General features: G+C 42.8%; 1 long non-coding RNA gene across 1 annotated transcript; it reads left to right on the forward strand.

The window, feature by feature from the left end:
- Positions 1-7,762: 7,762 nt before the first annotated feature.
- On the forward strand, positions 7,763-31,392 carry LOC125931930 (uncharacterized). Its single transcript, XR_007460507.1, has 2 exons — positions 7,763-8,050; positions 31,270-31,392. It is a non-coding gene; the product is annotated as an uncharacterized LOC125931930 (long non-coding RNA).
- The last annotated feature ends 40,697 nt before the right edge of the window (positions 31,393-72,089 follow it).

Below are 72,089 nucleotides of genomic sequence, written 5' to 3' on the forward strand. Positions count from 1 at the left end.
AGGGAAACGGGAACCACTTTTACACTATTGATGGGAATATAAATTGGTGCGCCCACTATGGAGTATGAAGTTTCCTCAAAAAATTAAAAATAGAACTGCCATATGACTAGCAATTCCTCTACTGGACGTCTATCTGAAAAAAACAAAAACATTAATTTGGAAAGGTATACACACCTCTATGTTCACTGCAGCATTATTTACAATAGTCAAGATACGGAAACAATCTAAGCGTCCATTGATGGATAAAGAAGATGTGGTCTATATATCCAATGGAATATTTCCTAACCATAAAAACAATGAGATCTTACTATCTGCAACAACATGGACGGAGTTTGCTGCCGTTATGCTAAGTGAAGTAAATCAGACAGAGACAAATAGTGCATGGTTTCACTTATGTGTGTAATCTACAAAAACGAAACAATCAAACAAAACAAAACAACCCCCCCAACTCCCCACCTCGTAAATACAAACAGATTGGTGGCTGCGAGGGGAAGGGGGTGGGAGGGGTGAGATGGGTGAAGGGGATCAAAAAGCACAAACTTCCACCTATAAAATAAATAAGCCATGGGCATGTCATGTACTGTAGGGGGAATACAGTTAATAACATTGTATTAGCTTTTTATGGTGACAGACGGTCACGAGACTTATTGCAGTGTTACTTCACAATGTGTACCAATGTCACCTCACTCTGCCATATACCTGAAACTAATGTTTCAGTTATGTGACAATAAAAAAGTAACTTGGGAACAGAATTTACAATACAATGTCTTGATTGTATACATTAACACATTCTGAAATTTATAGTTTACACTGAAACAGAGACTCTGGGGACATTAAAGAAACTAACTCGAGTTAGTAGGTGAGAAACTAAAAGGGAAAACAAGGGTGAGACATAAAACAGAACCAGGAATGAGTTTAATAAAAAGAACGCATACCTCAGAGTCCTTGCTGGCTATGCGTGGACCACAGTTCTGACTTTAAGCCTTCGAAATATTTTTTCGAAGAAGGAAAGTCTAAATTTGATCAGCTGCATCGGTGGTTCTCAACTCTGGCTCTGCATTAGAATCACCTGGGGAGACCTAACATGTTGATTCCCAGGCCCAAATTAGGCAGAATATATCAAAAATTTTCTTAGTGGGGGCTTGGATCCAAATATCAGTATTTACAAAAACCTTCCCGGGTAGTTCTAATGTGTAATCAGGATTGAAAGTCACTGAGATATTTGAAATGCCCACCATCACCTACTTGCAATAAAACAAGACAAACAAACAAAATCTGCTTCCGGAAAAAAAGGTCACTATTCCTGATCGTGAGACCAGGGAGAGGTATCTATCCAATCTACGCTTAAGAGAACACTGAGTAATGAAAACAGACTAAAACAAAAGAAGAAAAAAAAAAAACCCAGAAAGTCCAGTGTCTTTACAAAAATACATATAAAGTTCAATAAATATGTTTTTCTCCGCTCAGCTTTTAATGGATGTTGGGTGGTTGCTATTCCAAATTACCAATTAAATAGATCTTTAAATGACAATTTAGGGTTGGCCTTGTGTTGTGAAATTTGGCAGCCAAAAAGACATGTGCCCAAGAAGGCCATCATCAGGACCTTGCCTTAATTGCTATGTTTTTTCCCTTGGGTGGTGATGGATTTGCTCTGGGCCACCCACATTCAGATCCTGCTATGGCTAATGATACATATTTGTAAGCCAGCTCACCCTGGGCTATGCTTTCAGCCTGTGAATCAAAGAAAAACTGACTGCACCTAATAGTTAAAAGCATGGGTTCTGAAGTCAGACAAACCTGGGCTCGAATCGCGGCTCCTCCCTTAGTACCTGTTGACCTTGGGCAAGTGGGTTAACGTCTCTGACCCTCCTTTTCCTGATAATAATACTAACTACCCCAGGTTGTTGTAAGGACCAAATGGGGTAATGTGTACCACTTTCCTGTCATACAACGTGTGCTCAATCAGTAACGTAAGAAGATGGTTTATCGGTTAAGCAAAAAAAATTCAAATCTATGTTAGCCTATTTTAACTAGGTGAGCTAACCACGTGGCTAGGTGGGCGTTGTGGCCAAAGTCCTTCTAGTGTCTTAGAGTGGAAACTTTTCTGATGGTGTCTACCCCAATGCTGTATCTTTAAGTCAGCAACGCTCATCAAGTATCCCCATTTTAAAAGAGGTTTTATTTCTTTACAATAATGGCCAGATTTTTTTTTTTTTTTTTTTTTTCCGATTCACTCGTGAACTTCTATCTTATTTCAGTCTTTTCCTGGCTGCTGATCCTTGGCATTTTCCCGCGTTCTCAGTGCTTGGACTTACCAATCTTGCCTGCCTCTGACTCAGGCTCAGAGCTCTTGAAGAAGTCTGACTCATACTCACTCTACGGTTCCTTCTACTCCTGGGTGTCGCCAAGATAACCCTGATCTGACTCCAGCCTTTTGTAACTGAAACTTCAGCACCATTCCTCTAAGCAGGCCTGCTGTGGATGGTTCACACGATCTTCTTTCAACGGAGGGTTGAACCTGACGCGAGGAGGGCGCCTGGGTGGCTCAGTCGTTAAGCCTCCGACTTCCGCTCAGGTCGTGATCTCACAGTTTTCGAGTTCGAGTCCTACATCGGGTGAACTTGAGCCTGGCTCGGGGTGAACTTGAGCCCCACTTCAGGTAGAACATGAGCCCTGCTTCTCTCTCGCCCTCTCTCCGTCTGCCCCTCGCTCACTTGCACCCTCTCCCTCACACAAAACAAACAAAAAACTGAAGCAAGGAGAATAGCTGGGAATATGTGAAAATACCAATCGTAAACGTGTTACAAAATGGAAAAGTACCCCCTCTTATTGTTTCGGTGGGTATGTTTTCTCATAGCATGTGATGTAGGCTGCTCTGATGGTAATTCATTTGGATGGAACTTCAAAGAAATCAGTGCTGCCAAGTCATTTGTTGATCTAAAATAAAGTTTTTATAAGAGCCTCGTATTTGCCTAAGGAGGGAAACACTTTTTTGTTTCTAACCGATTACGGAAAGAGATTGCATTTTAATAGCCAGAGTTATCTCCGCCTGTTTAATCTGAAACCACGGACCAAGCGTTTGACCAAGGGAAAACAATTTCTTCCCTCCTCTCGTTTTCTTCCTCAAACGTTTGCCACGCTGCCGTTTCAAACTGGGTTAGGGGCACCAGTTACTAAGCTTCTGCTATATGTTAGCTACTGCCTGGGGCGCTTGGTGTCCCACACTAGAAATCGTTAGAACAATTTTATTGGAGATGGAGTATTGCCTCCCAGTTTTAGACGGAGGAAACGGTGTGGCTCAGAGAGGTCATGTACATTTCCCTTGGCAACACGCACAGGAAGGGGCTCAAGTCTCCATGAGGACACGTGACTATGCTTGCTGTCATTACACTGCCCAGCCTCTCAGTGCATTAAGAATCTTCTCAGACCAAACAGGGGACTTTGCACCACCAGAGTAGTCACAGCTTCTATCTCAAGTGAGAGGCATGTGTATTTCTGGTGGTGGTGAGTGTCTGACAAAATCTAATTAAACTATTTCTAATTAAAATTTTTTTGTTTTTTTGTTTTTTTGGCCTCATTTCAGAGTGCTTATGGAAATTTAAATGGGCTTCCTAAACACGAAGGGCCTAGCTTAAGACTTTCTACACTAGGGCGCCTGGGTGACTCAGTCAGTTAAGCATCCGACCTCAGCTCAGGTCATGATCTCGCCGTTCGTGAGTTCCAGCCCCGCTGACGGCTCAGAGCCTGGAGCCTGCTTTGGATTCTGTGTCTCCCTCCCTCTCCCTCCGCCCCTCCCCTGCTTGCACTCTGTCTGTCTCTCTCAAAACTAAATAAAACATTTAAAAACATGAAAAAAAAAAAGACTTTCTACACTAATTCTCAAATTAGCCTCAGAGAGGCCAACCTATAATATAGCTGGCAGGAATGAGTGGCTCTTTGAGACCTGTTTCGCAAATGTGAAAATGCCTAGTTACTGCCCGAATGTTCTTCCATTTGTTGGCCTCTCTACCCAGATGCAGTCTTGGTTAGGGAGCTTTAGGCGCATATCGAAACAATAAGTCAGCCCATAAATCCGAGAATACAGCACGTCTCAGTGTGTAAGCCACATATTCCAGAATTCTTAGTCAGTCTTATGTGCACTTTTCCAGAAGCATATCCACCATGAGCTGTAATGGTACTTATGCCAAATCAGATTAGAGAAACAGAGAGTGATTGGCTCTCATTATACATTCAAACTTCATTATTGAAAATTCCCGTTGGATAGAGAAAAGATGCTGAAATCTTGCCAAGAACAGGTTTCCATTTTTAATCCAGGAAAAGGGAAGCACTGCTTCTACGAAGCTAAACCCCCAAACTCAAGATATGCCTTTAAGAGGTTTTTATTTTTTTTTTAATTTTTTTTAACGTTTATTTATTTTTGAGACAGAGAGAGACAGAGCATGAACAGGGGAGGGGCAGAGAGAGAGGGAGGCACAGAATCTGAAACAGGCTCCAGGCTCTGAGCAGTCAGCACAGAGCCCGACGCGGGGCTCGAACTCACGGACCGTGAGATCATGACCTGAGCCGAAGTCGGACGCTTAACCGACCGAGCCACCCAGGCGCCCCAAGAGGTTTTTAAAAAGACATATAAAACTCATCGTGAAATGCCATGAGTTTTAAGAGGGCAAATAAAAAAATTCTCACCAAAAAAAAAAAAAAAAAATTCTCATCTAATGTTCCTAGTAAAGGCATTTTATTATAATGCCAGAAATTCAATTCCACTAGGGATTTTATCTCTGGAAAGAAAATTGCAAACCAAACACAATTAGTGCCAAATACTACTTGTGACTCCGTACGTTTAATAATAATAATAATAATAAAACCCCAAGGATAAACATGCTGAATGGCTGCTATCTTATTCTCAGGTGATGTTTTCTCTGTTTCCAGAGATATTGGATATAACTCTCATCTGACCAAGCTGGTTGGGTGTTTTAGAGCAGAGGTAATACACGGGTGTTAGAAACCACTGTGGAACATTAACTCTAATCACTTATTGCTAAATCTGGTTAAATCTGTGAAGTTTGGGAGTGTTTTTTTTTTTTTTTCTCTTTGGAATTAAGTTTTTGGAAAACCAAGGCGGGGAGTAGGATGGGGTATGTGGACCTATCTTTCTTTCTTTTAACTGCAGTATAATTGACATAGAACATTGCATTAACCTCAGGCGTACCACATACTGATTCCATATTCGTATGTTGCAAAAGGATTACCCCAAGTCCGGTTAATGTCCGTCACCATACGTGGTTGCATTTTTTCCCCCCTTTTTTTCCTGTGTGATAAAGACTTTGAAGATGGACTCTCTCAGCAACTTTCAAATATTCAATACAGTGTTTGTAACTGTCCTCACCATGCTGTATGTTACATCCTTATGACTTACTTGTTTTATGACTGGACACTTGCACCTTTTGACTTATTTCACCCGCTTCACCCCCCTTTCCCCTTCTGGCAACTACTAGCCTGTTCTCGGTATCGATGAGCTTGCTTTTTTGTTTGCTTTACTTTTCCCATCCCGCATATACATGAGATCGTATACACGATGATTTTCTTAAGAACTAATTTACAGCAGGTTCAAAACTGCTCCTGTAAGAACATCCTTTCCCTCACTTGTATTTTTTTGCAGTCGTGCTGAAAACACGTAACCCAAAATTTACCATCTTAACCATTTTTTTAAAAATCTTTTTAACATTTATTTATTATTGAGAGACAGAGAGACACAGAGCATGAGCAGGGGAGGGGCAGACAGAGAGGGAGACACAGAATCCGAAGCAGGCTCCAGGCTCCGAGTTGTCAGCACAGAGACTGACGCGGGGCTCGAACTCACAAACCGCAAGATCATGACCTGAGCCGAAGTCGGACGCCCAACCGACTGAGCCACCCAGGCGCCCCATGACAGGATTTCTTCCTTTTTGTAAGGCTGAATACTGTTCCACAGTGTATACATATACTACGTTTTCTTTATCCATTCCTCTGTTGATGGACATTTGGTTTACTTCTACTTTTCTTCTACTATGAATAATGATGTGATGAAAAGACCATGTTTTCAGTTTTTTGTTTTTTTTTTAAAGTTTGTTTATTTATTTATTTTGAGAGAGAGAGAGAGAGCAGGGGAGGGACAGAGACGGGGAGAGAGAATCCCAAGCAGGTTCCGTGCTGTCAGCCTAGAGCCCAATGTGGGGCTCAATCCTGCAAACTGTGGGATCATGACCTGAGCGGAGATCAAGAGTTGGATGCTTAACCGACTGAGCCACCCAGGTGCCCCTTCAATTCTTTTTTGCTATGTATCTAGAAACGGGATCTCTGGATCATATGATAGTTCTATTTTTAATTGTTAAATGAACTTCCATACGATTTTCCATAGCAGCTGCACCAATGTACAATGCATCCAACAGCGTGTAAGAGTTCTCAACATCCTTGCCAACACTTGTTATTTTCATTTCTAAAAAAAAAAAAAAAAAGGAGCTGGGGCACCTGGGTGGCTCAGTTGGTTAAGCGTCTGCTTCAGATTCTGTGTCTCCCTCTCACTCTGCCCCTCCCCCACTCATGCTCTGTCTCACTTTGTCTCTTAAAAATAAATAAATGTTAAAAAAATTTAAAAAAATTAAAAAAAATAGTAGCTATCTTAGTGGGTTTAAGATGATATCTCATTGTGGTTTAATTTACACTCCCCTGATGATGAATGATGGTGAGCTCTTTTCATATGCTTGTTGTACATTTGTATATTTTCTTTGGAGAAATGTCTATTTAAGTCATTTGTCCATTTAAAATTTTTTTAATGTGTGTTCATTTTTGAGAGAGAGTGAGAGAGCAGGAGAGGGGAAGAGAGAGAGGGAGACCAAGGATCCCAAGCAGGCTCTGTGCTGACAGCAGAGAGCCCGACGCGGGGCTCGAACTCAAGAACCGCGAGATCATGACCTGAGCTGAAGCCGGACGCTTAACTGTTTGAGCCACCCAGGCGCCCCCATTTGTCCGTTTTTAAACTGGATTTCATGGTTGTTGTTGTTGGGTTGTAGGTGTTCTTTATATGTTCTGGATATCAGCTCCTCATCAGATACATAGTTTGCAAATACTTTGTCCCGTTCTGTAAGTCTCCTTTTTACTCTGTTAATCGTCTCTTTTGCTGCGCCCCGTCACTTGTATCTTGATATACTTTCTTGAGTAGATGAGAAGTACGTGAGAAAGGGATGAACTAACAGTTAGGGAACTGGGTATTGCCCATGAGATCTATTGCTCATTTGTCAAGTGCATTCTGGTAGAAAGAGGATTGAGATCTGCTGATTTAGAGCAGGAGGACATAGGAGTTGCCACTATGTGCCCCCCCCCCCACAGACCTTCTATTTTCCTAGTCTGCCACTGATTTTAAGAACTGTAAGATAATTTTCACTCTTTCCTATGGCTCCTGATGATATTCATTCATTCATTCATTTATACACCCAAGAGATATTAATGAAGCATCTTTTAACGTTAGAGGCACTGTTCAAGGTGCTTGAGATTTAACAGTGAACAAACAGACAGGAATTCTTGCCCCGATAGACCTTACATTCTAGCAGTTAGAGAGAGTCAACAAGTGACAACAGAAAGTACGATAAAGAAAAATAAAGCAGCACAAGGGACAGAGAGTACCCTTTTGGAGAGTTGCTATTTAGGTAGATAGCTTGACGAGGCCTCTCTGATAACCTAGCTTTTATCAGAGTGAGAGCAAGAACAGAGGAGGAGGGGTTAGCTGAGTGATCCTAATGGCCTTGTAGCACCTAACTGGAAATCTGTGCTTCTGTCACCTTGGCAGGGATGGGACGACAATAAGGACCCCAAAACTTGAGCCTTCTGGTTCTGGCTGTGTCTGCACTGGACGGTGTTGGAGATCCCTCTTTTGGTTCCTTTTCCTAGACCTCTTCCAGATTAATCCTCCTTCTGCTAACCCGTTCTTCGCAGTATATGTCAGAACCATTGCTTTGAAGCTGGCAGATGGCTGCTCATCCAGGAAGACAGTCTTCGAGGGAGAACAAAAGCAGCTCATGTATGTATCTCCATTCGCAAGCGAACAGATATCTGAGACTTAGCCCTCTCTCCTTCCCCACACCCCGTAGAAGAAACATGTTGCCCCTGGTGACCAATTCACGTTTTCAAAGGTTTTTATATTCTTTGCCGAAGAAAGAGGAGAATTACGGTATTATTATTATTTATTCAAAACTTTTAGATGTTTTCATTATTTATTTTTGAGAGAGAGAGACAGAGCGTGAGCAGGGGAGGGGCAGAGAGAGAGAGAGAGAGAGAGAGACAGAATCGGAAGCAGGCTCCAGGCTCCGAGCTGTCAGAGAATTAGAATATTATTTGTCTCAAGACTCTTACTGGAAACAGCGCTATGAAGTGACTTCCTCAAATTTTCTGTGGGTTTTTTTTTTTTTAAACTCCTGCTGATTCCCTGCTACATTTCCCACTGATTCTGTTGTCAATGTTGGGATTTGCTGGACTGATTGCTGTTCTCCTTTGACTTCTCCGGAAGCTAGTTTCCTGCTCTTCTAGTGACAACGTATTTCTGGATCCATTCTTGTCTGTGCCGTGTTGCAACTATCTATTCCTTGATTTTTTGATTCTCATCTGCTTCCAGGTCCTCTTAACCCTTTCTCATCTCAAGGCCTCCTTATATCCCATTCGTTCATGGATTTACCTGAGGTTGCCATGGATTTGGTGGGAACATATAATAACTGTCTGCCTTATGCTATAGGAGAGGAAAACTTTTCCCTTCCCCCCTTCTAGGTGCTAACCTAATAATTAAATTGACATAAAACTGATCAACAGGAGAAAAACAAATTTGCTTTTGTATGTACGGGAGCCCTAAGATACGAGGCTCAGAAAAGTGACCACAGCAATCACCTTTTATATCTTTTAGACAAAGAAATGATAAACGTGTGAAGAATTGATAAGATAAATAAGTGTTGGCTTGTTGTAGTAAATTAGTGAGGAATTAACAAGGTTTGTTTATACAGCCTTTTTTGCCTTGAATTCCTTATCTCTGGTGATAAGGATGCCTTGTACCCTCCTGGTACAGGGAGGATACATTCACAAGGGAGATCTGTTTCTTGTTTTCAGGAGGACAGAGGGGAATCAGTATATCTCTCTTGTACTGGGTGTTTCTCAAGTAACTGTAATTCAAAATAATCGATATGCCAAAGTGTTGTGTTTTGGGGTGGCATCTTCCAGTGTCCCTCGGTCCAGCTTTTGAAACTTCCCAAAGAAGTTTCACTATCCAGAAATTGAGTTGGTAGATTGTTCCATATTATTGAGCTGGTCTCTTGTTCCATTTGGTCTCATTTTAGGATGCGGTAATGCAGGTGGGACCCCCAAGTGAGGCCTGTAGTGTGCAAACAATCAGGCATTTAATAAGAGGCATTTCTATGGAAACAAAAGAAAAAGAATGGTTAATGATGAGAGCAGACTATAATTCTAGTTTCTGAGTTCCGAAGGCAGCCGGTCGAGGAGATTTCTACTAGGTGGCCGGCTAGAAGCATTTTTAAATGGACTGAGGGCAGGAAGTGGCAATCTGACAGGTTTTCCTGGTTTGAGGTGTGAATTTCCCAGGTGATCTTCCTGAGTGGCTACATAGCAACAGGCATGAAGATTGTCCACATATGGACTATTGTGTTGGTTTCTCTCAAGTATATATCACGTTGTCACATTTTAGCTTGCATGGCTTCTGGAAAGGGGCAGTTTTAGTTCCCGACGATTCCAAATCAGAAAAGTGGGAGAACATTGGAGACGTTAGTCTGGGGAGTTACAGCGAAATATCAGAAGAACTAAAAGAACTCAGGATCCAGTTAGTTTATGGTAGAAGACAAAACCAAATCGTTCCCCACTTCTATCAACTATAACCACAGCAAGACTAATTCGTTTGCAAATTCAGTATAGTTTTAATAAGCTTGGTCTGGTTATTATAGCGATTGACTATCCAGTCTCTTTTAAACCTGCTCTGTGGGAACTTTTCATAAAGAATCTCAGATTGAGCTCTTAAAGCGTCTTGAAGGTTAGGAAGCCAAGCCAAGGACTCACCCTCACACTTCAACCGCAATTCCTATAAATCTGGGTCAGTTCCTGTCTTCTTGAGACCCCTAAAGTATCCTCAGGTTCCCGTGGCTGCTGGGAAGTGACCTTCCTTACTCACCTGGGAAACTTATCAGTAAGGTACTAGGCTGATTTTTCCAAGGGGCTTTATTGGACCCATAAAGTCAACCTTAGTTCCTTAAAGCTGAGTTTAGGTACATCTCTCTCAAATATGACATTCCAGTCAAAGCTTTAGTAAGATAACCAATGTTTCCAATTGTGCTCGTTATGAGAACAGAATCTCAATCTCACTGAATTTATGCAAACAACTACGTTGCCATAAGAATAAGAATGCTCACCAAGAGTTTCCAAATTCTGGAGGCATGAGGTAGGGAAAGAATTGCTTCAATAGGGAAAAAATGAATTGTTTCAATTCTTCTTACAAAGGTATAATTTACCAAATTGTTGTAAATTATAGACAGTTGAAGAGTAAAGAGAAAAGTTTTTCCTTAATCTGGAAAAGCACACATTTTTAAAAAGCAATGTTTCAAATCTAAGTTCATAAAAATCATAATCCTCCTCCTTAGTTCATTCAGTCCCATGTAATTAATATTTGTTCTGCTTGAATCTAATTTTTCCATTAGTTCTGGAAATTCTTACCCAGTTCAGTTTGATGACCTTCAAGTTATCAGAAACCTGGATTCTAGAGTACTTCTCAGAGTCCTTTCCATTAATCTCTCTGAAAATAAAGCAGTTTTGTGGGGGTCACTTTTGCGAAAGCAACAAAATAAAACAAAAACCGTCTGTAAATGACAAGTGTGACTGACAAGAAAATTTAATTATTTCTGTGACACACATTTCAAGATAATAAGTAGAATTACAAATGATAACATTATACCTGCACATCCGATTTCTAAGAATTTCATTCAGTTTCTGGAACATTTACGACACACACCTCTACAAATGCAACATAAAGAAGGCTTAATATTACTTCTTACTTGGCAAGGCTTCCCATGTAATTTAACATATCAAATATGCCTACTTAGTTCAATGTCCTTTTTTATAAAGGGAGAGAACAAATCTTTTGAGATGGTCCAAGGACCCTCTGAAAAACCCCAAAGTTAGAATTTGATTGTAAGAAGTTTGTCAAAAATATCAAAAAGGTTTTTAAGACACTTTATTAGCATCATAGGTCACTGTGAAATAATCCTCATTTGTTTAACAAAGACTTTGCAGGAAATACAGAAAGTTACACAATTGTAAAAGACTTTATCTCTTTTAATAAAAAAAAAACAAAACCCTGCTTTCCTTAGTAATCAAAGAGCTAACAAAGACAACATGAAACACAGGAAATTATTTTGATAAAACACAGAATCTTTGTTTCTAGGTAGATTATTTAAAAGGTAAAAAAAGTCTTTTGCAATCTCTTATCAGGAGCAGATCAATAAATAGTCCAAAAAAAACCTTTGTCCTTTAATCAAAAGAAGAAAATTAAGTTTCAGTTTTACATGAGTACACTATTGATATTAAAGCTTATTATTATTTAAAAAATTTTTTAACTTATTTTTAAAACTGTTATGAAAAGTTCACTTTTAGCCAGCTTGATTACACAAGGTAAAATTCCCTCTTTCTCTCTCCCCCAATTTCTGTGTCCATAGTTTGTCCTTTATTTTCTTTTTTTCCATTCTGAAATAACCAGCTTCATTTCAGGACAAAATTTACTTTCTTTTCTCTTAACAAAAATGCATCTCCATACCTCATACCATTTCTTTGCCAAAATTACATCTTACTTTATTTGTATTCAGGATTGTTTCCCTTATTTCTAGTAGTTTTCATTAACTATATTAGCATTTTTATCCCTTAGCAAACTTAATTTCTGGTAAAAACTAATTGTGAACTGTCTCTTATACCAACATTCTCTAGACTGGCCAAGTTATTAATATATTTCATAATTTCTAGAAGCTTACGCTTTCTCACAGTATGATTTTTTTAAATGCAGCACCAGATATGTTTACTGTCATATCTGATTCAAATATCTTTAGTTTCTCTGTCAGAAGAAGCCAAAATTGGATATGTTCAATAATCAATGTTTCTATATTTTATCTTATTTGAAAACGACCTAGAAATTTAATGAATTCCCATCATTTAACTTAACTTAGCAAAACTCTAAGGATGTATGTCACCAAAGAGATTTTGGAAACTAAGTAAACACATCACAAAGCAATCATTGCTAAAAAGCTCACCTAAGACTCTATCCTACTTCTGTCTCTTTTATTCACTTGTCCTTAACAATTATACTTAGGTCACACATGAACATTTAATGAAACATTAAAGCAGTTGGTCATTATTTTGTTACCTTTCCAGCTGACAAATTTTGTAACAGAGATAACATGACCTTATTTGACTTAATGCTGGTAACTCTAAATACATGACTGTATTCATGAAAACCAACAAACTTAAACTAGATTTTATTTACTGAAAATTATTCTAGATCACAGAAATTTTAAAAAAAGCATTGGGTTAGTTTCTCTTGTATCTGTGAGATTTAGAAATACTTTTTTTTAAAAAGTTTATTTGTTTTGAGAGAGGGAGAGAGAGGGAGAGTGGGGTAGGGCCAGAGAGAGAGGGAGACAGAATCCCAAGCAGGCTCTGTATGGTCAGTACATAGCGTGATGTGGGGCTCGAACTCATGAACCACGAGATCATGACCTGAGCCAAATTGGATGCTTAACTGACTGAGCTACCCAGGCGCCCCAAGAAATACTTGATTCAATAAGCACTTATTTGCCTTTAAGCTAATTACATAGAGCTCTTTACAAATTAATTTTGGTAATACCATCTGGAGGCAGAAAAATATTATATATATCCTGATACATTCGATATGAATGATCTGCATAAACAGACCCTCTAGGTTCCATTTGAAAACCATGAATCAGGTACAATATAAAACTTACTACTTTATAAATTATTGTCTCTGGCAGATGGAACAAGTTACAGTCACCTGCTCAAATGGTTAAAGATTTTTACTCATCTTTTTGGAGAAGACTTTTAAGATGCGTATTTGTTCTTAACAAATAACCTTGTGGAGGCTTCAGACTAGATTTGGGCAAGGGAGCCTTTGTAGTAGTTTGTATTTTAATTTTTTTAATGTTTATTTATTCTTGAGAGACAAAGAGAGACAGCATGAGAAGGGGAGAGGCAGAGAAAGAGGGAGACACAGAATCCGAAGCAGGTTCCAGGTTCTGAGCTGTCAGCACAGAGCCCGACGCGGGGCTCGAACTCACGGACCGGGGAGACCATGACCTGAGCAGATGAAGTCATCGGAGGGGAGGGACGGAGGGACGTTTAAGAGACTGAGCCACCCGGGCGCCCCAGTGGTTTGCATTTTAAAAAGCCTCTTTCTCCTCTTCTTTCCTTCAGTTTCAGGTGACAGTGGGCAGTGTTTTAGTTTTCATTCCTGGGGTGTTTACATTTAAAGACATGGTAAGATTTACATCTTCAAGTTACGGAAAAAGAAGAAAAGTCTTTCCTTGGAGTTTTGGGGCATACCTGCCTACTATCAGAAGTTTAAGGCAATTACCGTGTACATTTTTCCATTTCTTAAGTGCAGAACAATATTGTGCTGCAAATGCCCTGAGTTTTACGACATCTGTAAAGGTCTGCAGGCAAATAAGAAAGGGGCTGAGTGGACTTTCAGTTGCTCTGGCAGTTATGTTCGTGTTTCTCTACAGGTTCAAGCTGCACATCAAGAGTTGTTGATTTGAACTCGTTTTTGTTTTTGTTTTTCTTGCACTCCTGTAAACCATCTTCAAAGCACTGGGTAGCTGGATCCATTATAATGCTGAGAGGCTTACGGGTCCACCCAAGCGCGCGATTTTGAATTTGCCTTTTATGTTGGGGAGAAAATGTGCTACTCAGGTAGAAATGAAAAGATTTGTTTTGCAGGAGAGGTACAGAGCAAGCGGGGGAGGGGCAGAGAGAGAGGGAGAGAGAAAGAATCGCAAGCAGGCTCCCCACTGCCAGAGCAGAGCCCAGAGTGGGGTTTGAGCACGCGAACCATGAGATCATGACCTGAGCCGAAATCAAGAGTCAAACGCTTAACTGACTGAGCCACTCAGGCACCCCTTGTTTTTTTATTTTTTTTTCTAGGGAGATATCTGCCTTATTCGTTAACTACAGTATACTCATGGGTTGGGAAGAATGTCACTCAGCAGTCAGCTAAAGTCCCCGTAAGTTGGGATGTGAGTGGCCGCCGATCTTTCTAATTTCTCTCTAAATGTGGTAGGATCTTCCCCATGTGGAGATCAAAGGCTTTTATAACTGCAAAGACCTGTTGGTGTCCAGGGACCATGAATGCTCTGCGGTGGCCGGGGGGGGGGGGGTTCCGAGATTCATCCCTAAAGGACATTGCATTGGAAGACCCGAAGTTGGCAAAGCGTTACAGTCAGTCCTGGGTGCTTCCGCTAAAGTTAATCCCTGGCTTTCAGCATTTACGCGAGTAGCCAGTACCCTCTGGGCCTGGAGATCAGGCTGGAGTAAATCTTGTAGGAGTAAATTGAAGTGAACCTCCGCAAATCTTGGAGGGAGAGGGAAGCTAAAGCCGGCAGCTGGGTGTTCAAGGAAATTTTCTGGGGAAGGTCGAGGAGTTTGGGAGCCATGGGAATTTACGGAGGAAATGGGGCTGGATTTAAGGAGGGGGATCTACGTTCCACGTGGACTTTGACTTTTGTTCTGAGTCTATTTTCTATTCTTTTATACTATTAAGAGAGGACTTAAGGCCAATGAACCTAGAAGGAAAGAAGGGAAAAGTTTTTCTCCTTTACAGTTTTGGTGCCCAATGTGGGGCTCTCTGCTGGCTGGATATTGCTCATTTTGGGGGCTGCTGCAGCCGAGGGGTCCTGGGACTTCTAACAAGTGCTGGCAGAAGATAAAAATGCTTTTTTTTAAAAAAAAACAAACCCATAATTTATTGTCAAGTTAGCTAACATACAGCGTATACAGTGTGCTCCTGGCTTTGGGAGTAGATTCCCATGATTCATCACTTACATACAACACCCAGTGCTCATCCCAACAAGTGCCCTCCTCAATGCCCATCACCCATTTCCCCCCTCCCCCCCTGCCAATCAACCCTCAGTTTGTTCTCTGTATTTAAGAGTCTCTTATGGTTTGCCTCCCTCTCTGTTTGAAACTATTTTTTCCCCATGGTCTTCTGTTAAGTTTCTCAAGTTCCACATATGAGTGAAAACATGGGATCTCTGTCCTACTCTGACTGACTTATTTCACTGAACACAATACCCTCCAGTTCCATCCACGTTGTGGCAAATGGCAGGATTTTGTTCTTTCTCATTGGCAAGTAGTATTCCATTGTATACATAAACCACACAGAAGATAAAAATTCTTAACCACGTCAGTCTCTCACGTCTCTACCTGCAGCGTCTGTTGGAAGCAGGAGTGGTGAGCATACTTTCTCCTTTTTGTAAATTTAGATTAGCCAGAGATGGGACCCGTGGGTGGCTCAGCCGGTTAGGCGTCCAGCTTCGGCTCAGGTCATGATCTCGCGGTCTGTGGGTTCGGGCCCCACGTCGGGCTCTGTGCGGACAGCTCAGAGCCCGGAGCCTGCTTAGGATTCTGTGTCTCCCTCTCTCTCTGCCCCTCCCCTGCTCCTGCTCTGTCTCTGTCTTTCTCTCTGTCTCTCTCTCAAAAATAAACATTAAAAAAATAAATAAACTTAGATTAGCCAAAGAAAATATTTGTGTAAGTAGTTCCTTGGGTACAGCGACTTCAGTAAAGATGCGTTACGAGGACTCTTGTTTCCTCCTGCTCCCTTTCCTCCCCGAGACGGTCATTGTGTTCCCTCGTGTCTGTCTTTTGTGTCACTTGCCACAAGGAGGAAAACCGTAGGGTAGGACAGAAGCATGGGCCCCGCAAGCCTGCCGTTCAAGCTGGCCTCGCAGACGAGTGAGTTCAAGGTTCTTTGGTGGGTCCAGTAGATTAATGCTGTGCCTACGGGAGCCCATAAAAGTCTAAGACTCAAAGAAGTGACCGAAAGAGCCAGATTTTACACATTTTAGAAAAGAATAAATTTGCGGAGAATTGACAAGACACAAGTTTGGGCTTGGGGTAGGTAATTAGCGAGGAACCAACAAGGTTTGTTTACACAGCCTTGTGGGCCTTGAATTCCCTATCTCTGGCGATAAGGATGCCTTCCACCCTCCTGGTGTTGGGAGAATACCTTCTCGCCGGGAGATGTTTATTTCCTGCTCTCAGGGGAACAAAGGAGGGCCAGAGCGTCCTTCCCCCAATATCTGTTTCTCGAGTAACTTGAGTTCAAAATAATTCGCATACGTGGTATATTTTGGTGTGGTACATTCGGCTCTCCCTCAATGACTGCTTCAGAAGCCGGCTGCCTGTTACAAACCCATAACCCCTGAATCTCTATTTTCTTTTTCTTTGCATATCCCACTGCAATAACACGCCCCACGTGTGTACTTCCTGCTGTGTCAAAACACATTTCCTCCTATTGGTCATAAAACCACCTTGTTTAAGTTGCAAGGAGTGTTCCCTGGATCTAGTGTTAATATGTGTCTAATGACGTCAGGCTCACAGTGTTTACCCTTGTTTACACTAACTTTATACTGCCACCGCTCAAATCCTTTTCTGTTGCCACAGACACCACTGATGTTTCAGGTCACAAGGCGGGGGGGGGGGGCACAAGGCGGGGGCAGTATCTTTCTGTGTCCCCAAACGATTCCCCCTAATTTGGCCTCCAAATCCCCAGCCACGTTTTCAAAGATCTCCACAAGAGAATCCCCCTCTATTCTCTGAGCTTATGTTCTATTATTCTTTTCCAGCTGTGTCTTTCCGCCCCCCACCCCCCACCCCCAGCCGAACACGATTATTTGCTCTTCCTCAGTCATGCCCCATTTGTTTTTGAACCACAAGCCTTGGCTATTCCCTCTTCCTGGAGCACCTACTACCCATTAAATTCTGATCGTTGGAAAACTACTGGTCTTCAAAGGTTTGTTCGAAGCTCTAGGGGAGACGCTGACCCGAATCCCTTGCGAACATTCTCCCTGATTCCGTGCCAGAAAGCCTCTGCTCCAGCCCAGATGGTCTGTTCATCTCCTCACCATCCAACGCTTACGTCTGCTCCTGTGCCTTTGCTCATGATGTTTCCTGTGCTGGAATTTTGTCGGGGGCCCATCCACCGTCATAAATCAAAGAAAAAGGAGGTGTTTGGGCGTTCAGAAGAAACTTGTAGTTGGGAGAATTAGGAGAGCGTTCCAAATAACCTTGAACTATGGATAAGATTTTATTTCAGTGGGAAACATGGAAGAATGACTGGGTCAGTGTCTGCCTGTATCTCTATCGGTGTGCCTGTGTTGGTCCCATCTGTTCTCTTTCCATTAGGAGAGATCGGGAGCAACCTCACAATTTTCTAAAACCTGATCCAGGTGAGATAATGACCTGAGGATCCGTGATAGCTGTTCAGGCCCGAGGAACATAAATTTCGGCTTACTAAAGGTAGGCTCACCCTATGTTTACCTCATAAGGGAGCCTCCTTACTCTAAGAGGACTCCCCCCATTCGCACCTAGTTCTGAGAATCACAATACAAGCTCGGGTTGGCACGGGACTCCACGTGTTGAGCTGAGGTTAAAGTTTATCGCAAGAATTCTGAATACACTGATCGCGCTGAAACTCTCGAGTTCTCTGCGTAGGCCTGAACAAAGCAGCTCTAAAATGGGCAAGCAGGAAAATAAAACTACAACGCGATTTCACCTCGCCCCTGTTCGAATGGCTTTTATCACGAAGAGATAACAAGCTTTGATGAAGCTGTGGCGATAAGAGAACCTTCGTCTAGTGTTGGTGGGAATGGAAAACAATATGGTGGTTCCTCAAAACACGAGGAATAGAACTACCACATGAGGTAGCAGTCCTTCTTCTGGGTATATACGTGAAGGAAAGGAAAACACTGTACTGAATAGATATCTGCGTCCCCATGTTCACTGCAACATTATTTACAATGGTCAAGAGATGGAAACAACCCAAGCGTTCATCATTGGGTAAGTGGATAAAGAAAATGTGATACACACACACACACACACGTACATACGCGCATGTACACACACAGTGGAATACAATTCGGCTATAAAAAAGAAAGAAATCCTACTATTTGTGACAGAGAGCCTTATTCTAAGTGAAATAAGTCAGGCAGAGAAAGACAAATCCTGTGTGATCTCACTTACGTGTGGAATCTGAAAAAGCTGAACTCATCGAAACAGAGTAGAATGGTTGTGACCAGGGGCTGGGGGGGGGGGGGGGGGGGAAGGGGGGAGATGTTGGTCAAAGGGTACCAACTTTCCATTACAAGATGCGTAAGTTCCATGGATCTGATATACAGCATGGTGACTATAGTTAACAGTACCGTATTATATACCTGAAAGTTGTTAAGAGAGTAGATCTTAGATGTTATCACAGCAAAAAAAATGGTAATTATGTAAGAGGATGGAGGTAACGACCTGTATCAAATCATCACATTGTACACCTTCCATTACCTCTGTGATATGTCTCTAGTATCTCGATAAAGCTGAAAATTTTATTTTATTTTTTATTAAAAAATTTTAAATTTATTTATCTTGAGAGAGAAAGGGAGAGAGAGACAGAGAGAGAGAGAGACAGAGAATCCCAAGCAGGCTCTACATTTTCAGCACAGAGCCCGATGCAGGGCTCAATCCCACAAACTCTGAGATCGTGACCTGAGCTGAAACCGAGAATCGGACGCTTAGCTGACTGAGCCACCCAGGCGCCCCCGAAAAATTTATTTTAATTTAATATTTTTAATTTAAGAAAAGGAAAATGGGGACACCTGAGTGGCCCAGTCGGTTAAGCGTCCGACTTTGGCTCAGGTCCTGATCTTGCAGTTTGTGAGTTCGAGCCCCGCCTTGGGCTCTGTGCTGACAGCTCGGATTCTGTGTCTCCCTCTCTCTCTGCCCCATCCCTGCTCACACTCTGTCTCTCCCCGTCTCTCAAAAATAAATAAGAGCAATTTAAAAAAGGAAAAAAAAAAGAAAGAAAGAAAAGGAAAATGTAATTGGCCAATAAAAATAAAAATACGCTCTACCACACTGGTAACTGAACAAATGCAAATTAAAACCTCATTAAGCAACTATTTATAGAATCCATCTGTATTGCAAAAAGGACATCCAGAAAATATCCGATAATGCCGAAGCCTGGTAAGAATGTGAGGAACAAGGACTACTTGGGGAAGTGTAAAGGAACATAGCCTATTTGGAGTGTAATTAGGGAGCAGTACCGAATGAAACTCAAATTGCATACATAGGTTGTGTATTGGACCTAGGTATATACCAAAGATAGGCTCTCATCCGTGAGTTCAAGGAGCCAAGAGGCAAGTGCAATAACGTTCATCGTGTCGTTCAGTCATATTTAGTGAATGCCTGCTATGTACCTGCCACTGTTCTATGCGCTGGGGTTCTATCCCTGAACAAAGCAGACAAAAATCCCTGTTCCCGTGGAGCTTACATTCTAGGGGAGGGCAATCGCTCCAAGCTATACAGAAAATAAAATCTGCCGGCATGGCCACCAGGAGACAATGAAATGTAAGAAAACAATAACATGTTTATTTTTTTCCAACAACAGAATACCATAAAATAGAGAATACGTGATAGGTCTAGATGTTCCTCCTCACTTTGTGTGAGAGAAGTAGGTGGCAGAATACGTAGTGTGTGCCATCGATGTAAGCGTTTATTGTTTTTAAATGTTTATATTTTATTTTTGAGCGACAGCGTGCACGCGGTGGGGGGAAGGGGCAGGGAGAGAGGGAGACAGAGGGGTCCGAAGCAGGCTCTGCGCTGACAGCAGAGAGTTGGAGGCGGGGCTTGAACTCACGGACGCGAGATCATGACCTGGGCCGAAGTTGGACGCTTAACCGACTGAGCCATCCAGGCGCCCCGGTGTAAGGGGGGTGGGAGGGAGGGGAGGGTGGGTGATGGGTATTGAGGAGGGCTCCTTTTGGGATGAGCACTGGGTGTTGTATGGAAACCAATTTGACAATAAATTTCATATATTGAAAAAAAAAAACAAGAACATGTTCTATACTTTTTGTAAGTACACGTATAGGCATGTAAATGTGTTATAACAACATAACAAAGGAAGGATGCCCACTAAAGTCATGAGGTGGGCTGCCCCTAGAGAGTGTGTATGTGTGGATGGAGGGAATAAAACAGACATAAGGCCAAAATGGCAAAATGCTAGTAATTTCCTATTGTAGGTAGTAGGTTTCCTGTGTTTCTTAAAGATTTTTTTCTTTAAGAATTTCTTAAAGAATACTTACCTATTCTATTAAATTCTCAAGAAAAAAGGGAAAAGGTAATTGACTAAAATAAATCAACCGATAATAAATGCCAAATGAATGATGTACAATTTCCTCCCTCCCTCCCTTTCCTCTTCTTTCCATCCCTCTTTCCTGCCTTCCTTCCTTTCTCCCTCTCGGTAATGCCAACCAGCATACCAGACCCATTTTTTTTTTCCTGCTGACCTTGACTCCTGTCCGTGTTTCAGCTCAACTGGTCAGAGTAACTGCAAAGTGAATGCCTGTTGTCAGAAATAAAATTACACTCGAACCTCCCAATTCATAGCTACAGATGGGAATTACAGCATCACTTTTGCTTATCTCAGCTTTTCATCCCCAATAATGTACATCCAGTCATGATCAGAGACAATACTCAGTTTATAGCAAGGAATCAAGTTGAAGGACTTTATATTATGAGCTTACAGGAAATATGAAATTGTTGATACGCATATGTTTACATACATGTTGTTGACAATTGAGTAGCGCCCACCATGTTAAATATTGTAATTTCGATTTGGATTCGTAGAGGCTATACATGTTTTTTTTTTTACACAAAATTGCCTAAAAATGTATTCGTGCATCACTAATTCAATGCGGAATGAGGGAGAGACCGAGGGAGAGGAAAAGGGTAGGTGAAGCGTTTTCAATGAATCAAGCACCAAGCATTAATAAGCACCAGATATAGGCAGTATGTGTGTGTCCAAGTTATAGGCTTGTGGGACTTTGTTTAGGGTTTATGGACTGTGAGTTCTAGAGAACTGGGCTTTGTTCCTCACCGTTGCAATATGCGGGAGGTGAGTGAAATACTGCATGCAGATTACTGGCCTACCTAGAGAGCCCTCAATAACTACTTCTGGTGGATAGTTTGTAAGTACTTTGGTTGGGAGAAAGCCTTTCAAATGATAAAAAGGAAAGCATATCTTTATCCTCATCTACATGATCAACAGGGGTCCATTTAACCAAAAAGCAAACTGGTATTATAGTTGGATTCTAAATAAGCTTGTGTGTGTGTGTGTGTGTGTGTGTGTGTGTGCTTTTTAAAGTCCCACATCTCATTAAAACTACATAGCCAACCAATAAATCTCTTTTCGTATAAGCCCAAAAGCATATAAGAAAGAAGCAACGTATGTGTTGGGCCCATAAGTCAGGGGGAATGCTTCCACCAGCCTCATGAGACAAAAATGTGCCTCCACACCTTGGCCTTCTGAACTCGCTGTTGTAAAATGGAAACCCTCTGACTCAGCTCAGGTCCTCAGATGCTGACAAGTTCCAAAGCTGAGTTTAGAAGGAGGAGATGGAAGTAACAGAGGAATTGAGACTGAGCAGCAGCTAACGCGGGTGGTAAAGTCACAGACTTTCACACAGGCCGACGAGGAACATGACGAATGGGCCGCCCATCTGCGTCAGTGCTTTATCATTTGCTAGTAACGGCATGAGTTGAACTCGAAAGCGGCCACATTGGTGTGCGCCCGCACGTGCTGCCGGTCCCTTAGATGCAAAGATGTTACACTGCTGTGTGTTTGAATCGACCTAAGAGCTGGTAGTCGTTAGCACGAGAGCTCCACTGATGCCCTAGAGAGATCCCATTGGTAGGAGGGCATTTTGGTCTGTACGGAGACCTTTGGAGCAACTGAGATCTAGTTATCTTACCTTTAAAATGTGACCCAGCATATGCGGCTTCTTCTTGTCTCTGGAGCTCCACAGGGGTCTCCCTGTTGCAGCATGGGGTCAATTTGTTTCTGTTCTGTTTTGACCCCGGGTGCCCAGCCAAGGCGATGAAAAACATCTTAACGAACTTGACAAATCTTGTGCGGTGGCTGGGGGATAAGGAAGTCTTACTGCAAATAACCTATAAACATTAGAAAGCTACAGCTATCTCTTAAGCTATAGCCTCTGACCCCCAGGGTGAGAAAGGAACAATTTTATTTATTAACAGCCCTCCTGACTGCACCGAAAAGCATTGCCACCATTACTTAAGGCCTGTCTATGATGAGCTATAGAAATCAAAAGTAACAGAAAGGTCCTGGCCCTCTTAGAAGCACTAAGCCAAACACAACAGTGGCATAAATGGATACGGTAGCTATGTATAGATACACAGAAAAAAATTTAGCATTTACCCACACGATATGAAAATGAAATAGTTACAATATAGAAAACATTTTACTTTTTCTATTACTACGGCAAACGCTCACGATAGCCATGAATATAATTCAATCAGTGATTGACTTCCATACCCCTCCCTGCTCCATTTTCAATTAGGGGTGCGTTATCTTTCCGAGGTGGGCATAGAAGCACTGAGAGATGCGTAACGGTATGGAAACGGAGTGGACAATCATCACTAAGACTTGCCGGGCTTTACCTGGGACCCAGATGAATTTTACTAATGCAACTGGACTCCTGAAAATGGAGGCCTATGACAGCTATCTAAAATCACCTCGTGGGACTCCTGGGTGGCTCCGTCTGTTACGTGCTGGACTGTCAATTTCAACTCAGGTCATGATCTCGCTCAGGTTCATGAGCTCGAGCCCTGCATCGGGCTCTGCGCTGACAGTTTGGAGCCTGACTGGGATTCTCTCTCTCTCCTTCCCTCTCTGCCTCTCCCCCGCTCTTGCTCTCTCTCTCTCTCTCTCTCTCTCAAAACGTAAAAATAATAAATAAAATAAAATCACCTAGTCATTACATTTACCCTCATAATAAAGCAGCCCTACATTTACAAGGTTGACTTTGGGACCCTGTTGGTTGGTTTATGGCACAGATCTTTTACATTTACAAGAGCTATCATATATTGAGTGCTTTAGTATGTATCAGGAATTGCGCTTTATGTAAACGTCTCATCCCTATAGCAACCTCAGGCACAATTATGATCGCCATCTAACTGGTACAGAGGCTCAGAGAGGTTAGGTAGCTTTCCCAGAATCACGCAGCGACAAGAGCTGGAATCTAGTCCAGAGTTTTTGACATCAAAGCCCCAGTGCTTAACAACTACTACACCACAATGTATCCTTCCTTTTCTTGTGCACTTTCTTGTCTCACAGCCCATAAGAAATCTAATTAAAAAAGCAAATGTAGCTAGGGTGGGCCCCCACCTTCTTGTCCTGTTTCTACTCTGTCCTCTCCCAACCACCGAGAGGTCAAATGCTAGCCAATACGACTGCATTGCTTATTAGAATAAGAGTGAGAAATGCATTGATGCGTCTTCTCATAGGGAAGATGCTTACTTTTTTATTTAACGAAGTATGATGAGACATTTTCTGATATGTTTCTTTTTTTTAATATGAAATTTATTGTCAGATTGGCTTCCATACAGCACCCGGTGCTCATCCCAACAGGTGCCCTTCTCAATGCCCATCACCCACTTTCCCCTCCCTCCCACCCTCCACTTTCTGATATGTTTCAAGACCCGGAATGGAAGTTTACACCATTATGTTCTTGTAATGGAAATGTGTTCTCTATTTAACAACTTCAAAATGAAACGCATTATTAATGCAATATGGACCAGAAGTGTGGCCAAGCACTCAACTGGAAGAAACAACAACAACAACAACAACAACAACAACAAAAATGAAAACCATGACCCAAATGACCAAATTAGACTAAAATTAGTGAAAGCAGAAACTGGCAAAATGAAGAAAAGCCTCTAACCTCCTTCCCCAATCAAATTAAATACACACAGGGGCACCTGGGTGGCTCAGTCGGTTAAGCTTCTGACTTCGGCTCAGGTCGTGATCTCGCGGTTCGTGAGTTCGAGCCCCGCGTCGGGCTCTGTGCTGACAGCTCGGAGCCTGGAGCCTGCTTCAGATTCTGTGTCTCCCTCTCTCTCTGCCCCTCCCCCGTTCATGCTCTGTCTCTCTCTGTCTCAAAAATAAATAAAAATAAAACGTTAAAAAAATTTAAAAAAGAATTAAATACACACATGTAGCTGGTTAAAGCTTTAACTTTCTAAATTTTAACAAAATAATCCTTTGCTTGGATATTGGTGACCAACACTGGAGTCACACTCAAGTGGAATGTAATTTACTCATATATCATCTAGGCAACTGATAGGTCCAGAACGATTCAAATACACCTACTCACTATAAGCATTTCAATTTTGTCTCTAAAGCTTGTCATCTGCTTTCTACAAAATGAACAGTCAAATATTCCTCACTGGATCTCTTTCCCAGAGTGAGAGTCAGAAAGAGGTTGTGTTTCCTTAGACTTCCAAGTCTGAAGGTTGACTTCACCCTCTACCTCATTGACTGCACACTAGCGCCCCTAGCCCTGAACGTCCCTGCTCTTGTATGTATGCATGTATGTACTTTATTTTTCCCTCCGCTTTCCACTTCTGTTATCCTTCCCTTACCACAGACAGCCATTCTAATGCATTTGGTGTGTATCATCTTATTTGTTTTTATAAAATGCCACATCTTACTTTCTGCACATGTATTTTTTTTTTTTTTTTAGTAGGCTGCATGCGAGGCTTGAACTCACGACCCCGAGATGAAGACTTTAGCTGAGATCAACAGTTGGACGCTTAACCGACTGAGCTGCCCGGCACCCCTGTATTTTTAAATTTATATAAATGGCCCTGGTCTGTAGACCTCATTTGGTTTCTTACTTCTCACTTAACATGAGATGCACACACACACACACACACACACACAGACACAAGTATATGTAGACGTGCGTGTGTAGTTATCCAAAGCCTAAAAATCACAAAAGAAGACTGTTCTTCTGCATACTTTTCCTAATTAATTTTGCCCATTCTTTTGGGGCGTGGGCACATTGAGTGTGAAATATGGAAAGTGATTTTTGTTTTGAAAGGCATGGTGCTGAAATCACTTGTGAGGGTGAACTGCAGAAAATCAATGTGTACTTTTAAAAAATATTTGAATTCAAGTTAACATACAGTGTAGTCTTGGCTTCATGAGTAGAACCCAGTGATTCACCTCTTACATATGAACCCAGTGCTCATCCCCAAAAGTGTCCTCCCTAATGCCTGTCACCCAGTTAGCCCATCCCCCCCCCCACCTCCCATCCAGCAGCCCTCAGTTTGTTTTCTGTATTTAAGAGTCTCTTAGGGTTGGCCTGTGAGCTCCCAATTCTAGTCCTAGCTCGACTACAAACTCACTGTGTGACTCTGGGCAAGTCCTCTGTCTAGGCTTTCATCTATAAAATGAAGAGAGTTGGACCAGGTAACCTCTGAGGTTCCTTGCTGGGCTGTTATTCCGGGTTAATAGGGCTTGGAGCTGTGGCTCAGTGAACACTCCATTTCTTCTCCTCCCTATCACCCGGTTATACCAGGAATACCTGGTAAAAACAATAGATTAGGCTGCCTTTTATTTTGCCCAAGAGAGCTGGAAGATGAGAAGTCCAGGAGCAGGAACACGTAACCATAGATACCTTTGAGAAGCTAGCCATAGACAGAGGTAAGACTTGCCTTAGAGAGGCATATTGTGGATCGTTCACAGCACTACAGATAATAAAAAATGGTCCCTGGAACAGAAACTCGAATCCACCAGGCAGGACGAACGATTTTTCAAAATATTATGCTTGAACAGCCCTCTCTGTGGAAAAACCTTGAAAATGCTATCTCCGTGTCGGCACTGAAGGCAAACATATTCCATTGAATGAATGTGCCTGAGCGTCTGCCTTCCACAGATCCAGAAAACACTCTCAGCTGGCCCAAGTCAGATGCAGTGACAGATTTCAAGACCGTTGGGACTGAAGGCGGTTGGGAGATCATTGATCCAAGTCTGAGACTGGCTCGGAGTCAGGAAATGAACTTCAAATGCGTCATCGTCCCGGCTGGAGAAGGCCCTGCTGTACAGCAGAATTGAGCGCTGCCCCGGTACAACCTTAGCAGGACCCTTTCCAAGAACATCAACTATGCCTTTTCCAATTACATCTCCAGACCCCTGCCTCCTTCTAGTGCCTCGCTGGCTCCCACCCCGCTGCCCGGTATTCCGAATGCCTACGAACTTCTTAGGTAGTACAGTCTCCTGCATGGTGTCTTGGTTGATATCTGGTGCTAAGCCCCACGCTGTTGGAAGGAAGGTCTTAGACCAGGGTCAAATTCTGGCTGTGGCGATGGCTACCCACGTGTCCTTGCAAAAGATATGATCCAAGATCCTGATGTGATGGGAAAGGTCGCCGTGGCCCAAAGAGGTTAAATAAGGGGCTGGTGCTTGCACAGGTACCCAGCGGCAGTACGAATTAGGAAGGAAGTCTTTCCTCCGACCCCTCACTGGGTGTTCTTTGGACCTGTGTGTGTGTGTGTGTGTGTGTGTGATTCTTTTCTTGAGAGCGTTGAGCCACAAGTTGTCGAGAAACAGTTAACAAAAGGCATCCTGGTATAAAGTGATGATGCTAAGAGCAGTCTCTGAAATTGGACAGATCAGGGCTTGAATCCCGGGTAGAATATTGTAAGGTATGTGACCTTAAGCAAATCAATGAAGTTCTTTGTTCTGTAATCTATTTTGTCTAATAGTAACACAGCCACTGCAGTTTTCTTTTGAACAGTGTTAGCGGGGACTATTTCTTCGATCCCTTTAACCTGTTTGTGTTTTTACATTTCAGGTGTATTTCTTGTAAGCAGCATATAGGGGGAATCTTGCCTTTGAATCCAATCTGATGATGTGTGCCCTTAAAGCAGAATGTTAGATTATTTACATTTCATGTGATTATCGATACGGTCCCATTTAAGTCTATCATCTTGGTTTCTATTTGTTCTGTCTGTTCTTCCCTTTTCCTTCCTTTTCTGCCTTTATCTTTTGATCAATTGAATACTTTTTTAGGATTCATTTCTCTCTCTCTCTCTCTCTCTCTTTTTGGCTTATTAAATCTTTGTTTTGTTATTTTAGTGGTTGTGTTAGGATGTTTGGCTTACATCTTTGACTTACCACAGTCTGCCTTCTAGAATTTTACACTATGTTACATACTATTTTACAAATTTTGTTTATTTACTGTTTTACTATTTAAAATTAGTATATTAACAGTGAGTATTAATTATTAATTAATATGTTAAGAATGTATTTATAACAATCTTACAATAGTATACCTCCATTTCACCTCTTCTGGCCTTTTTGTTATTGGTGCTATGTATTTTACTGTTATCTATGTTTTTTTTTTAATTTTTTTAAACATTTATTCATTTTTGAGAGTGAGAGAGACAGAGCATGAGCAGGGGAGGGACAGAGAGAGAGGGAGACACAGAATCCGAAGCAGGCTCCAGGCTCCGAGCTGTCCGCACAGAGCCTGACGCGGGGCTCGAACTCACGAAAGGGAGTTCATGACCTGAGCTGAAGTCAGATGCCCTACCGACTGAACCACCCAGGCGCCCCCCAGTTATCTAGGTTTTAAAGCCTTCAATACATTGTTGTTAATTTTGCTTAAACAGTCAATTATCTTGAGCCCAAAGGAGGTCCTCTAACACTTCTTGTAGTGAGGGGCTCCTGGTGATGAATCATTTCAGCTTTTGAATGTCTGAATGAGTGTTTATTTGTCTTCCCTTTTCAAAGATATTTTGGCCAGGTGTAGAATTCTAGGTGGACAGATTTTTTTTCTTCTTTCAATACTTTGAAGACATTGCTACACAATTGCTTTTTTGTTTTGTCTCCCATGAGAAATCTGCTGTCCTCGTTACCTTTGTTACTCTGTATGTAACAAGTGCTTTTTCTCTGGCTGCTTTGAAGAGGTTTCTCTTCATCAGTTGGTCTTAGGCAGTTTGATCGTAATGTGCCTTGATGTCATTTTCTTCGTGTTTCTTGTGCTTAGAGTTGAGTGGATTTCTTGTACCAGCGTATTTGTAGTTTTCATCAAATCTGGAATTTTTTCAGCCCATTTTCCTGTCTTGAAGTATTTTTTCTGCCACTCATCTCTCCCCCCTCTTTTTGTGACTTCAAACAGGTACATCAAGCCAATTAAGGTGTCCCATAGCGCCGTTTCTTTGTTTTTTTTTTTTTCTTGTCTATGTTCTTTGTGTTTCCTATTGGACAGTTTTCGTCACTATGTCTTTAATTCACTGATCCTTCTTCTGCAATGTACGTTTCAGTTCACACATCGGAGTTTTTAATCTCTAGAAGTTTGATGCGGATCTGTTAAAAAATATCATCTGTGTCTCTACTCAACTTTTTGAACATACCTAATTGAGTTATAAAAATGTTTTCATGTCTTTCTCTGCTGATTCAACCACATGGGTCCATTCCGGGTCAGTTTCAATCAATTATTTTCCTCATTATGGGTCATGTTTCCTGCCAGACATTGTGATTTTTACCTTGATGGTGGCTAGACATTTTGGTACTTCTATAAATATTCCTGAGCCTTGTTCTAGGATGCAGTTAATTTACTTGGAAATATTTTTATCCTTTTGGGTCTTGCTTAATGATTTGTTAGGTGGTTCTGGAGCAGCGTTCGGTCTAGGGCGACTTCTTTCCCACTATTGAGGAATGACCCTTCTGTGTACTCTGCCCGGTGCTCATGAATTATGAGTTTTTCCAGTCTGGATGGTGGGGACAGGTACTATTTCCAGCCCTGTGTGAGCACCAAACAGTTTCTTCTCATTTTTTTTTTTTTTTCAGCTGGCTCTTTCCCAGCCATGGTTATTTTCCTCACACGCGTATATCAATAACTACTCTGTCGAATACTTTGGGGTGTTTTCTGCGGGCCTCCAGCATTCTCTGTGAAGCTCTGTCCTTTCTGGTCATCTGTCCTATAAACTTTAGCTGCATTAGTGTCCCCACTGTCTTTGCCTCAATTCCCCCTCCCTATGTGACAGCTCAAAAAAATATCTTAAGATAGTAAGTTGGGGAGCACCTGGGTGGCTCACTCGGTTGAGCGTCCAACTTCGGCTCAGGTCAAGATCCCATGGTTGGTGAGTTAGAGTCCCACATCGGGCTCCGTGCTGACAGCTCGGAGCCTGGAGCCTGCTTCGGATTCTTGTCTCCCCGTCTCTCTCTACCCCACTCGTGCTTATGCTCTCTATCTCTCTTTCGAGAATAAATAAACATTTTAAAAAAGATAGTAAGTTGGAACTATCGTAGGGTTCACCTTATTTGTTTCCATCTCTGTCTTTCATGTCCTTCATTGACTAATATCCAGGGTCTTAAAAACTGTGTCTTCGTGTATAGTGTCTGTTTTTGTTTTTGTGGTTGTTTTAAGCAGGAAAGTAAATCCCATGCTCGTTAGTATATATATGTTGGAAACTGAAGCCCTGGATGAATTTCTCTGTTCAATTTCTCTGTGGCTGTTCAATAAATATACCTTCCCTTCTCCTTTCTTACATGCTAGCTTACTCCCCTACCTGATTTTTCACCGGGGGACTGGTTCTTTTAATGGCTCTTAAGGCCTGCCGGGGTCATTTGAGCTGTCTGTCCCCAGTGTAAACTGTCCGTCCTTTCGGATTTATTCCAAAACCTTGTCTGGATAAAGGAAAAGAAGAGAATCACACCTGCTCTATCTTAAGAAAACAGCTTGAAATTTGTATTTTCATATTTCTTCCGGTGCTGGGAGTAAGTACAAACAATCAAACTCTATCGCTACATCCAAGGAACATTCATTTTTTGCTAGATATGTCTCTTTAAGAGCTTCAGGAAAGAGAAAGACAGAGACTGAGAAAGAGAGAGAGAGAGAAGACAATATTCGTCATTATAACACACACAGACCTTGAAAGGGCTTTATGTTATTTCAAATTTAGTATTCCCCGTGCTTAAAGACAACTAGTGTTTGCTTTTATAGCTTAGTTAAGTCTCTGGATAATTTATGTATAGTTCTCTACGCCTTCTCCAGGAAGGAACATACTTTTGAGTGAGGAAGTCCCACACCCTCTTAGAAAACTGGATAGAAAGATTGAAACAGTCTCAGATGGAAAAGGAGGGCAGACACCGAAAGACGGCACAGGCCAAGGAGTGAGTCACAGCTCGCCTGCAGCATCCGAATATACTGCAGAGTATAACTTGACCTTTAAAGAAGGAAAAATTTCTCCAACGATTGAGTCACTTTAGAATTTGTATCGTACTGCCTCGATCGCCCCTGATGAACAACACTCCATTCATTCAATTGTTTATTCAATTGGCAAATACTTACTCGGCATCTAATATGTGTATAGCACAGTGCCACAGGCAGTGATGAATAAAATAAGGTATCGCACTTCACGTCACTTTTATAATGAAACTGCTGCCGAAGGTAAAGTGACCCCAATGGGTGTTCTTAATTTTTTTTTTAATTTTTTTTAACGTTTATTTATTTTTGAGACAGAGAGAGACAGAGCATGAACGGGGGAGGGGCAGAAGAGAGGGAGACACAGAATCTGAAACAGGTTCCAGGCTCTGAGCCATCAGCCCAGAGCCTGACGCGGGGCTCGAACTCACAGACCGCGAGATCGTGACCTGAGCCGAAGTCGGACGCTTAACCAGGTGCCCCACCCTGTAGCTTTTTTTAAAAAGAAAAGTTTATTTGTTTGTTTGTTTGATTGTTTATGAGAGAGAGAGAGAGAGAGAGAGAGAGAGAGAGAAAGCAGGGGAGTGGCACAGAGAAAGGGAGACAGAATCCCAAGCGGGCTCCCCAGAGCCCGTTGTGGGGCTCAGACTCACAAACCATGAGATCACGACGTGAGCCATCATCAAGAGTCTGACACTTAACTGACTGAGCCACCCCAGCACCTCCTTCCTGATCCTGCAGCTTTAATTGAGTCATGTTCACTGACACACCATATGCTCTCAAACCAATAAGGTTAAAGCCCATGTTCAGCATCTACATAGGACCTACAATGCATCTCGCTGGGTTTACCTGCCATTCCGATCCGATGGCACTACTACTGATGCACGATTTTGTTTCCCCTTTTTTGAAGCAGCTACTGACCTCTGGATTTGTCACCTTGGACCAACCACTGTGTATCCGGCTTGATTCTGCAGGGCCTTTTAGCTCACCTCTCTGAATCTTTTATTCTGGGACACTTCACGTAGGGCACTCATGACTCGAGTTCTGGCTCGGCTATTTCTGGCTCCTGGGAAATGAAAATAGGGCATTTCAGAATTTAGACATCAGGCAATAAGGAGCATGCTCAGGAAGTAGTTCAGAAAATTTATTTGTTCCTTTGACCTGTATATATTAAGCAGCTATTTTGCGCCGGGAACTCTGCCCTGATAAAGCTATCGTCTGGCACGAGAAAGCTACATTAATTTAAAAAAAAAAAAAGAACAAACACATGTAACCTGACAATTCTGATAAGAGCCACGAAAGGAAATAGGCCAATGCTTGATGGAGGAAGATTGGCTAGTGGTGGTGGAACGAATTGCCATTTATTTAAACTGCTCTACGGGATAGGTAAGAGCCAGTAATGCAAAGATTCATGTGAAGAAAGAGCATTCTAAAATCCTAGAGGAGAACCCAGGCAGCCACCTCTTTGACCTTGGCTGTAACAACTTCATACTAGACATGTCTCCAGAGGCAAGGGAAACAAAATCCACTGGGACTTCATCAAGATAAAAAGCTTCTGCACAGCATAGGAAACAGTCAACAAAACTAAAAGGAGAAGATATTTGCAAATGGCATATCGGATAAAGGGTTCGTGTCCAAAATTTATAAAGAACTGAGCAAACTCAACACCCATAAAAACCAAATAATCCAGTGAAGAAATGGGCAGAAGACACGAATAGACACTTTCCAAAGACATCCAGATGGCTAACAGACATATGAGAAGACGCTCAACATTGCTCATCATCAGGGAAATACAAGTCAAAACTACAATGAGATACCACCTCACGCCTGTCAGAATGGCTAAAATTAACAACACAGGAAACAACAGGTGTTGGCGAGGATGCGGAGAGAGGGGAACCCGCTTACACTGTTGGTGGGAATGCAAATTGGTGTAGCCACTCTGGAAAACGATACGGAGTCTCCTCAAAAAGTTAAAAATAGAACTACCCTGTGACCCAGCAATGGCACTACTAGGTATTTACCTAAAAGATACAAAAATACGGATTCAAAGGGGCACATGCACCCCAATGTTTATAGCAGCCTTATCAGTAATAACAAAATTATGGAAAGAGCCCAAACGTCTATCAACTGATGAATGCATAAAGAAGTTGTGGTACACACACACACACGCACACACACACACACTGGAATATTACTCAGCCATGAAAAATACTGAAATCTTGCCATTTGCAACAACATGGATGGAGCCAGAGTATACTGTGCTAAGGGAAATAAGTCAGTCAGAGAAAGACAAATACCGTATGTTTTCACTCACATGTGGAATTTAAGAAACAAAACAGATGAGCGTGTGGGTGGCAAAGAGAGAGAGGCAAACCATAAAAAACAGACTCTTGACTATAGAGAGCAAACAGGGTTACTGGAAGGGGGGTGGGGGGGGATGGGCTAAATGGGGGATGGGCATCGAGGAGGACATTTGTTGGGATGAGCCCCGGGTGTAACACGTAAGCGATGAAACACTAAATTCTACTCCTGAAACTAATATCATTCTGTATGTTAACTAACTAGAATTTAAATAAAACCACGAAATAAACAAAGAAACGCATAGACATAGACTCCCTCTAGATAGAGGGAACAGCAAATGAAATAATGTCCTGTGGTTTGTAAGAGGAACAGAATGGAGGCCAAAGAGTCTGGGGAATTGTGAGCAAGAGAACAGTGACATGAGATAAGATTGGAGCCATGGGCAGAAACTTGATCTTTGGTTTGATTTCATGTCTGTGGTATACCGGAAGCTTCCATGTTCTCTGTTGCTGGGACTCAACTCCTTAGCAGGAGCCTCAGATCAAAGTCATGAAGCCCATGTTCTAGTATTATTCTGTAATGAATTTATGTCTCTCTCTCTCTCTCTCTTTTTAATTTTTTTTAATGTTTATTTATTTTGAGAGAGATAGAGACAGAGCATGAGCAGGGGAGGGGCAGAGAGAGAGGGAGACACAGTATCTGAAGCAGACTCCAGGTCCGAGCCGTCAGCACAGAGCTGGACGTGGGGCTTGAACTCATGAACAGTGAGATCATGACCTGAGCTGAAGTCAGATGCTTAACCAACTGAGCCGCCCAGATACCCCTTACATTTTTTTTAGTTTTTTTTTAATGTTTATTTATTTTGAGAGAGAGAGAGACAGAGCGCGAGCAGAGGAGGGGCCAGGAGAGAGGGAGACACAGAATCCGAAGCAGGCTCCAGGCTCCGAGCTGTCAGCACAGAGCCTGATGCGGGGCTCGAACTCATGAACTGCAAGATCACAACCTGAGCCAAAGTTGTAGCTTAACCCACAGAACCACCCAGGCGCCCCAAATTTATGTGTCTCTTTTAATGAGTCACTTCGTTTTCTTCTCCCCTCAGTTTTCTCATTGGAAAATGAGAGGATTGGCTCAGACTTTCTTGAAGTTCCCCCTAAACTTTAATAGTCTATGATCTCTAAAAATAACTTGCAAAATTCTGACTAAAAACTGATTTATGGGTTAGTTTCAGCTGAACTGCTTCAAACCTTGTGACTTATTTGGGGTGATCTAAATCTTCGGGGATCTATTCTTATGCAGAATTTATATTTCAATGAGTTTTCTCATAGTTAATTTCAACATATTTTAACTATCTCTGAAATAAGGGATAAGGCATGATATTTTTTATCCTGACTTACCTTCCCAGTATGGCTTAGGAAAGATCATCTTCTTTAGAAATGTTGAAATTGTGGCTCTGTGTATATAGATGAATCATTGAAGATGTTTGAACAATATTTTATAAATAACAGCTTTATTGAGAAATAATTCACGTGTCGTGTAATTTGCCTATTTAAAGGATACCATTTGGGGCACCTCGGTGGCTCAGTCCGTTAAGCGGCAGACTCTTGATTTCAGCTCACGTCATGATCTCGCGGTCTGTGAGTTTCAGCCCCGAGTCAGGTTCAGCGCTGACAGCGGGGAGCCTGCTTGGGATTCTCTCTCTCCCTCTCTCTCTCTGGCCTCCCTTGCTTGCATGCTTTCTCTCGAAATGAATACATAAGCATTTTTAAAAAGTAAATAAAGTATACCCTTCAATGGATTTGAGTATATTCAAGAGACCTCACACCCGTTTGCGGAAATCACAGTTTTCTAAAGCCTATGGACATCTTTAATTTGGGGGAAGCGTCATTAACTAGCATTCAAAATGGTGATCTATCGTCTTGGATCTCTGTGACAGCTAATTTTACAGGCTTTGGTTTTTCTCCTTCCACCGTGGGCTGTGGTATATAGGTTTAGAACGGCACAGTAAATCTTTAGCTGTGTGCTTACACTGGCTACTTAGACGTGTATTTGTGTTGCTCTGGGAGCCGGCAAAAATCTCTCCACTCTGTGATTTGATGTCACTGGCTGAAGACTGCTTGGTTTGTACAGAGACGATGAGGAAAGTTGATGAGCCTTAGTTATGGGACAGTGATAAAACGTGAGCCGAGTCATCAGGCTTTTCTTGTTTCTCACAGGACATTTTGTGTTATAGCGAGGGCTTCTTTTGCTCTTGGCCTCTCATCTACCCAGAGTGACAGTGTGGCCTCCCTGGGGGAAGACAACACCAAGTTCTAAACTTTGAAACGTTAGGTCTCAAATTGCTCCTGTGGTCAGCATTTCATCCACATAGCATATTATGGTTTTGCTCGGTATCCGGTGTTCTTAAACACCTTTGGAACTCTTCCAAGAGCGTTTATGATAAAGGAGATTAAAAGTGCACGGTAAGAATATTCTAAAAATCATGACAATGTTAAGGGTTTGAGCTCCAGCCAGTGGTCCGTCAGTTAATTACACTTTGGTCTCTGCCTAAGCAGCCGAAGCAGATTCCGCCCCCGCTCCCCCCCCCCCCATTGTGTGGTTGACACGCAATGTTACGTTAGTTTCAGGTGTACAACGCAGTGATCGACAACCCCCTACGTTGTGCTCTGCTCACCACAAGTGCAGCTACCATCTCACTAGACGATTCTGTTACAATATCATCGACTATGCTGATAGTCCCCATGACTGTCATCCCCACGACTTCCTTATTCCATAGCGGGAAACCTGTACCTCCCACTCCCCTTCACCCCATCGGGCCCATCCGCCTACCCCCTCGCTTCTGGCAGCCATCAGTTTGTTGTCTGTGTTGACAGATCTGATTCTGCTTTTTCTTGTTGTTGTTTGCTTATCCATTTGTTTTCTTGTTTAGATTCCACAGACAAGTGAACTCATATGGTATTTGTCTTTCTTAGTCTGACTTATTTCACTTAGCACAGTATCCTCTAGGTCCATCCACGTTGTCACAAATGGCAAGATCTCACCTTTTTACGACCGTGTAATATTCTGTTCCATATTCCGAATTATATATATATCACATCTTCTATCTATCAGTGGGCACTTAGGTTGCTTCCATATCTTGACTATTGTAAATAATACTGCAATAAACATAAGGGTGCATGTATCTTTTCAAATTAGTGTTTTTGTTTTGGGGATAGGGAGATACCCAGTAGTGGAGTTATTGGGTCATAAGGTAGCTCTATTTTTAACTTTTTGAGGACCCTCTGTATCATTTTCCCCAGTGGCTGTACCAATTTACATTCCCACCAACAGTGTACGACTGTTCTTTTCCTCCACATCCTCGCCAACACTAGGTATTTCTTCTCTTTTTGATTTTAGCCACTCTGACAGGTATAAGGTGATATCGTGGTGGTTTTGATTTGCACTTTACTTGAGGTATTTTAAAGGTACCCCAAATTACACCTATCTGCCTATTTGCCAGTCCAAATTTGGTTATGCAGAATAGTCATTGGGGTACCTGGGTGGCTCAGTCGGTTAAGAGTCCGACTTCGGCTTAGGTCATGATCTCGCTGTGAGTGAGTTCGAGCCCCGCGTCGGGCTCTGTGCTGACAGCTCAGAGCCCGGAGCCTGTTTCAGATTCTGTGTCTCCCTCTCTCGCTGCTTCTGCCCCACTCATGCTCTATGTCTCTCTGCCTCTCAAAAATAAATAAATGTTTAAAAAAAATTTAAAAATAAAGAATGGTCATTGGAAGATCTCCTGGGTATTTTCTCTCAAGCACATCCCAACAGCAAGTTTATTCCAGGGTTTAAAACAACGTACTTCTCAGGGGCGCCTGGGTGGCTCAGTCGGTTGAGCGCTGTCCATCTGCTCAGGTCACGATCTCGCGGTTTGTGAGTTCGAGCCTCACATCGGACTCTCAGCATGGAGCTCACTTTGGATCCTCTGTCCCCCCTGCCTCCCCACCTCTCCGCGCGTACCACACTCATGCTCTCTCTCTCTCAAAAGTAAACATTTTTTAAAAAAGGTACTTCTCAGAGAGGCAGCAACTTGAAGGCGCTTTCACGCTACAGTGTTCTGATCTTCAAGACCTTCTTGAATATTTAATAGTGCCCCCGTGAGAGATACCACCAGTCCGTACCCCAGACGTACTGGGAAATCACTAACTGAATTTTCACAAGTGCCCAGGTAGCTCGTGTACACATTAAGGTTTAAGAAGCAGCACAGCGAATGGTCTCTAAAGATATCTACTAGGCTACGCAGTACTCCTGGGACTTTAACATAGTAGGTCTGCAGTGGGGACCGTAATTCTGCATGTATATAACAAGACCCAGGGTGATGCCAATGTTGCTGGCCCACAGAGCACGTTCAAGCAGTAACGAGCTGGTCTTTTATTTTTTGTGAGTTTGTAACAAGAATGTGGATTAGGAGGACCTAAGTACATACGCGTTCACCTAAGTTCTTCCCTGGTTTGATCTGAAATGCCTCTAACATGAATACGTGCTAGCTAGCCTACCTTGAGCGTTACCTAGAGGAATCTGTGCGTCCGTTACAGAAATCAACTACTTTGTAAGGTATTTTATACTTTCTGGGACAAATTGCAATACACGATCTCATTTGATCCCAGAATGCCTGCTCTTATTGTCTCTGCGGGGGCCTTCTGGGGGTGCGGCAATAGGAAGGCAGGTTTATTTGGTCTGAGACCCAAACCCAAAACACTAAAGCTGGAATGCTGAGGTGGTGACCATTAGGCTGGGTTTCTTTTCCTGGCACCAGAGGTTTCCCAGGGTACTCTGGGAGGAAAGAGTGCTCCAAATGAGGACTGGACTCTTAAGTAAATGGGGCTATAAGAAAAATCCATGTGGTGCGGAGATTTAGTCTTAAGATACCAAGGTTTAACATTTCTGCCCTTTTGCTCTATCTCAGTGGAGACAGAAGAGGGAGAAGGACACTGATTTGGTAACTACTGACGCTTGAGACACGTTAGAAGAAAGCTCCCAGATGGTTTGCGATGGCGCGATCAGTCATCAGTTACAATTCCTATCTTCTTGTTCACTTCTTAACAGCAGTTCCCTAATCAAAGGGCAAAGAGCAATGTAGTGTAAAATCTTCCCCCCTCCCTCACGATTGTGGCATGGAAACATCCTGAACCCGCCTCCTCCTATGAACATGACAAACCTCCAGCTACATATGGAACAACTCCTTCTTAAAATGATCTAAAATCTAGTTGATCAGTGCCACCATGGCCAAGGACAGAAGGTTCACACTGAGATGGGTAGGGCGGGGGGTGGGGGTGGTCTGGCAAGAAACCACACCCCAGGCGTGGTGACCCACGGTTGAGAAGGATCTCATAATATGGTGCTTGTTCCTGAGGAGCAGTGGGCTTACGCCCCATATCAACATGCCAACCCTTGGGAAGTGCACACACAGATGAGCCCCCAAAGCATCTGGCCTTGAAAACCAGCAGGGCTATCAGGAGAATCACAGGGCTCTCAGGAAGAGAAAATCCACTCTTAAGGAGCTTCCACACAGACCCACTCAACCTGGGACCTGGCACAGAAGTAACAGTTTGGAAGGCCTGAGCCATATGAGGAGACTCATTTGTTAATGTTAAAGCATCTGCTGGAGGGGCAGGGACCGGTTGGGACTTTCCTGGGGATGGAGGCACTGGGAGGCGCTAGTTTGGGGTTCTCTTTCTGCCTTGTTGGAGCCTGTGCTGACGGGGGCCATTTTTCGCACCCCTGTCTCACCCGCCAGCTCTGGTGGGACCACCCCACCCCCATGTGCCACAGGCACAACCTGCCTGCTCCAGCGTGGCCAGCCGAACCCCCAATCCCCCACAGGCTGTAGTTATGGTACACCCCGCCACAGCGGGAAGATGCCCACAGCCCACACGGAGGATGCCCCTGGAGCGCCTGGGTCTGGAACAATTGGAGAGATAGTCTTTGGCAGGCTACCATGCCGAGGGCACGGCGCAAACAGCAGACTCTAACATATCCCCAGTCTTTACCAGGAAAAGACCTGTTTTCTTGTCCTGGAGCTTCCCCTTCAGGGGCAGGCTTCAAGTTTGCCACTACAGAGGCACCACTAGGAAACCTGGGCAGGGAGCGATCATATTAGCCCCCTTCCCCGGACAGGACACGGCTCACTGGTACCTCCCAGAAAGGAGCTTATACACATATTTAAGGCCACCCTTTTTGCAACTATCACCCAGGGGACACTTCCAGATCTCTGGGTCTGGAAGCCAGCAGGATTGATGGCTGTGGACCCATATGACTGTGTATATTTACATACTTTAAGTACTGCTGTTTGAAGAGGTGACTTACAATTAGACCGAGATTAGGCAGTCTGAACCCCTCCCTTTGGAACACTGTCAGTCGTCGACACACTGTCAGTAAGTGGAACCTATTAAGAACAAGCCAGACATCACAAAGGCTTGAGAGACAAGCAAAAGCTAGGGCAAGGTTGAATGATAAGTTTCATATCCTACACAGGGTCACTCCTTTAATACTGGGAGAGACGGTAGTTTTCCTAATACGTAGAAACAAACACAGAAAGTCAAGCAAAATGAGGAGACAGAGGAATATGTTCCAAATGAAAGAACAAGACCAAACTTTAGAAAAAAAGACCTTAGTGAAACAGAGATAAGTAGTCTACCTGATGAAGAGCTCAAAGAAATGGGCATAAAGATGCTCATCGAATTTGGGAGAAGAATAGATGAACAGAACGAAACTTCAGCAAAGAAATAGAAGGTATCAAATAGAAATAGAAAAGGAAAACATAATAAAATGCCAAACAGAGGTCACAGAGCTGAAGAGTACAGTGGCTGGACTGAAAAATACACCAGAATGGTTCAATAGCAGAATAGATGAAGTAGGAAAACAGATCAGCAATCTGGAAGACAGGGCAGAGGAAATACTTATATCAGACAAGATAGACTTTATTTATTTCAAGTTTATTTATTTATTTTGACAGAGAGGGGGGCGGGGCATGGGAGCAGGGAAGGGGCAGAGAGAGATGGAGAGAGAGAACCCCAGGCAGGCTCTGTGCTGTAAGCACGAGGTTTGATCTCACAGACCATGAGATCATGACCTGAGCCGAACTCAAGAGTTGGATGCTTAACTGACTGAACCACCCAGGTGCTCCAAGACAAAATAGACTTTAAAACAAAGACAGTAATAAGACAAGGAAGGACATTACAAAAAAATAAAGGGGACAACCCAACAAGAGGATATAACAATTTCAAATATATATATATGCACCCATATAGGAACATCCAAATGTATAAAGCAGATCTTAACATACCTAAAGGCAAAAACCGGTAGCAATAACAGCAGAGGACTTTAACACCCAACTTACATCAATAGATAGATCATCCAGACAGGAAGTCAATAAGGAAACATCCACCTTAAATGACATATTAGACCAAATGGACCTAATAGATAGATAAAGAACAATTCATCCAAAAGCAGAGTCCACACTCTTCTCTAGTGTACATGGAATATTCTCCACGATAGATCACATATTAAACCACAAAATGAAGTGTAAATAAGTTTAAGCAGAGTGAAATCATGTCAAGCATCTTTTTTTTTTTTAACACAACAGTATGAAACTAGAAATCAGTTATAGGAAGAAAACAAAAGATCACAAATATGTGGAGATAAAACATGTTACTGAGCAACCATTGGGTCAATGAAAAAATCAAAGGAGAAATAAAAAACTATCTAGAGTCATATGAAAATGGAAATACAGTAGTTAAAAAACTATGGGATAGGCCCACCTCAAGAAACAAGAAAAATTTCCAATAAACAATCTAACTCTACACCTAAAGGAAATTAAAAAAAATAACTAAAAAAAGAACAAACAAATTAGTAGAAGGAAGGAAATAATAAAGATCAGAACAGATACATGAAATAGAGTCTAAAAAGACTATTTATTTATCTATTTATTTATTTTTTAATGTTTATTTTTTTGAGAGATAGAGACAGAGCATGAGTGGGTTAGGGGCAGAGAGAGAGAGGGAGACACAGAATCCGAAGCAGACTCCAGGCCCCGAGCTGTCAGCACAGAGCCCGGTGAGGGGCTCGAACTCAGGAACGGAGAGATCATGAGCTAAGTGGAAGTCAGATGCTTAACTGACTGAGCCACCCAGGGGACCCATAAAAAGACAATTTAAAAGATCAATAAAACCAAGAGCTGAGTCTTTGAATAGGTAAACAAAACTGACACACTTTTACCTAGACTCACACAAAAGAGAGAGAGAGGACTCAAATAAAATCAGAAATGAAAGAGAAGTTATCATTGATACCACATAAATGCAGAAGATCATAAAAACTACTGCAAATAATTAGATGTCAACAAATTGGACAACTTAGAAGAAAGGGATAAATTCCTAAAAGCATACTCTTCCAAGGCTGAATCATGAAACACTAGAAAATCTGATTAGACGAATTACTAAGAAGACGACTGAGTCAGTAATAATAAAAACAAAAAAACAAACAAAAAAAACCTCCCAACAGCCAAAGCCTAGGACCAGATGGCTTCACTGGTGAATTCCACCAAATATTCAAAGAAGAATTAATGCTTACCGTTCTCAAACTCTTCTAAAAAACTGAAGAGGAGGGAGTGCTTCCAAAATTATTTTACAAGGCCAACATGACTCGGATATCCCCAAACCAGACAAGAGGCACCTGGGTGGCTCAATCGGTTAAGTGTCCAACTGTTGATTTCGGTTCAGGTCATGATCTCACACCTCCTGAGACTGAGCCCTCTATCTCCTTCCCTTTGCCCCTCCCCCACTCATGCTTGCTCTCTCTCCCTGTCTCTCTCAAAACAAAAACAAAAACAAATGACAGACAAGGACACGACAAAAAACAAAATTATAGGTCAATATCCCTCATGAACATAGATGCACAAATCCTCAACAAAATATTAGCAAACTGAACTCAACAATACACCAGAAGGATCATACACTATGATCAAGTGGCAATACAAAGAGTGTTCAACACCCGCACCACCTTAACAAAACGAATAACAAAAATCATCTGGTCACCTCAATAGATGCAGAAAAAGCATTTGACAAAATTCAATCTCCATTTATGACAAAAACTCTCAACAAAGTATATGTGGAGGAAACATATCCATCTCAATATAATAAAAGCCATATGGAACCAACCCACAGCTAACATCACACGCAATGTTGACAAGCTGAAAGCTTTTCCTCTAAGATTCTTTCCTCCAAGAATGCACACTCTCCTGCTTCCATTTGACAGAGTAGAAATAAAAGTCATCCAAATAAGAAAGAAAGAAGCGAAACCGTTGCTATTTCAAATGATATGACACTATATACAGAAAACCCTAAAGGTTCCATGAAAAAAAAGTAAAAGTCATCCAAATAAGAAAGAAAGAAGTGAAACTGTTGCTATTTCAAATGATATGACACTATATCCAGAAAACCCTACAGGTTCCATGAAAAAATTTTTAGACCTAATAAATGAGGTTTAGCAAAGTTGCAGCATACAAAATCAATATGCAGAAATCTGTTCCATTTCAATACACTAAGAATGAACTATCAGAAAGAGAAATTAAGATAGCAATCCCATTTACAATGGTATCACAAAGAAGGGCCAGAAGTACACACGCCCTGATTTCAGTCTATACTACAAAGCTATAGTAATGAAAACAGTATGGCGTTAGCACAGAAACAGACACAGAGATCAATGGAACAGAACAGAAAGCCCAGCAATAAAGTCATGTATATGTGGTCTATTAATTTATGATAAAGCTAAAAATATACAACGGGTAAAGGACAATGTCTTCAATAAATGATGCTGGACCATAAAAAAGAATGAAATCATGCCATTTGCAACATGGATTGAGCTAGAGATTGTTATGCTAAGCAAAATAAGTCAGTCACAGAAGGACAAATACCATAGGATTTCACGCATGTGGAATTTAAGAGACAAAACAAGTGAGCAAAGGGGAAAAAAAAGAGGGAGAGAGGCAAACCAAGAAACAGACTCTTAACTATAGAGAACAAATGCATAGTTATAGGGGTGGACGGAGGGGACAAGGTGGGTTAAATAGGTGATGGGGATTACGGAGGGCACTCATCGTGATGGGCACCGCGTGGTATACGGATGTGTTTGTTGAATCGCTGAATTGTACACGTGAAACTCATTTCACACTGCACGTTAACTCACTGGAATTTAAATAAAAACTTCAAGGGGCGCCTGGGTGGCGCAGTCGGTTAAGCGTCTGACTTCAGCCAGGTCACGATCTCGCGGTCCGTGAGTTCGAGCCCCGAGTCAGGCTCTGGGCTGATGGCTCGGAGCCTGGAGACTGTTTCCGATTCTGTGTCTCCCTCTCTCTCTCTGCCCCTCCCCCGTTCATGCTCTGTCTCTCTCTGTCCCAAAAAAAAAAAAAAAAAATTGTAAAAAAAAAAATTAAAAAAAAAAAAAAAAACTTCAAAAAATAAAATTACATTAAAATAAATGGTTCCGGAAAACTCGACAGCCACATGCAAAAGAATGAAGCCAGACTACGATCTTACACTGTATACAATAATTAACTTAAAGTAAATTAAGAAAGAAAACATAGGCAGTAAGGTCATTGGCATTGGTCTTAGAGATTTTTTTTTGGGGGGGGGGCAGGGGGATCTGACTCCGAGAGCAGGAAAACAAAAGCAGAACTAAGCAAATGGGACTGCATCAAACTAAAAAGCTTCTGCACAACAAAGGAGATCATCAACAAAAGAAAAAGGCAACCCACTGGAGGGGAGAAGATGTTTGCAAATCATATATGCAATAAGGGGTTAATATCGAAAAATAGAAAAAACTCCTACAACTCAACAACAGCAACAACAAAACCAATTTAATTTAAAAGTAGGTAGAGGATCTGAAGAGACATTTTTCCAAAGAAGACATACAGCTGGCCAACAGACGCATGAAAAGATGTTCTTGCCATTTGTGACAACATGGATGGACGTTGAGGGTATTATACTAAGTGAAACAAGTCAAATATGGAAAGGCAAATACTGTATGATTTCACCTATAAGTGGAATCGAAATAAAAACAGATGAACAAACAAAACTAAACAAAACCAGACTCATACAGAAAACAGACTGCTGCCTACCAGAAAAGATAGGGGTTGGGAAGGTGGGTGACAAGGGTAGAGGGTCTCAATTTTATGGTGTTGGTTGGTAACTAGTGTGTTCAAATATCAAGTTATAATGTTGCACACCAGAAGCTTACATAATGTTATATACCAATTTTTACCTCAGTAAAATAAAACCTTCTCTGGGGTGTTGTGTTGATGGTTAAGTGGAAGCCAGATGAAATTTCAGACGAGGCTGAGCACAGGGGGAAAATGAGCTGTATTATTGATTTCAAATACCTCTGAAATCTTTGTTGCTGGGCGATGTGTTGGGCCGGTGGAAAGTTTAGAAATGCTCTATACCTTTATAGTCTAAATATTTTTTTAATATTCTTAACCGATAATGGTAGGCAAAATATCTCTGGAAAATGTCAAATGATCCAACCAAAGGTTTACTTCCTAAGTATTCAGAAGACTGTAAGACTGTGAAGTCAGTAGATACTTTGAAAAGCCAGACTTTTTGATGCAAAGATATGGCAGGCCTCACCATGATTAGAAGTAAATATTTATTGACGCCTTATTTACTTGGCTCTTGTTTGTATTTATTTATTTATTTATTTATTTATTTATTTAGAAATAGAACTTGAGCAGGGGAGGGGCAGACAGAGAGAGAGAGAGAATCCCAAGCGACCCTGGGATCATGACCCAGCCGAAATCAAAAGTCAGATGCTCAACCAACTGAGCCACCCAGGCACCTGGACTTAGCCCTTGTTAAGAAGCTCGTCAAAGGAAGGAAGTCGAAGGCAGAACTAGCCGCAGATTCCATTATTTACAGAGTTCAAGCAGAAGACCTAACATTGCCTCAATCTTTCCACGGGTATTTACCGAGCACTACAATGCAATAATGCAGATAAAACGGAAAATAAATTCGGCATTGTGTCTTTGCCCTCAAGAAGCTGACATCTTAATGGGGGAGACAGACAAAGGAAACAAGAAAATTTAGAGGAATTATGCTAATCATGGAAGGTGATGGCCGCTAAAAGGTAAATTTAAAAGGGGATTTTGATAGAGAGTGATTAACGGCGCCTGGTTTAGAGTCATGCAGGGGAAGGCCCCTCTTTACGTGGTGATTTCCAATCTGAGACCTGAAAAAAGAGAATACGGAACAGGCAAAGAGCTGGTGGAAAAGCCTTCCAGTTCAAGGGACTATGTTGAAAGAACTTGAAGTTGTGAAGAGCTTGGCATGTTCTAGAAGGGGACAGAAGGTCAGCGTGACACTACATCGCTGAACATCACTGCGTCTTTAGCAGCCAGTGAACTGCATGGGATTGGGGGAGGGGTTTGGTGGCAGGTGTTACTTCAGTGGCTACCTAGTGTTGACATTGTCTTAGGGATCATGAGGACGACCAGTGGATACAGGCCCCCCTTGCCTAATCATAGTCACAGTCCCCCCGCCGAGGGTGCGCCCTTTACATCCAAAACAGAGCATACCGACTTCAGTGTGTCCCGAGAGATGTCATGCCTTAGGGTCTGGACTTTGACGCATTTTAGCAAAGCAAGACATATACTGTTGGGGTTGGCTGTGATGTTGATTAGACACATTTGAGGACCCCGCACTGGAACCAAGGCATCTAAAGCATGTGAGCCATGGAGTTGAAGGAAAGCCATTACCACCACCAAGGCTCGAGGAAGATGATGTCTAAAAAAGGCACAGACCCACCCTGAATTTATTCTGTCGTCTCCCTTACTCACTACCACTGTCTGAGCGATCGGCTCCTCGTTACAGCTGACCTGGACTATTGAGATATTCCTTGAGGTGGTCTCCCTGCCTACAGTCTCTCCTGCCTCTGCCCTGGTCCATTTTTCATACTAGGTGCTTTGTGTTCTGACGATTTGCGTACATTTCACGTTTTCATTGCTGTATTATAAGCTGGCAGAGGAATGAGGATACTGTCTCAATTAACATTCTCCCACAGTCAAAGCCAACTCTCTTCATTGATTCCATAAATGTGGATCAGTACACATTCCCATCCAAACATTTTGCTCACCTGCTACCAAAGAGCTGCACAACTCGCTAAACTAATTTACCCGAATACGTGCGAGATCAAAACTCCTCTGCTAAAGACCCAAGATTTGAAACAAGTTGGGATGCAGTTCTGAGTTCATTGGCAAGCTGTTCGACATGGAGAGCTGAAAGTAGTTCATTGGCACCTGAAGTCTATAAGCTTCAATGTCGATAGAAGAAAATTGTCCCAAAGGCATTAAACGGCTATAAGTGCAGATAACCAAATGTGTTTGGTGTAGCTCTAGATTCTCTCTCAAATTTCATTTAGACATCGATGTTTAAAATTCATCATCGAGGGGCGCCTGGGTGGCTCAGTCGGTCGAGCGTCCAACTTCGGCTCAGGTCAGGATCTCGCAGTTGTGAGTCCGAGCCGCACATCGGGCTCTGTGCTGACAGCTCGGAGCCTGGAGCCTGCTTCAGATTCTGTGTCTCCCTCTCTCTCTCTCTCTTTCTCTCTCTCTCTCTCTCTGCCCCTCCCCCGCTCACGCTCTGTCTTTCTCTCGCTCACAAATAAATAAAACATTAAAAAAATTAAAAAAATAAAATTCATCATGGAGGATTTCAAACACATACACAAGTGGAGATGACTGAATTATGATCTCCCATGTACCCATCACTCAGCTTCAGTAATTATCCAACATGGCTAATCTTGTATTATCGATACTCTCATCCAGTGTCTCCTTCCCCTATTAGTTTGAATCAAAACCTAGACATCATTTATTTCATCTGCAAATATTTCAGTATGATTTTCTAAAGGACAAGAATTTTTATTTATTTTTAAAAAATGTTTATTTTTTGAGAGAGACAGAGACGGAGTGTGAGTCGGGGAGGGGCAGAGAGAGAGAGGGAGACACAGAATCTAAAGCAGGTTCCAGGCTCTGAGCTGTTATGACAGCACAGAGCCCGACGCGGGGCCCGAACTCATGGGCTGCGAGATCATGGCCTGAGCCAAAGTCAGACACCGACCGAGCCACCCAGGTGCCCCAAGGATAAGAATTTTTAGAAACCTAACCATAATTATCACAGTTAAATAATGAGCATACCTGGAAAATTACAAGAATTCCTTAGTATTATCACACATCCAGTAAATCATTCAAATGCAGAATTGTATAATAAATATCGTGTTTGCTTCTTTGAACGGTGATCAAAATTGAGATCCACGTGTTATGATTGTTGGATATATTTCCTCAGTCTATTTAACCTATGGGTTCTCTTTCTGGTTTCTTTCTCTTTTTCTTTTTTTCTTGAAATTTACCTATTGAAGGAAGTGATTTGTTTATTCCTTGGAGTTTCCCCAGTCTGGGTTTGGCTGATTTTATCCTTAAGGCATAGTTTAACATGTCCCTCTGTTCTCTGTATTTTTTTTTAAGTTTATTTATTTATGTTGAGAGAGAGAGCTCAAGCAGGGAAGGGGCAGAGAAAGAGGGAGAGAGAGAGAGAGAGAGAGGGAGAGAGAGAGAGAGAATCCCGAGCAGGCCCTGTACTGACAGCAGAGCCCGACGTGGGGCTCCCTCCCACCTGCTGTGAGATCATGACCTGAACTAAAATCAAGAGTTGGATGGTCAACTGACTGAGCAACCCAGGTGCCCCGACAGGTTGTACTTTTTAGGCAATACTAAGGTCTTTTATCATCATGCAGAAAGCAATAGAGAGTTATTGAAGGCTTTGAAGTAAGAACATGGCATGATCAGATTTGGGTTCTAGAAATGTCACTTGGGCTGTGTGAAGAGTAAGACCACATGACTGGAGGCCCAGAAATCAGTTTAGGAGGCTTTTGAGAGAGTCTAAATGAGAGATGCTGAAACTTTAAAGTAGGGCAAGGAACTAAATGGGGATGAACAAGAGAAGACTCCAGATAGGTTCTAGAAATAATCATTTGTGGAGACGTTGGATGTCATAGCATGGAGTGTTCGGAGAGAGGAGAATTAACAGATTCCCAGGTTTCTGTCTTAGGTAAATGGATGGCTATGGACGCCATCCACTCAGGTAGGAAAGGATTTAAAAGAAAGAAGTTGGAGGAAATTATTTGAAAGAAGAAAGGGAAGATGACGGGGACAGGTTTGAACATGTTAAGGATTACCCGAGGGGTGCCTGGGAGGCTCAGTTGGTTGAGCGACCGGCTTTGGCCCAGGTCATGATCTCACAGTTCGTGGGTTCGAGCCCCGCGTCGGGCTCTGTGCGGACAGCCCGGAGCCTGGAGCCTGCTTCGGATTCTGTGTCTCCCTCTCTCTCTGCCCCTCCCCAGCTCATGCTCGCATTCTGTCTCTTTCAAACTTAAAAAAAAAATTAAAAAAAAAAAAAAAAAAGAATTACCCGAGAAATATCTTAGTGGAGATGTCTAGAGCACAAGAGAGCAGTCTGGCTGGAAATAAAGGGTTTTTTTTTTCCCCTAAACTTTTATATCAAAGCATAACAAATATACAAAAAAGTGTGCAAATTATACATGTACAGCTTGGTGAATTTTTACAATATAAACACACCTAGATAATCACCTTCCAAATTAACACATAAAACATAACCAGAGCCCTAAAGCCTCCCCTCAGACCCTTTTTCAAGTCATTACCCACCTCCAAATTTAATCACTTTGAACTATCATTTTAGATTACATTCACAAGCTTTTTGAATTTTATACAAATACAATCACAGGATATGTATTCCTTTGTGTCTAGCTCCTTTCAAAAAATTTTTTAACATTTATTTTTGAGAGACAGAGCAAGACAAAGCACGAGTGGGGGAGGGGCAGAGAGAGGGGTTGGGGGACACAAAATCCGAAGCAAACTCCAGGCTCTGAGCTGTCAGCACAGAGCCCGACGTGGGGCTCGACATGGGGCTCGAACTCAACGGGACGCTTAACCGACCGAGCCAGCCAGGCGCCCCATCTAGCTACAGCATTATGTTGGTGAGATTTATACACACCGTTGTTTTACGGAACAGTTTATGGCTTTTCATTGCTGGATAGTTTTCTATTGTATATGTACACCACAAATTGTTTATCCACCCTATTGCTGCTAGATATTTGGGTTCTTTCTAATTTGGGGCTATTTGAATAAGCAACAATGAGTATATTTCTACATTGTGTTTGGATGCACATTTGTACACATTTTTCTTGGTTAAATACTTTAAAAAGGAACACTGACGGATCGTAAGGTGTGCATTATGTTCCAGGTTAGTAAATGCTGCCAATCAGTTTTCCAAGAATTGTCCCAATTTATACTCATTGCTTCACAATATGTAAAGCAGAAGTCCGGGGCGGGGGGACCAAAAGAAATGTAGAGAACTAGTTTCTTAACGGGAGAGAATGTACTCAATAAACCATAAAACAAGTAGGCAAAAAAGTGTAAGAATGCAAAAGGCCTGAACATCAGTTTTCATCGCTAATATGCTAAGTGTCAGCAAATGTAACTCACGAAACAAAAGTTTATCGGAATCCTTAGTAAATTTTAGGAGTGCCTGAGAACACAAACTTGAGAACCACTGCCCTAGAGATTACAACATGCATCCTTCATACAGTTCTACCTAAATTAGTACTTTTACCCCTTCCTTGATAATGTCGCGACCTGACTGTAGTTCAAGTTCATTGATCCTCTTCTCTCTTTTGTGTTGCTGCAAAGTATCTTAACTCTACATATAGTTTGGGCCACACAAGGCTTTATTATGAACTTTATGTGTAGTCAGTATCAATTTATATTTATCAAGATAGAAATCCTTCCATTGCCTTTCATCCTTTCCTGACTTTTTTTTTTCTTTTAGTAGGGGATTATTTCTCCATTACCTGATTGAATGCTGGACATTATGTTTGAGAGCTTGCTGGACACTCTATATGAAAAATAACTTTGCATATGAAAAACTGTAGAGACTGTGGATGATGTTATCTTCCTCTAGAGCGAGCTCACGCTAATCTCTAATGGGCAGGCTATTTAAGGATAGTTCACCTCGATCCAATCAGGGATTGAGTTTGGTGGTAGGATTTTTTTTTTTTTTTTTTTGAGCCTCAGTCTATCTCTAATTTGCCCCAGACCTAGAGTTTAGCTCCCTACAAGTCTCATCGGAGAGCCGTTGTGATTACTAAGAACTCTCCTGCTTTGTGAGACTGCATCACTAAGAAGTTGCTTGAAATTTGGCCTCAAGTTTTGCAGCTGCCTACTTAGCTCCTTACCCAGTCTGCTGCCCTGCCCAGGCGATGGCTTTGGCAAATCCTCCAGATGGAAAAGGGCAGGATATTAGGCTCACTTCTCTTTGCCTTTCTTCCATCTGGTATGTTTGTCCTACACGCCTTGGTTCCCTTGACAGCCCCAAGCTCTATTTGGTTTTGCTCCTGGTCCTGAAAGTTTGCCAGAAGCTTTGTTTACTTCTCTGCCTCTTAGCTACAGCCCTGTGCCTCCCCAGCCTCTCACCCTATACCTAGAATAGGCAAATACCCTGGAAAGAAACGCCTCTCGTGGAGAGTGTTGGTTCACTTCTCCGTACTTCCCTTTTCTGAGGTCCTGGTCCCTCGGGTTTCAGTCATCTTGACACCACTCGAATGCCCTCAAATCACTTTGTAATGCGTCTCTTACAGTTGTCCCCAGTGGAAACGTCATGCTGCAACAAGATAGTCTACCATAGGAGGCCTCAGCAGCATCCAGCGACTTTGAGAGGAGGTTGTTATAAGCAAAGGCCCTGTGTTTGGACTGTCTGGGCTTGATTCCTGCCTTCTTTGTGTCCCTGTGAAGGTTAATTGTTTTTCCTAAGCTTCAGTTTCCTCATTGGTAGCACGGGAGTGGTCAGAGCGCCTGTCTCAAAGGTTTGTAAAAATGAAGCAAAAGAATGCACACACTCATCGCAGTGCTTAACACACAGTGTGCGCTGGGCAGATAAATACTAGCTTTTATTACTAGTAGTAGTATCTGTAGATTTTGTGTAAGCACCACCATAATGAGGGTTATTCAAGATAACACATCTCATGCACTTGACTTATATGCTTTTGCAATGAATATTATTAAATACATAAAAGCTGAGAACAAGTGAAAGAGCTTGAGTGGATTCATATAAATGCACTTTCGTTTGGTTGCCTTGATTTTATCATCTGTGAATAATCTACCAATTATTCTCTTCGTTCCAGAGCTTAACAGCACTTAGGAGGGCTGTATATATTAACACCCTCATCCTCAAGTTAAAGTTTTATGTTGAAAGGATATTTGGATCATTACATTTCACAAAGTGGATGTTTTCCCTTCTTCCGCTCGTCCAAAACAAGTTTTTGATGTCATTATGCGACTCTAGATCTGGAGCAGAAGTATTTGCTGAAGCCTACATTGCTTTTTTTTCCTCTCATAATTGACCTACCTATGGGCAGGCCAGTGGCCCTCGTGAAACACGCCCAGCAAGGGGCTTATTTGAAAGGAAACCTGGGGTAGAATGGACTTTATTTGTATTTATTTTCTAAACCACTTTATTTACGCCAGACTGACATACCAAAAGCTGTAGATATTTAGTGTGTGCGGCTTGATGAATTTGGAGATAAGGAGACACTGATGAAACGATCAACACCGTCTACGGCATAAAACATATCCATCGCCTCCAAAAGTTAGAGTGCACTCTAACTGGAAAGAAGCAAGAGACACGCTTGCTTGGCTCAAAGGACAGCAGGCCATGGTTTGAAAGGAGAGAGTTTTCTGAACTCAGTATGTGCACCGTAAGGCACGGTTGTTTTCTGGCCCAGCCCATCTGGACTCCTGCCTGGGACTTAGCCTGAAAGGCTGACGCAAGGGCATTGAGTAAAATCTCAAGGGGCTGTTTTCATTCCAGTCTCTTAGGTAGATAAGAATACTCTGTGGCAGGTGGCGCAGGTGGCTCCTAAAGAGACGGAAGACCATGCCCGTGGTCTCGGCGACAGAAGCCAGTACCCTTGTTGGGGCCATAAGCATCCGCTAAAGTGGACGGTGGCAGGCTCGATGTCGATCTGGGTAAACCCGAGGACTGGAAGCAGCGTCTCTGTCAGGCATCGGCATCGCCGGCCTCTTTGCTGAACATCAGCAGCATCGCTGTGACTTTTTGGCACTGGTGGTAATGGGATACCTGCCCAAGAAGAGTTAGAGCAAGCGACGAGACTAGAGGGAAGGGGAATTGTGAATGCCATGGGCCGACTAAAGAGGACGTGGGGAAACACTCCCTGTGTATTCCCAGATACATTTGAAAGTTTTCTGAAGGGGGTTGGGGGTTGCCATCTCCTACAGATTGGGCAGAAGCAGTCCCGTACCTTGTGACCATTACTGTAAGGCCTCTAAGGTAGAGTAACCGGAAGAATGCAGGGGTCAGGAACCACGCTACTGGTGACGGCGATTTAGGAGCGACTAGAGTTTTCCAAATGCATCAACAAGATGCAAGGAACTCCCAGAACTCCCAGGAGCGTGTTCACCATACACGCAGCTCCCAGTTTCTGAACGGAGCGGATAAGCGTATCAGATGTAACATTAAGGATTGTTTCAAGACAGCGGTCCAGGATCTTGGGCAGCCACACGGGAATGTTTAATCACGTGTACGACCCCTTTGCTAATTGTCTTGAGAAATAGGTGATAAGTCACATAAAAATATCAGTCTTGTTTTAAGGACATGGCTTAGTTGGGCTTCCGTAAGGCGCGACTGGTAGATAACTTTCGCTGTTGCCCAAACTCAAGTCTACCCTCTGAGAGTGATTAAGTGAAAAATCTACACCAGAAGCTCTGAAGGCATTTCTCAAAAAGGGTTTCTAGGGCGGTAATTTGAGCAGTATAATTATTATATAAGAACGGCTTCTTCTTTATTGGTAATAGAAATTTAGGCACATCGGTTTGTTATAGCTCATGTTTTTTCCAGGATAACATCTGCTCACTAATTTCCTCACTAAATGCCTATTGAATATTTACTTTGTGTCAGTAGCCATCAAAGAATCAGACAAATGTAAAACCACAACGGCAATAACCCCTGGAAAAAAAGAGCTACGTAAGCACCATGAAAACATATTCTTGCCTGAGAGGGTCAAGGAAGTCTTCCCAGGGGAAGTCCTATTTGAGCCAAGAATTGAAATATGAATAAGATCTGAAGTCATTCAGATAAGGCAAAACATAAGGCAAAACAGGATAAAGGGAAATTGTAGAACTCACATTTTACAGAAACCACAGGAAGACAAGCTTTCCATTTAGGAATCAGAATTCACTATGACCTTTTCCCCCTTTTCACTCCTTCCCACCTACTGAGTAAGCTAAATTTGTGTATTTCCTCATTGTTCTCATCATGGTCTGCAGTCACTTTAATCCTCTCTATTTATTTAATCCTTCATCCCGATTGGCTGCATCCCACCTCTCTCCTCAATTGGACCCCGCAGGAAGCCATTTCAACAGTACTTTGCCAATATTTTTTTTTATCCTCTTGGGTTTATTCCATATTATTTCGCTGATCCCCAAATGTAGGCAGCCACCATTTGCTGTGTTCTCACTCAAGAATTCCAAGCTTTTGGAAGTAAAGGCCTTGCTAACGTGGTTTAATGAAAATTCGTGCTGCCCTCAGCTAGGTCCTTATTGCCACGTGTCTGTTCTTTAAAAATTTTTTTTAATGTTTATTCATTTTTGAAAGACAGAGAGAGACAGAGCACAAGCAGGGGTGGGGTGGAGAGAGAGGGAGACACAGAATCCGAAGCAGGCTCCAGGCTCTGAGCTGTCAGCACAGAGCCCGACGCGGGGCTCGAACTCACGAACAGCGAGATCATGACCTGAGCCGAAGTCGACGCTCAACCGACTGAGCCACCCAGGCGCCCCAGCCACATATCTGTTCTTTAACTAATATTTTATTAGCACCCTAAGCCATTCGTTCTTTAAATATGCATTCTGCCCCTTTCTCCCTTTCTTTTTCTTCCAAGATTTCAATAATGCACGGATTATTTCCACTAATGGTGTCCCATAATCCGCAAAGATTTTCTTTAGTCTTTATCACTCCTTTTTCTTTTTGCTACTCTCACTAGAGGAATCAAACGACCCGTCTTCTAGTTCACTAATCCTTAGCAATAATCGTGTCTCAGGTAAACCTCATTGGTTACGATACTGCCACTGAGTAAAGCTAGTTCACTAATTCTTTCTTCTACTTGGTCGAGTCTCTTTAAGTTTCATTGAACTTTTTAGTTCAGTCATTGTAGTGGTCAACTCCAGGGCTTCCGTTTAATTTTTTAATGGTTTTTATTTCTTTGTGGAACTCATTTTGGTCATACATTGTTTTCCTAACTTTATTTAGTTCTGTATTCTGTGTTTTTGTAGTTCACCGAATTTCTTTAAGAAGACGCTTCTGAATTTTTTGTAAGACAGTTTATAGATTTTCATTTCTTTAGGGCCAGTCATCGGAAATTTATTAGTTTTTTGTGTGTGTGGTGTCATGTTTCCTCGATTATGATCTTTGTAGGCTTGCACTCGTGTCCGTGAACACCTCTTCCAGCCTTTGCAGACTGGCTCTGGAAAGCAAAGATTTTCACCGGCCAGCCTGTCCAACGATTCTGGCTGGGCAGTCTGGTGGTGTCCATGAATGGGCTTGCTCCTGGAGTCCTTGGGCAGCCTGGTGCTGGGCTGGGATTCAGAGATTCTCCCCTGGAGCCTGGGTTCATGGGTATTGAGAGGCTGAGGCCATAATATCCACCCAGGCTGCAGGCTCTGGCCAGTGCTTGGATGTACTTGGATCTGGGGAACTGCCTGGGGCCGTGGGAACCAGCCGGGCCTTTGGAGGTGGCAGGCACTGCCTTGAGACAGGGGCTTGTGGTCCCAGGAGCCTGCAGGGAGCTCTGCCCCACAAGTTGCCGGGAGGTGCCAACCAACCATGAGAGGTGCCTGGAACCAGGGTGAGCTAGGAGCCCTGGGTTCTCGGGAATCTCTAGGGAGCTGTCTGTAGAAGCTGGCTGGGGTCATGGGTGGGGGGCGGTTCTTGGGGCCCCTGGAGTAGGCAGACACCTGGATGAGCTTGCTGGAGGCGTGGGGTCAGCGAGCACCAGAAGGAGACGGGGTCCTGAGTTCCTGGGAACCCGCAGGGAGCACTGCCGTGCAGGTCACCTGGGGCTATGGGAGGAACCCAGGGCTACTCGAGTAGGTAGGCACAGGGTGAGCCAGGGTCTGGGTTCACAGGAGCCCACAGGAACCTGGTTCCAAGGACATCATTTGGGGTCGCAGGAGCCACCTGGGGCTGCTGGAGCCAGCAGGTGCCAAGGGAAGACAGAGGCTTGTGTTCCTAGAAGCCTGCAGGGGGCTTTTAGCGTGGAAGCTTGGGGAGGTGCTTGGGGCTGCTGGAGTAGGCAGGTGCCGGTGTGAGCAGGTTTTTTGATTGACGTGAGCCTGCTGGGAACCTCGTGTCATGGGGGCTGCCTGGGGCTATTGGAGCCATTTTGCTGATGTCACTCCCCCACAGCATTATTTCTATAGTTTTTTTTTTAATGTTTATTTATTTTTGAGAGAGAGAGAGACAGACAGACAGACAGTGTGAGCAGGGGAAGGGCAGAAAGAGAGGGAGACACAGAATGCGAAGCAGGCTCCGGGCTCCGAGCTGTCAGCACAGAGCCCGACGCGGGGCTCGAAACCTCAAACTGTGAGATCGTGACCTGAGCCGAAGTCGGACGCTCAAGCGGCCGAGCCACCCAGGCACCCCCATCCACAGCATTATTTCCAATAGCGAGATATCCAGGATCATGCAGCCAATAAGTGGCAGAGTCAGGACTGGAACTCAGATGTTTTGCCACCGATGGAAGGGGCTCTTTTCGTTAAACGTTCACCCCTGTGTTGTGCAGATTCGAAAACCTGCCTTGGAGGCTTTCATGACCAGAATGGGGAAAGGGTCTAGGGCATTCTAGAGACAGAGAGGGAGGCTGGGATGTCTAATCTTAATTCTACAGCCACCCATTCTGATAAAGCAGCTTTGTCAATGACTTCCTAATTTCAAACCCAAGTGGCTTGTTATCAGTGTCCTTGCAGCATTTTCCATCATGAATCCCCTCCCTTGGCTTCCGTATTATCACACTCTTCCAGTTACTGCTCTGTGTTTGATGTTATCTGGTGGCGGGCCCTGAAGAGGGCATTCCCGAGGGCTTAGTCTCCGTTCCCTCCCTCTTCTTTCCGTATACTTTCACAACCCACCAACGTCACCGGCTTGAGTCATCGTAACATCCCTGTCCCTATCGGAGATCTGCCTCCTAAACTCTAGCTCCACGTTCGTACCTAGATACAGCAGAGACACCACAGACACAAGCAGAAACAAGCCAAAACAAGCCTCTTCTCCTTTCCTCCCCTTATCTGAAGGGAGTCTTCTCTGTTATCGACTCGCTGATTTCGATCCATCATCAGCCTTACATTTTCTCTCTCTCTCGTTGCCTCTCCCCTATAGCCAAACTACCTGTGGCATGAAGGCAAGTCTGAGGAGGGCAGGGGCACATCTGCCTTTCCCTCTACTTTATTCCTAGAGAATGACAGCTTAACACTCCATGAATACGTGTTGATGAGCTGAATAAATGAACGTGCTCATCCATGTAATCTACTCATCCCTCTCGGTTTACGTATTTCGTTTCTTTATTTGGAGGGAGAGAGACGGCACGTGAGCGCATGTGCACAAGCAGGGGAGGGACAGAAGGAGGAGAGAGAGAATCCCGAGCAGGCTCCATGCTCGGTCTCATGAACTGCGAGGTCACGACCTGAGCCGATATCAAGGGTTAGACCCTCAACCGACTGAGCCACCCAGGCACTGCCATCCATCTCTCTTCAGATAGATGAGTAACCACTGGCTGAACGGCTGAAGAAATCCACCTGATCCCTCTTCCATTCCAGAAGCCACCGCATCAGTTCCACCTCACATTACTTGCTGCCTGGATCACTGGTCCAGCCTTCTACGTCACAGACGACACAGATGTGAGATCAATGTTCTTAAGGGGCAGCTTTGAGTTTTTCCCTCTTGTTTAGAAAACCTCTATTGTGTCTGTATCTCCCTGGAGGTGAACTAAAACTCCTTAGCATGCGTCCCGAGACGTTCACCATTTGTCTATTTTATGGCACCTGTGCTCTCAGCCCCTGGTTCTCAAACCTGACTTCACATAAGAACTATCTGGGGAGCTTATAAAAATACCTATGCTTGGGACGCCTAGGTGGCTCCGTTGGTTAAGTTCCCGACTGTGGCTCAGGTCATGATCTTGCCGGTCGTGAGTTCAAGCCCCACATCAGGGTCTCTGCCGTCAGCGCAGAGCCCGCTTTGGGTCCTCTGGTCCCCCTTTCTCTCCGCTCCTCCCCTGCGTATGTGCACACAGGCGTGCACACACGTTCTCTTTCTCTCTCTCTCGAGATTAAAAAAAAAATACCCATGCTTGGGACTCATCACAAACCAATGGGTCAGCACTGGCATATGTATATGTCAAAGCTCCCCAAGTGATTCTGATATGCAACTGGGAAGTAGAACGTCTCCAAGCCAATTACACTATTTTTGTTTCCTTTCATTTTCTAAATTTGAGCCGCGTATCTTTTCATACTAAACTTTTTTTAAAGGCGTAATTAACATACAATAAGTTAAAGAAATGTCAAGTGTTTGGTCTTATGCATTTTGAAAGTTCTAGACTTTCATATAACTACTGCCCCGAAATGAAAACATTTTTATCACCCTAGAAAGTTCTTTTGTGTCCTTTTTCCAATTAGTTTTCCTGCCTCCCAGAAACCACGTTTGGATTTCTAACAACATAGTGTTGCCTGTTCTTGGACTTCATATAATTACAACCATACGGTGTGTAGTGTGTTTTATCTGGTTTCTTTCTTTTCAAAATTGTCCATTAGATAGATGTCTCTTACATTATACACAGTAACTGGTTCTTCTTTTATTGCTGAGTAGTAGTCCATTGCATGAATATGCCACAATTTTGTGTATTCATTCCTTGATTGATGGACGCTGGATTGTTCTGATATATTCACCACTGGAAGCTCTATCAATCGTTCAGGGCCTGGTTCAAATTCTAACTGTGTCAGGACACCTTTCCTCGTGCCTTGGTTACAAGTGCTCTGTTTTCACTGAACCCCCATAGCATTTTGTGATGCCTGACACAGGGCAGGAGACACGAGTCAGAGCTGGGTTGAAAATGTCTTTATCACAAACTGGTTGCTCTTGGGTAACTCAGCATATTTACTTTCTTGGCCACAGTAACAGATTGCCACTAATTTGGCGACTTAAAACAACACAAATTTATTGTTTTACAGTTCTGGAAGGAGGCAGACGTATGGCACAAGTGTCACTGGGTGAAGATCCAGGTGCCGGTGGGGCTTGATTCCTTTCTGTAGCCTCTGGGGAAGGATCTGTTCCCTTGCCTTTCCGGCTTCTAGAAGATGCCCGTATTTTGTGCCTTGTGGCCCCACCCCCCATCTGCAAAACCAGCAAGGGCAAGCTGAGTCCTTCTCACACAATATCACTTTGACCTTTCATTCTGCCTCTCACTTCTACTTTTAAGGACCCTCTTGATTACACGGGGCCCACTGAGACGATCCAGGATAATCTCCTCATTTCAAGGCAAACTAATTATCAACCTCAATTCCTTCTTCATTCCTTCTCTACCCTTTCATACCTCTTTGCTGTGTAACACAACACACCCACAGGTCCCAGAGATCGGGACGTGGACATCTTTGGCAAGGAGGCATCAGTTTGCCTACCATACATCGTTAACTCTCGTGTTATAATTTCCTCATCTGGAAAATGAGAAAGATTCTACCTACTTCATGGTATTGTAGTGAGGAATTCGGCTACATGAGTTCACGTAGCTGCATTGCCTGGCACGGTTTCTAGAAAGACTGCACAGCATCATTCATCCAACAAATGTCATTGTTGGTGCTGGTGATACAGTAATAAACAAAACAGACCAAGGATCTCCTTCACCTTAGCATTCCAATCGGAGGTTACAGGTAGTAAACAATGAAACAAGACAATGGATAGCATTTCATAAGGCGTTGAGTATCGTGGAGAAAAATGAAGCAGGGCACAGAGAGAGTGATGGATGTTATTTTCAATCAGGTGGCTATAGACAACCTCTATGGAAGGTGCTATCTGAGCAAAGGAGGGGAGGGAGGGAGGGAGCCCCGGAGACATCTGAAGGATGAACATTAACAGGCAGAAGACACAGCAGGTGCAAAGACCCAGAAGTCGAGTAGGCCGTCTCAGTGGGCTGGTTGGGAATGAGAAAGGTAGGAAATGAGGTCAAAGAGGTAGTGCAACCTACGATGATTTTTCAATTGTCTGCTCCTTTTCAACTCTTTGCAAGGGGGGTGGGTCTTATTCAGTCCTACCTGCCTCTCAGCTTCGCACGGTGACCAACACACCATAGCTGCTTAAGGCAACTTTGTTACATCAACTGATCTTTGCAATACTTACTATCTATGTAACATTTATGTCAATCACTTGGTGCCCGTATCCCCTTATTAACCTAAATCTTCTTGAGTCATCCATCGTAGAATGAAAATGTTCTTCTACCCTACTCTAGCGCCTTTGTCTTTCATTTTGGTGCCTGCCTTTGCCTACGAAAAAACCACCTTGTTCACCCATTTCTAAACAACTACAGACGGTCTGAGGATGATTGAATACACTTAAATTTCTTGCCAAAGAGCAGTCTTGGACTATGTGATTTGCTTTGCCTTTCTACAGGGTCCCTGGTGAGAAGAGAATGTTAATCAGTTTTGTTTTGTTTTCTTTCTGTCCTCAGAGATACATGCTCCAGACCTTTCCATTATGTCACTAGTTATCTTGTTCTCTGAGGTGGCCCAGGAAGCCAGGAACATTTCAGAAATCTAGACAGACTTGGAAGTGCTGGAAATTGTAAATTCATGTCTATCCTGTTAGAGTTTATCTGTAGCTAGAGTTGCTAGGTAAAATGCAAGATGCCCAGTTAAATTTGAATTTCATATAAACCGAGAATTTTTAGTACACATCTATACCAAATATTGCATTGAACATATTTGTACTAAGAATGGTCTATCTAGAATTTTATCTGAAATTTGTCTGAAATGACCTGTTTACTACAAATTCCAATTTAACTGGGTGTTCTGCATTTTTATTTGCTAAATCTGGCCACCCTATGTGTAACCTAAAGTCCTGAGAAGCTTCCTTAATCTATCACTACTTCCGTTCCTATCTTCAAAGAGTTGTCACTATTCGCTGTTTTCATTTCTTCTGGTCCCATCCGATTTTATTTAATTTTTTAATTTTTAAAAAAAATGTCTATTTATTCTTCAGAGGGAGAGTGCACACGTGAGAGCCAGGGAGGGGCAGACAGAGGGGGACAGAGGATCTGAAGTAGGCTGTGCACTGACAGCAGAGGGACCAGTGCGGGGCTCGAACTCAAGGACCAATAGATCGTGACCTACTGGTCACACTTAGCCGACTGAGCCACCTGAGACACTCCTCCCATCCTCTTTTAAACCAGTTCTCATCAGGCTTTTGTTGTCACCATGAGCTGAAATTGTTCTTGTCAATATTCCCAGGAACCTTCAGAGTCTAAATCCCATGATCGTTTCTCAGCCTTCATCTTACTTGACGATCAGTGGGATTTGCTCAGTTGACGACTCCCTCCTCTTTGGGACGCTAGATTCCCTTGGCTTCTGAGACACCACTCTTTTCTTCTACTTCATTTTCTTTATTTCTCATCTACCCTACCCCTCAACATTGAAGGGGTCTGATACCTCTCAATGGCTCAGTCCTCATAACTTTGATCTCCCTCTGTGTCTCCTCTGATCTCATCCCATGTTACAGCTCTAAAGCTCATTCATCTGGGGCGCCTGTGTGGCTCAGCCGGTTAAGTGACCGACTCTTGATTTCAGCTCGGGCCATGATCTCATGCTTTGTGGGATCGAGCCCCACATCGGGCTCCATGCTGTCAGTGCAGAGCTTGCTTGGGATACTCTCTCCCTCTCTGTCTGCCCCTCCACTGCTCGTACTCTCTCCCCCTCCCCCCAAATAAATAAACAAGTAAATAAACAGACCGTAAAAAAAACTGAAGGTCATTTGTCTGTTGACGGATCCTAAATTTATCTCTATCCCAGACCTCTCCGCATAACTCCAAACGCACACATCCAGTGGCCAACTCAAGGCCTCCAACTCAGATGTACAGTAGGCATTGAAAAGACAATACATCAAAAACTCTAAGTCTAGCTCCTCCTTCAGTTTTTTCCATCTCAATTAATGGCGGCTTCGGGGCGCCTGGGTGGCTCAGTCAGTTAAGGGTCAAACTCTCGATTTCGGCTCACATCGCGATCTCGTGGTTTGTGGGATGGAGCCCCCGTCAGACCCCGCGCTGACAGCATGGAGCCTGCTGGGGATGCTCTCTCTCTCTCCCTCTTTCTCTGCCCCTCCCATGCTCACGTGCTCTTTCTCTCTCTCTTTCAGTATAAATAAACTTTAAAAAATGGCGGCTTCGTCTTTCTAGTCATTAAGCTCTGACCTGTGTCTTTCACTAACATTTCACCTCCCCTATTAGACATTGTGTTGGCTCTTTCCCTTGAAATAGACCCAGAATCTGACTACTTCCCACTGCCTGTGCTGCTACCTCCTGCCTCCTCCTAGCTTTGCCATCTCTTGGCCGAAGTATCGTAATTGTCTCTCAACTGGTCTGTTCCACGGTAGTCTGTTCTACCTACAGCTTCTGGAGTGATCTGTTTACAACATTAAATCAGGCTGTGTCACTTCTCGCAGCCCTCTAGGGGCTCCCTGTCTCACTTAGAGTAAACTTCAAAACCGTGATGATGGTTTACAATGCCTTACACGCCTGGTCCCATGTCCAACTTCATTACTTACTTGATTGCACCTCCTCTACTCCCTTCCTTGCCCAGCCCTGTCGGTCTTTATGCCGTTCTCTGAATCCTCCGGGAACAGTCCTGCTCGAGGACACTTACACTTGTTTTTCTCTCTGCTTGGAACACTGTGGTATCTGCCCAGCTCGTCCGGTCTCTTAACGTTTCATCGCCTCTTGGGGCGCCCAGGGAGGCTCAGTCGGTTGAGCATCCGACTCTTGATTTCAGCTCAGGTCACGATCCCGGGTCGTGGGATGGAGCCCACGTCGGGCTCCACGCTCAGTGTGGAGCGTGCTTGAGATTCTCTCTCTCTCTCTCTCTCTCTCCCTCTTCCCCCGCCGCTCGTGTGGTCACTCTCTGTAAAATAAAAACAAACAAACCTTAAATTTCATCCCCTCTTGACTATCTCTCACCCTCTCTCTTGCTCTATTTATCTCCCTAGCACTTATCACATTCTAGGGACTGATATAGTTTACTCGCTTTGTTTTATTCCAGTCTCATCCCACTTAGAATGTAAACTCCATGAGGATAAGGATTACTGTCTGTTTTATTAACTGTGTTATATGTTCAATGCCTAGGATGGTTCCATACATGTAAAATAAGAAATAAATATTCATTGCATGAATGAAGGAATTCATTCCCTGGGCTATGAATGTATCTGTCACATTAGTTTAGTCTGAAGCCATCAAGAGCCCACTATACAGTGGTTCAAAACTGCCTGACATTTAGAAGGATCAGAGATGACTTAGAACCAGGGTAAGACTTCCTTTCAAAGAAGATTTCCCATAACTTACCACCTGTTGACCTAAGAATGCAACTATGTGGGTCCAGAGGGAGGACTTACAGGTAAAAAGCCACAGGAAAGTGGATGTTCTTTCTTTCATTTCATAAACACATACGACGCGCTTTTCACGTACCACGAATTGCGTTAGGTGCTTGGGATCTCATCATAACCCAGTAAGATCTAATTCTCAGCCCTGAGGAATTTTGGTTTCGTGGGGGAGACAAATACATAGATATTTACATTAGGCAATGACAAGCACTGGAAAAGAAAAATTGTAGGATATTAGGGAAGCATATTAAACAGTCACCTAACTTAAACTTGGGGTATTCGGGAAGGCTTCCTGGAGGAGGTGAGATCTAAGCTTACACCTGAACGTGGCAATTAAGTCAAAGGGGAGGGAGGGAGGTGGCAGGGTGGGAGGGAGAGCATAGTATGAACCAAAGCCCAGAAGTGTGAGAGCACTGTGTTTGGCTGGATCCCAGAATTGAAATGGGAGGAGTGTGAGAAGATTCTAGAGAGGTTAGAAGGGGCCAGATAATGAGGGACTGTGTATGCCATGTAAATGAGTTTGAATTCAGTTTTGAAAGTAATGGAAAATCAGTGAAAGTTGTTTTGCTTTGTTTTTAATTTTTTTAAGTTTACTTATTTATTTTTAGAGAGAGAGAGAGAGACGGAGAGAGAGAGAGAGAGTGAGTGCAAGTGGAGGAGGGGCAGAGAGAGAGAGAGGGAGACAGAGAAAATCCCAAGCAGGCTCCGCACCATCAGCACAGAGCCCAATGCAGGGCTCGAACTCACAAACCGCCAGATCCTGACCTGAGCCGAAGTCAGACGCTTAACCGACTGAGCCACCCAGGGGCCCCTGTTTTGTTTTTAAACATAAGAAAGTGACTTTACGAGTTAGGTATCTGTTACAGTGGTTTAGAAAAAAGATCCAGGGGGACCATTTGGAGCATACATTGACTACGTGGAAGGAAGGAAAAAAAGAAAGAAAGAAAGAAAGAAAGAAAGAAAGAACAATGTGCTTCAAATTAGGCAAGGAAAGTGCAGTGGATCCTTAATAGAACTCTGTGGACGTGCGTGTTTGTATGTGCGTGGAGCTGTTGCCTTAGTTCTCGTGGCAAAATAACTATATTAAGTCCCTAATGCCCAGAGAAGATCAAATTATCTTCTCCTTGGCCTTGGTTAACCTTGGGCTCATATTCAGGTCAGTTCCCATCTCTCCATGATACTGAAGCGCCACAGAGATACTGCAACGTTACCCAAGGAGCAAGACCACCTTTAGGGAAGACGATGGACATGTTTCACCGCGGCTGTTTTGCCAGCTACTGTCGAAAAAACGAAAAAACGGTCCTGCAAGGAGGTGGTTGCACAAACGCACTCTCTTTGAATGAGTTTTGACAAGAAGTTGAAATCGTTGGGCTGCACTGAAGCTTTCTTAAAATGTTGTTACAATGTGTAGAGCTGGTGCTCTCGGTCAGTTGTAACATTTCCTGTCTATTTACAGAAAGCAGATAGCTGATGTTTAATTTCTGCCAACAGCAGTAGACCAAAGGTAAAAATACACAAGTAGGGATATCTGAGGATTTCCAAAGAAGGAGTCTGGAGAAGCCAACTCTCCGTTTGGGGCTACGGTGTGCCTGTGTTTTGTTTTGTTTTTCGTTTTGTTTGTTTGTTTCCCTTCCCCAGGGACGCAACGTAAAACCTCAGCGCAAGTCGAGGCATTATATGGGAAAGATGTAGGGCTGCTTGTGTATCAGCCAGGATTTCAGCAAGAAATGGGGCATACGCTCTGGGACGCCCGGGGTTAAGCTCAGGTGGTTAAGCGCAGACTTCAGCCCAGGTCATGATCTCACGGTCCGTGGGTTCGAGCCCCGCGTCCAGCTCTGTGCTGACAGCTTGGAGCCTGGAGCCTGCTTCGGATTCTGTGTCTCCCTCTCTCTCTGCCCCTCCCCTGCTCATGCTCTCTCTCTCTCTGTCTCTCTTTCTCAAAAATTTAAAAAAAGAAAGAAAGAAAGAAAGAAAGAAAGAAAAATGGAGCATGCGCTCAATTAGGAATCTGAATGAAATTTAATGAGGGGGCTCTTCACAGGGTTGTAGGCAAAGTTTAAGGGAACCAGGAAGAAATGGGACTAGCAAGCGTGGGAAGTTCTTACCCTCAGGCCAAGGAGAGCTGGGATCTGGGCGGGGGGGCAGCCATGAGCAGGAGCTGGGGTCACAAAGGAGCACGGTCACTGCCGATGCAACCCCACTGGGCAGAGAAGGGGTTTGAATCGATTTGGGAAGGTAGGCGCAGAAGAACAAGCAATACGTTTGTAAATTGCTCCTTCTTTGGGCAAACGGTTTTCAAAACCATACCCCAGACAGCCTTGCAGTGAGAAGTACGTGTGAGTCAACATTGTAGTCAGACTTATCTGGTGATCTGAACAACGCAGGAGACTGCCGGTGTCGGCCAGGATGCGGTGGGGGGACCCTCTTGCACTGTTGGCGGGAGCGTTGGTTGGTGCAGCCACTCTGGAGAACGGTGTGGAGGGTCCTCGGAAAGTTAAAAAATGGAACTGCTCTCCGCTCCAGCAGTTGCACCGCTGGGTATTTCCCCAAAGAAGACAAAAATACTAGTGCAGGGGGATATGTGCACCCCGATGTTTCTGGAAGCATCATCTACAGCGGCCAGAAGGTGGAGGCAGTCCAGGTGTTCATTGACTCGTGAACGGATGGAGAAGATGTGGTGTATATATTCTTTGGAATATCGCTTGGCCGGGGAACGGAATGACGTCGTCGTGCCTTTGTGGTGACGCGGATGGAGCTGGGGAGTGTCGTGCTGGGCGAAGCGGGTCAGTTGGAGGGAAACAGGTGCCATCTGACTTCACTCATGTGTCGAATTTAAGAAACAAAACAGGTGAGCCAGGGGGTGGGGAGAAGAGAGAGGGGGGCAGGCCAAGAAACAGACCCTTGTCTATAGAGGGGAGACGCATGATTGCCATTGGAGGAAGGGTGGGAGGGGGACGCGGGACATCGGTGATGGAGATTAGGGAGGGCGCTTGCTGTGATGAGCAGTGGGTGATGCATGGAAATGCTGAATCACTGTATTTTCCACTTGAAACTAATATTACACTGTATGTTCACTGACTGGAATTTCATTAACAATAAAAAAACAAGAATGGTGAAAACAGCCGTAAATTGGGGTTGGAAGGTCAGTCCCACTTCGGATTGGTTGAATGACCTTAAAACAAATCCTCTTCCTCCTCTGTTCATTCGGTTTCCTCATCTGCAGAATAGGGAGGTTGGACCAGCGATCTTAAAGGTCTCTTAGAGCTCTAACAGTTTTGGCTTCGAGAGAACTCATTTCCAGCGTCAGTGGATGCAGTTTTCCTGCAGCTTGGACTGCTCTTTACTCCGTAGCAAAAGTCAATAAAAAGGAAGGGGGAAGATAGTTTTTTGGTTTTTTTTTAATTTTTTTTTCAATGTTTTTTATTTATTTTTGGGACAGAGAGAGACAGAGCATGAACGGGGGAGGGGCAGAGAGAGAGGGAGACACAGAATCGGAAACAGGCTCCAGGCTCTGAGCCATCAGCCCAGAGCCCGACGCGGGGCTCGAACTCACGGACCGCGAGATCGTGACCTGGCTGAAGTCGGACGCTTAACCGACTGCGCCACCCAGGCGCCCCAAGGAAGGGGGAAGATAGTTCTAACACCTCCTTTCCTTTCTTTCAATCATCCATCCAACAATTCGATAAATCAGGATTTATTAACAAATTTAAAAGTTGTACAGATATTCAAATGTTGGTGCCATACAGACAGATATTCACGAAGGGTCAACTTTCTCATGCTTTTTTTTTTTTTTTTTTTTAACTGGCTACTTATTTTACAGGAGTATTGATTTGGATGGTTTGATAAAGATGGGAATAGCTTCATCCTATAGGACCAGATGTCATGACTTATTACTTGAAAATAGGCTATACCTGTGCTTTTAGAAGATTATTGTTCTTCTGTAGGCTGGATTTACATAATAATATTTACTGAAAAGTACATTGAGAAATGAGCACTGACTATTTTTTTAAGTTTATTTATTTTATTTTGTTTTTTAATTTTTTAATTAAAAAAATTTAATGTAATTTATTGTCAAAATGGCTTCCATACAACACCCAGTGCTCACCCCAACAGGTGCCCTCCTCATTGCCCATCACCCCCTTTCCCCTCTTCCCCACCCCCTATCCACCCACAGTTTGTTGTCTGTATTTAAGAGTCTCTTATGCTTTGCCTCCCTCCCTCTCTGTTTGTAACTATTTTTCCCCCTCCCCTTCCCCCATGGTCTTCTGTTCAGTTTCTCAAGATCCGCATATGAGTGAAAACATAGGATATCTGTCCTCTGACTGATTTATTTCACTCAGCATAATACCTTCCAGTTCCATCCACATTGCCGCAAATGGCAGGATTTCATTCTTTCTCATTGCCAAGTAGTATTCCGTTGAGAGAAAGAGCACAAGCGAGGGAGGGGCAGAGAGAGAGGAAGAGAATCCCAAGCAGGGCCACACTGTCGGCATAGAGCCCGACGCGGGTCTCGAACAAACCATGAGATCGTGACCTGAGCCGAAATCAAGACCCCGACCCTTAACCAACTGAGCCACCCAGGCGCCCTGAACACTGACTTTACATAGTTGAAAGACTGTCACATAAACAAGATTTACACTATAACTCTTGTAGCCCCAGAGGGTAAAACTAAGGCCAACAGTGGAAGCACAAAGAGATGACATTGGCCCACAGACTCAGGGTTGCCATTAAGGGTAAGCTATCTCTGGCATAAGTGCCAGTAAGTTGAAATAACTAACCAATGCATCATACCCTGAGTGCTTTCTGTTCATTTTATGTCACCACCCTCAGATCAAAAGGTGTACCCTGAGAGTGTGACTCAATTATTTCATAACTAAACGTACCTACTCTGATCCCAATTAGTCATCTCTAAAGTAGGACTTTACCCTGGCTTTTTAGCCTTACATGACATGTTAAAAAGTCATCTGGAGAAGATATTTACATGGACATTCCGGTGACCATGCAAAATAAATGATGTCATTAATAATATACACCTTTTTTTTCTCTCCAGGCGGTTTTCAAGCCTGAGAAGTTTAATTTGTTGACATGTACTAAAGCGAAAGGAAGATCTTGATGGAGGAAAAGACATATTTTGTTTTGCTGAGCATCCTCAAAGAAAAACTAGATAATCCTTTCCAGATTCTTTTCCTTCCTTCCTTCCTTCCTCCCTCCCTCTTTCTTTCTTTCTTTCTTTCTTTCTTTTCTTCCTTCCTCTTTCTTTCTTCTTTCTTTCTTCTTCTTCTTCTTCTTCTTCTTCTTCTTCTTCTTCTTCTTCCCCTTCTTCTTCTTCTTCTTCCCCTTCTCCTTCCTTTTCTTTTTTGTGTCACAGCCTCTTAACTCAGAGAGACTAAAAGAAAAGTCATTCACTGACTGTCAGCTCTATAAAAATACAGTAGTAAGGGCTACTCATTTTATCTTCTTAACAATCTTTTAATATTAATATGTTCCTATTTTATTGGTGAAGAAACTCAAGGTTTCAGCAAGCATGGATTTGCCTAAGATTACATAGCTGGTAATTGGTACGTGAATCCAGTGTTTCTGATTTCATTTACCTTGCTCTCGTGATGATCAGTTTGGGTTTTCCTGAAGCCACATTCAATTGTTTCGTGAAGTATTTTCCCAGGTTATTAAATTTTTTTAAATTTTATTTTTGTTATTTTTTATTTTAGAGAGAGAAGAGAGGGAGCACATGCATGTGAGCAGGAGAGAGGGGCAGAGGGAGAGAGAGAGAGAATCTTGAGCATCTCCACACTGAGCATGGAACCCCAAGTGGGGCTTGATCCTAAGACCCTGGGATCATGACCTGAGTCAGAATCAAGAGTTGGATGCTCAACCAACTGAGCCGCCCAGGTGCCCCTGAGGTTATTTTTAATTTTAGCACTAAGGTATTTAGATTTTTCACTTCCTAGTTCCTGTGTCCTTTGAATAGATATCAGTGTTCAGCCAGGGCCAATAGGAGAAAACTCAAGAGAGTATTAGGGAGCTTCTGCTCTCCGGGAAACCTACAGAGAGCAACCAGGAAATCTGGATTCTATTCTTGACAGTTGATACTTATAAAGCTATTGCTGAATTCAAGCGAAACAAAGAAGACTGTGTTCTTAGCACTTTGGAAAACAAGCATAAGCTAAATATGTATGCCCAAAGGTGTTCAGTGCAATGCTGTTTATGATGGCAAAATTTTGAAAACAACTTACATGATAGTGCATCAATATGGGAATGAATTCAATCATTACACATGATAAAATAGACCCATACTTACTGACATGGTCAGATACTTGTAACATGTTAAATTTTGTATAATGGAAAATCCTCACGTATTATCAAATAAAGTGCAGTGCTATATTAAAAAAGAGAAAAAAATCCCAAATAAGTTAGGCTTATTTCAGAGACTGTAATTCACATTAATAGAATCAAGGAGAAATTCGTATTTTATTTCACCAGATGCAGAAAAACACATTCGATAAAATCCATTCAAAATTTAAAATTTTTTAAAATGTTTATTTATTTTTGACAGAGTGAGAGAGAGCATGAGCAGGGCAGGGGCAGAGAGAGAGGGAGACACAGAATCCGAAGCAGGCTCCAGGCTCTGAGCTGTCAGCACAGAGCCCGACGCGGGGCTGGAACTCACAGACCGCGAGATCACGACCTGAGCTGAAGTTGGACGCTCAACCGACTGAGCCACCCGGGTGCTCCAAATCCATTTAAAACTTAAAAAAATAAAACTTGTAGCAAACTAGAAAGAGATACAATTTTTTTAAAGATTGATAAGTATATATCAAAAGCTTACAGGAAGCCTGTCTAATGACAAAATATGAAAGGCTCTCCCCCTCAATACACCCTAAGATGAGACAAAATTGGGGATGAGACCAAAAATGCCCATTTATTATTGTACCAGAAGTCCTAGTCAATGCAAGACAAGGAAAAAAATGGTGTAAGGATTAGAAAGGAAAAAATAAAACTGTTATTATTCACAGACGAGAGACTGTGTACATAGAAAACCTAAAAGAATCTCTAAGCAAGTTTTGCAATTAATAAGTGAATTATTAAGGTTATTAACCACAAAATCAAATGTAAAATTGTGTTTATATTCCAGAAACAATCATAGAAGATGAAGTTTTAAAAGAGCACATTTCAAATACCATAAAAATCTTAAATATGTAGGAAATATCCAATGAAATATATGCCAGGTCAATACATAGTGAACTATAAAAAACTACTGAGAGATATTAAAAAGACCTAAATACATGGAGACATATACCATGCATGTATAGCACTGCAAACTATTATAAAAATATCAATGTTTATGATTGATCTGTAAGTTCCACAAGAGTCTCAATTAAAACCGTAGCAGGTGTTTTCGTGGAAACTGACATGCTTATTCTAAAGGTTTTATGGAAATGGCAAGGGCCAAGAATAATCAAGAAAAAAAGAGTAAAGATAGAAGACCTACATGCCTGATAACAAGACTTACCATAGAACTTGCAATAATTAACATAGCATGATGATATGGGCACAAAATGAGAGAAATAGACCAATGAGGGCAGAAAAGAGAGTTCAGAAACCAGTCTATACATATATGAGTATTTGGTTTCCCTGTAGGGCGGCAGGGACCTCTTCAATAAATGGCGTTGGACTCATGGTCAATCGGTAGCAGATAGAAAAAAAGGAAATCTCCCCTTCCTATGACACCATACACAAATCAATTCCAGATAGATTATAGATCTAAATGTGAAAGATAAAATGGTAAAGCTTCCCGAAAAAACACACAGGAGAATATCTTACTGACTTTGGGCAAAGATTTCTTGAATAGAACACAAAAAACACTATTAATCAAGACCGTGCTATAAAATTGGATAATTAAATGAAGAACTTGTGTTCTTTAAACCATCATTAAAAGAGAGTGAAAAATTGGGAGAAGATGTTTACAGTACATATATCCAGCCAAGTTGGTGTAGCCAGGATACCTAAAGAATTCCTAACATATCAGTAAAGATAGGCAACCCAATAGTCAAAAGGGTTAGACAGATTGAGACTTAAATGCACATCCACTTGAATGGCTAAAATGAAAAAGATAGGTAATAACAAGGTTTGGCCAGGATGTAACGCAGCCAGATGCCCATGAACTGCTGGTGAGAATGTAAACTTACACCACCACTTTGCAGAACGGACATTCTATACTAAAGCTAACGTAGCCTACAACCCAGCAGTTCCGCTTTTAATTAGATACAAGAGAAATGTGGACAGAAGTGCACCAAAGATATGTACAAGAATCTTCTTAGCAGTTCTCTTCATAAGAGCCAAGGATTGGAAACATTCCAAATGTTCATCAAGTCTAGAAGGAATAAACAACTTGTTGTATATTCACACAATGGGCTTCTGTACAGTTGTAAGGGAGACTCATTACTGCCATATGCAACCACTTGGGTGAATCTTATAAATATAATGGGACACAGAGGAATCTAGACACAACAATAAGTACATAGCTACAATTCCATTTGTACAAAGTTCAGAAACAAAAGTAGCTGGACGGTGAGAGAAGTAAGGGTAGGGTTTTACTTTTGGCATGGGTACTGTGGTTGGAAGGAAGCTCAAAGCACAGGGAAGCCAGTAATATTTCTTGACTTGGGTGATGATTACATGGGGCATGTTCACTCTGTGAAAAACCGTCCAACCATATACTTACAATTTGTTCGTTTCTTTATCAGTATGTTGTGTGTACATACATAGCACTTCTATTGTATGTACACATATATGTATACACATATTCACGTGTAAGGTAATAAGTAAGGAAAAACACCTGCTAAAAAATATACCAAGCAATCATTTGTTTAAAATACAGTAGACCTTGGATTGTGAGTAACTTGTTCTGCGAGTGTTCCTCAAGGCGAGCAAACATTTCTAATCAATTTTAACTTGATAAACGAATGATGTCTTGCGACACGAGTCGTACGTAACGCCGAACGTCACACGATCACAACCGAGCCAATGGTTTTGGAAATTCGCTTTGATGTACGAGTGCTTTGGATCACAAGCGTGTTTCTGGAACGAGCTATGCTCACAAACCAAGGTTTTACTGTACACATCTCCGCAGAAAAAAGATTTAAATTTTATGGATGTGCCAAAATATTACATTTTGGTGGGTGAGATCATTGATGAATTTGATTTCATGCTTTGGACTTTTCTTTCTTGGAGGTGGGAGTAATGTAGAAAGAAACATATGGACTTCCTGAAGGCTTAGTTCAGATCTTGAGTAAACCAAGGGAATCTATACTACACATTGAAATGGGACAGATTTAAGTCAGGCTGGCAAGAGAGGCAAATGCTAGAGAAATCTCTCAGATTCCCGTTAGGTGTAATCATCACCTCAATCAACAAGAGCTCAGTAGAGATCTTCTCCGCCAGTACAAACAACACTTTTCTTTCTTGAAGCACTGAGTTATTTGGCTGAGTTAACATTGACACTGAAACGTAAGGGCGATTTAAGGAGGCTGAGACAAAACCGGAACATTTTCCTCATTTTTCTCATGGCCCTCCAGGGATCTTAGACTTTGTGCCTCGAAGAAAGAGAACAAAAAGGGAGGGGCTGAACAATACAGGAGATGTTTTT

Source organism: Panthera uncia, chromosome X (genome assembly GCF_023721935.1).
Source record: "Panthera uncia isolate 11264 chromosome X, Puncia_PCG_1.0, whole genome shotgun sequence".
Taxonomy (NCBI): Eukaryota; Metazoa; Chordata; class Mammalia; order Carnivora; family Felidae; genus Panthera; species Panthera uncia.